The sequence below is a fragment of the Xyrauchen texanus genome, chromosome 17, assembly GCF_025860055.1.
Source record: "Xyrauchen texanus isolate HMW12.3.18 chromosome 17, RBS_HiC_50CHRs, whole genome shotgun sequence".
In the NCBI taxonomy this organism is placed as follows: Eukaryota; Metazoa; Chordata; class Actinopteri; order Cypriniformes; family Catostomidae; genus Xyrauchen; species Xyrauchen texanus.
The window spans coordinates 5,990,257-6,062,345 of NC_068292.1; the positions used below are offsets into that span (position 1 = coordinate 5,990,257).

General features: G+C 38.1%; 2 protein-coding genes across 5 annotated transcripts in view; one reads left to right on the forward strand and one right to left on the reverse strand.

Moving 5' to 3' along the window:
- The window catches only part of csf3r (colony stimulating factor 3 receptor (granulocyte)), a 16,284-nt gene extending 4,285 nt beyond the window's left edge, over nucleotides 1-11,999 (forward strand). Inside the window, exons 4-16 of the mRNA XM_052147008.1 lie at nucleotides 595-730; nucleotides 1,486-1,655; nucleotides 2,023-2,180; nucleotides 2,280-2,430; nucleotides 3,128-3,198; nucleotides 3,997-4,195; nucleotides 4,304-4,492; nucleotides 7,522-7,620; nucleotides 7,764-7,910; nucleotides 8,002-8,133; nucleotides 8,987-9,083; nucleotides 9,167-9,248; nucleotides 9,569-11,999. Of these exons, the coding sequence (XP_052002968.1) occupies nucleotides 595-730; nucleotides 1,486-1,655; nucleotides 2,023-2,180; nucleotides 2,280-2,430; nucleotides 3,128-3,198; nucleotides 3,997-4,195; nucleotides 4,304-4,492; nucleotides 7,522-7,620; nucleotides 7,764-7,910; nucleotides 8,002-8,133; nucleotides 8,987-9,083; nucleotides 9,167-9,248; nucleotides 9,569-10,051 (2,114 nt within the window). The 3' untranslated portion in view covers nucleotides 10,052-11,999. The remainder of the gene's footprint in view (nucleotides 1-594; nucleotides 731-1,485; nucleotides 1,656-2,022; nucleotides 2,181-2,279; nucleotides 2,431-3,127; nucleotides 3,199-3,996; nucleotides 4,196-4,303; nucleotides 4,493-7,521; nucleotides 7,621-7,763; nucleotides 7,911-8,001; nucleotides 8,134-8,986; nucleotides 9,084-9,166; nucleotides 9,249-9,568) is intronic.
- Nucleotides 12,000-25,591: 13,592 nt separating this feature from the next.
- LOC127658231 (cytochrome b5 reductase 4-like) lies at nucleotides 25,592-42,506 on the reverse strand. 4 transcript variants are annotated; one of them, XM_052147414.1, is made up of 18 exons: nucleotides 41,440-42,506; nucleotides 41,276-41,341; nucleotides 39,753-39,871; nucleotides 39,301-39,454; nucleotides 37,801-37,901; nucleotides 37,596-37,680; nucleotides 34,342-34,377; nucleotides 34,134-34,209; nucleotides 33,885-33,942; nucleotides 33,700-33,793; nucleotides 33,578-33,610; nucleotides 32,036-32,158; nucleotides 30,946-31,086; nucleotides 30,697-30,846; nucleotides 30,335-30,485; nucleotides 27,338-27,424; nucleotides 27,031-27,192; nucleotides 25,592-26,901 (listed from the first exon to the last, which is right to left on the reverse strand). In XM_052147414.1, the coding sequence occupies exons 3-18, from the start codon at nucleotides 39,831-39,833 to the stop codon at nucleotides 26,847-26,849; spliced, it is 1,587 nt and encodes a 528-aa protein (XP_052003374.1). In that variant the 5' UTR covers nucleotides 39,834-39,871; nucleotides 41,276-41,341; nucleotides 41,440-42,506; the 3' UTR covers nucleotides 25,592-26,846. The 4 variants fall into 4 exon arrangements, with proteins under 4 accessions (XP_052003374.1, XP_052003373.1, XP_052003372.1 ...); XM_052147413.1 differs by lacking the exons at nucleotides 41,276-41,341; nucleotides 41,440-42,506 and adding an exon at nucleotides 39,954-40,156 and having other exon boundaries at nucleotides 30,697-30,840; XM_052147412.1 differs by lacking the exons at nucleotides 41,276-41,341; nucleotides 41,440-42,506 and adding an exon at nucleotides 39,954-40,156.
- Nucleotides 42,507-72,089: the final 29,583 nt, after the last annotated feature.

Sequence of the window (72,089 nt, forward strand, 5' to 3'; positions counted from 1 at the left end):
TGGTTTTAACGTTGTGGCTGATTGGTACAAATATTTATTTAGCATATTTCATTATATAAAATAATACAGCAGTTTATTTTAATTCATCTTAAAAGTGTGAAATGGCGTTAGGCCTATATTTTGTCTGTTGATTGCCTTTGGCATCATAGCTTAGGATAGTAGCTAGTGAAGGGTTTGGGACTGTGTGTGTTTTTGTGGTGCCATCTGTTAATCAATGCTATCATGACATAATTTTCCCGCGGCTACAGAGTAATTAGTCATATGGCATTTACGGCTCCGGTGATTAGGATACAATGGGCAAATTCCAATCGAACAATCTTTTGGAAGGGCCCTGTGAAAAACAAATACATTTTCTTACTTTTGTTTGGAATGACCCTACAAGTGGTGTCCCCTTCCCGAAGTGCCCTTCAAAAGGTGCAAAGTGCAGTTTAGAAAATGCCCAGTGTTACAAACTCACTTCAGTTTCAGAATTATAAGTATTGAAGTTTGAAGAATACAATACACTTTTTAACACGAGACTTTTCACCATTTCCAATGCAGAACAAAGTTCATCAGACTTTAACATCTTTCATCTTCAATCCTTTCTCTTTATAGATCCTCCGGCTGTCCCTCAGAATCTGAGCTGTGTGCTGAATGTATCAAAATCAATCAGAATGCTGTGTCAATGGGATCCTGGCCAGGAAGCAGCAAACATTCTTATAAGATATACTCTTCATAGCAGCATAAAACGGTACTTATTTCTGCTGACATTTACAAAACAGCTCCGTTTATGTGTTAATCCCATGAAAACATTTCCAGGTCATGTTTTATGCCAAAATAAGAATTCATGTTTCGCATATAGAACATTTTAGGACCATTACGATTTTTTTCAATGTGACATTATTTTCATCAGCACATCTCCAACCAAATTCCCATTACTGTGACGCTTTGCTTTAAATATATATCTATATTCATGTAATATTTTTTTTTAAATAATTTTAATCTGCATTAATTAAAGAAGGTACAACAAATACATATCATGATTTACTATCTAAATAATATGTTTGTTTTTATTTTTTTATGTTTTGAATTAAGGTAATACAATTTAGGGGCTGTAATATTAGCTGGAAATGTCTTTGACAGACTTTGTGAGATTCACCCTTTTGACAGCTTTATCCAGAGACTCCTTTAAAAGGAGTGGTGGTGGCGTAGTGGGCTAAAGCACATAACTGTTAATCAGCTGGTTCGATCCCCACAGCCACCAGCATTGTGTCCTTGAGCAAGGCACTTAACTCCAGGTTGCTCCGGGGGGATTGTCCCTGTAATAAGTGCACTGTAAGTCGCTAAATGCATAAAATGCATAAATCTGCTAAATGCATAAATGTAAATGAGACGTGATAAGGGGTTAAGATGGCCCACTTGTCTATATACTGTATGAATGTGAGAAATCAACCCAAGTGACCTGACTTGACTTAAAAAGACTTTGCTTTATTATTATTTCCTCAGGAGCATCCCAGAATCTGTCTTTCAATATGTGCTCCCTCCTGGTGTGCACTCTCATTGGATTCAACGGAGTGACATTAGTTTGACATCTGAGATGGAGTTTCATGTGACGGCAGTCAGTGCTTTAGGAAATAGCACTTCGGCACGTCTGCTGTTACACCCTTTGAAATCAGGTATGTAGACTTTTCCACATGAAAGTTACTTCAAGCAATAGTAAAAGAGAATCCAAGGAGCTACATAAGGCTCTTTACAAGCCTTTCATAAGATCTAGTGTGTACAAATACAAATGTTACTACAAAATAGTTACCCCAAATTTTTAATTCTGTCATCATTTATTCAATCTCAGTTTGCTCCAAACCCGCACAAAAGGAACACAAAAAGAAAAAAGTTTAAAAAAATCTTCTCTTCATTTTGCCACATATTTTTTTTTTTTACACAAAAATCCCCCTCTTCACCTTTCAGTGGTTAAGTCTTGTTGCATATTGGGCTTGTTGGGCCATAGAGTATGTACTTGTGTATGATTTTTCTTTTCTTTTTCAGCAAAGTTTAACCCTCCTGAGATTCAAAGGGTTGAAGCACACACGTTTGGGTGTTTGAAGTACAGCTGGTTTTTCGAACAGCCTCAGCAGTGGCTGAAGATGACCTTCAGTGTAGAGCTGAGACTGAAAACAGTGGAGAACCAGCTTGACAAAGAGCTGGTGAGCGAATGTGTTTTACAGTAATATTGCCTGTCTGTCTAACATTGCCTATGTTTGGAGGTAATCCCAGAAATGTCTTTTTAATTCATTTGATTCCAGGTTTTCCACAGCAACACATCAACAGTGGACAAAATCCAAGTGTGTGGACTACTCCATGGTACAAATTACAGCACCAAAATGCGAGTGAGGTATTCCAGCGGTCCATGGAGTGAATGGAGTGAGTGGACAGCAAACACCACACGTATAAAGGGTATGTGAGAAGTGCTGGTAACTCATTTATGTTCAACCCATTTTTACTATAGACTTACTGAATAATATATTAAAAAGTGAAGTGTGTATTTTATCAAAATAAAAAAAAAACATATTCTCTTATTCCACTTTAATATAGTCAACATTAATATAAAAAACCTTTAGTATAAACACTGTTTATCTTTGATACTATCACACACATTGCCCTGTTTGTTTGAGCCTCCCAACCATCTTAACAGCAACACTGACTGAAGTGTTATAAGTGATGGGTGGAAATATGTTTTTTATGTTCTCTCTTTATATGTTCTTTCATATTGAATTTCTGTTGTCTGATACAGATTTGAAAACAAAAATACTAGTGGCACATGAATTATACACTTCACCTTTAACTAACCAAATGAATGTTATTTTATCGCTTCATCATAACCCATTATAATGTTGTTGTTTTATTCAGCTCAACATACAATGATCCTGAAAGTATCAGGTTACATCAAAGTATGCTGACTGTAATAGCATAAACACAAAGTAAATGAACAAAAGAAATATATAATATTTGATTCTAAAAGTGACAGACAGACAGATTGATTGATTGATTGACCCCTCTGTAGTACATCTTTAGAGTGGTCTGTTAAAAACAGTACAGAATCCTCTATACGGACTGTGTCTAAAGGCTTCAGTCTCGTTTTACTCCTTTTCAGCACCGACAGGTCATCTGCACACATGGCTTAAAATACAGGATAACAATGAAACCGCACAGCTGTACTGGAAGGTGAGAGTCCCTCTGACTGCATTGAAATACTTTTGATCATTCTCCAATAAAAAAAACTATTTAAGATAGTATATTTTGTGTTTATATACACATACAAGTATCTTATATTCAAATCTGAGTAATAATTTAGTGTAAAAGGCATAGATATTTCATTTGTGAAGGTCATATGTTAAAGGAATGTTCGGGTTCAAACTAGTTACACTCTATCGACAGCGTCTGCGACCATCTGTTTAGATTACCACAGATCATTTCGACTCGTCCCTCAAAATGAGTAATATACTTTTGCACAAGGCATTGCATCAGGATAAATGTTACAGCACACATTGTGTGTGAAGTACATCACATGACATATATGTGATAAAATGAGAATGTCTGTGTGTACATTCATCCAATCTTTCCAACTTCTATAATGACCATGTAAAGAGGAAACCCTGTATCTTTCGTAAATCGTAAAGAACTGTTTACAAGAAGAAAACATTGTGTGTTTTGAGGTTAACAAACATACAAACACACTCAGGTTTGTTTCGCTATATAAGTGAGGACATCTCATAGGCATCCACTGATTTCATAGCAGTCTAATAATATTCCCTATTCCTCACAGAATCCTGTGCACATCAGTAGATAGACTTTTTTTAAGTAAGGACCACCTAAAAAGTCCTCACATTTGTGCTTTCAACAACTTTCATTACTGTATATTAGTGAGGACAAACATTTGGCACACACAAATATAGTGAAACCTGTACACACACACACACACACACACACGGATCAAAACTCTTTGTCACTATTTCATTTCAGCCGTCACCTCTGTTTCGTGCCAATGGCTGGAATATTTCATACGTTGTCGAATCACAGGGACCGATGAAGACATTGTGTGTTACGCAAGAAAGCTTCTGCTCTTTCATCCTCATCAAGAGGTTTAGAAAGATCTACCTGAGAGCAACTAATGCAGCAGGGAGTTCCAATCACACCGAAGTGTCAGTGTATCAGACGAAAGGTATTGGATTCTCTGGAAATCTGACATTTCTGATATGGAGTTCAGACAACTCTGTTTTACCAATCAACCCTACATAATGTTTGATGACCTCTTATTGTCCTTTTTTAGGACTGGACGCTGTGTCTACTTTCAGTGTGCGTCCACATTCTGAGACATCTCTGCTGATCACGTGGGAGCGTCTGGTGTCTTCCCTGGTCACGGGGTACGTGCTGGAGTGGAGATCTCTGATCGAGAAAGATGCAGCTCTCCTGTCATTTGCACTGATGGACAAAAACAACTTGAGTACTGTAGTAACAGGTATGGCAATACAGAACTAACCGAGGTTGAAAAACCTTGCTTATGTTGTGCTTGCTTCTTTTATGAATATAATAATAATAATATTTATGGCTGTGAATTTAACTGATTAATTTAGTTTTATTAATTATATTAAATATGTTTAAAAATAAATATACTATTAATCATGCCCCTGATCCATATGTAATTTTCATAATAAGGAATGTTCCTTCCATTTGAGCAATTCAAGATTGATCTTGATATGTTTGCAAATCTGCAGCAGTAGGGGGCAGTCAGCGCAACTTCAACTGTACAGGCAACACTATGGGATCAATATCCCATCAAATGTATTGCGGTCATGGATCCTAAAATAATAAGTGTGAATCAAAAAATAATAAGCACAAAATAAATAAAAAGCGCAGATCAAAATACAGGTATAACAAGCATGAATCAAACATATATAAACACATTTAAAATATTTTGTAAAAAAACAACAGAAGAATTAAAGCAAAGTCATCAGAATTGCAAACAAAATCACATATTCCTTGGTTATATTACTGTTTTTGTACTCTGACAATATAATTTTTTTTTTAATAAAAATGTATTTTTCTTTGCTTTTGTTTCCAAGTTCAGCACTTGGTTTTCCAAAACTTGTGAGTTTAATGTAAATCAGGGGCCGTTTTTGTCCTTATTGGTCCACTAGTTCTTGATCAACAGCTAGTAAAAACATGCATCAAACATCCACACCAACCCAGCCTTGTTTTTTATAGCTATGCAGCCAATAACCTACAAACAAGGAAGTCTTAAATAATGCCTAAACTAAAGACTCTGCTAAATAAATTCATCTGTATCGATACAAGTGTTAATGGACTATGATAATGACCTACTCGGACAACACGTTGTTTCTTAGAGTTGGCAGAAAATACTCAAAACAGACTCAAGCAGCCTATCTATCAAGCACAAAAAATATAATATTGAGCAGAAGCCTTCAGAGTCGCATTGGAGTTACGTCACCTCCCCTCTTCCAATGATTGGCTAGAGGAGGAGCTGTCGATCAAGAACTAGTGGACCAATGGGGATGCAAAATGCCTCATGATTTACCTGAAACTCTACTCACAAGTTTTGGAAACCCAAATGCAGAACTTGTAAACAAAAGCAAAAAAAATACAGAGTAAGCATACAAAAAAATGAAAATATGAGCAAAATTGTCAGAGAGCACAAAAATCAGTAATAGAACCAGCAATAACATGATTTTGTTTGCAATTCTGATGACTTTGCTTTAATTTGTTTTGCAGCATATTTTAAATATGTTTATATATTTTTGATTCATGCTTGTTATTATTATTTTTATCTGCACTTATTATTTTTTAAATCACGCTTATTATTTTTGGATCCGTCACCGCAATACTTTTGACGGGATTTTGATCCCATACAACACACCTTGTCAAACCAACAGCCTCCTAAAACACAACACTTATGATTGAAGATGCTAAAGTTTGTGAGATGCGCCGCAACCAAAGTGAGACGCTCCAAAAATGTCCACCTGTTGCATGAGTACATTATTACAATATTTTTTACTTGTAATCCAACTTGTTGCATTGTCTAAATGCTTTACTTGTGTGCTGCCACAATATATGTAAATGCTATAATATATTATAAAATTGAATATAAATTATATTATATTTATATTGATTTTAATTGTTAGGTACAAAATTATCTTTGTTTGGGGGCCTTTCTCAGTAAATATGGATATATGGAATATGGATCAGCAAATCATGTAATTAATTTGATTAAAAAACTTAATTTACCGCTCTAATAATTATACAGAACATTGTATACATATAGTACTTCTCATACAGCTCAAAGTGCCTCACATTAAACAAAAATACAAAAAAAAAAACATTGTGAAAGAGATTGCAGTCAAAAATATAATAAAATAAAATTGTAAAATCATTAAGAAGGGAAGTGCAAATTAGGCAGAATAAATAATATGTACAATAAATATGTACAAATACAATATTATAGGCTCTTCTTCCCAATTTCAACAGTCAAACAATTCTGAAACACAAAACAATTGAACAGCAAAGATTTACAAGGCAACTAAAATAATATCAAACCATTGTATTAGCCCCAAAAATATTTTAATAAATAAATTGTTTCAATTTATGGCATTTAAAACACGTGTGACAACTTGCCCTAATAAAATGACAAATTACCCCAACCTTGCCATTCATGAAAAATACTCTTGTCCTGAAAACTTCTGGTTAAAATCTATACCTTCATTATATACTGTCTTTGATACTTGCCTGAATGTATCCAAATGTTATTACAAAAAATAGTGTAATGATTTTGAAATTGTAATATTACAAATGAATAATTTGTAAAATTAGAAAACACACATTTGTGTAATTGGTGTGATATAGTGATAATTAGCCCTGGTTCTTAATTTTTTTATTTGAATGCGTGGATCTTATCCATGCCGAAAAGACCATCTTAGACCTGTATGAATTTCTATGCTTGTCCGAGATGGTTTATGCTGGTTTGGTGCTGGTCTAATTTGTGGACATGTAAAACCAGCATGACAGAAGCATTGTGGTCTATCAATGTCTTTTTAAGCTGTTTTACCAAGGGAGGCTTGCTGGTTAAGCTAGTTAAGAAGCCTGTTTGGACTCCCATGCTGAAGACCAGCATCCAAAAACGAAACATTTGCTGGTGACCAGCAATGGCAGTCTAGTCTCAGTTGATAGAACTAGGCCACATACACATGTATACATTTTAGCTTGAAAATGCATTACTTTCACTGTGTTTACACCCCTCATCCACCCTGTAACTGAATGTTTCTCCACCAAAAACAAAGCATTTCCATTAACCATATACTTTGGAAAAGTGTGACATTGGGAAATGAACTAGTGTGTATGTGGCCCTATAGATCTTCAGTGCAGAATGGCTGAAAAAGAACCTTAAATCCTGTACTTAACCTTTTATTGTCTTATTTGTTACTTACAGAGTGCATACAAATCTAATCGTGGTTGTTTTATTTCAAATAATTTCAGGTATTAAGCCTTACATGCCCTATGAGATTTCTATTTATCCCAAATATGTGGCCGGGATTGGACCCCCTCTATCTGTGACAGCATACAGCAGTGAGAAAGGTTAGTCCTACCACATCTAGGGTATATGAACGGAAGTGGTTATGTGTGCTAAAGCAAAGCTGAATAATGATACAATACTTCCATCTAGTGGATTTACCTGTGTCTAGTTTTTACATGCTGACAAATGTTTTCATATATATCAGCACCCTCCATGGCTCCAGAGTTGAAGAATTGGGAATTCCATCATTCACAAGTGAAACTAAACTGGGATGAAATCCCCCTCGAGCAAAGAAATGGGATCATTCAAAGATATACCGTTTACTTTTGGGATGACAGAGGAAATGTTCAAGGTATTCAAGGATTTAGGAGTTGGCAATAAGTTTTTCAATGGAAGATTTCTACATTTTTGTAAATAACCACATGTTTCTCTATTATTTCAAGTTGAAGAGACAAATCAGACACATGTTTGGATGAATGTTAAGCCAAAGTCCACATATAAAGGCATTGTAGCGGTTCATACGATGGGTGGGAGTTTTAACGGATCTGTCACTATCCTGAAACATGAAAATATTGGTGAATGTCTTTGATCACACTGTTCAAGTGCCTTTATTTATAATTGGTAATGGAATAATTCACCCAAAATTATATATATATGTATGTAGATTTTTTCCCACCCTCGTGTCATTCCAAACCCGCATGCTGTTATTTTTCATTGGAAATTTTGAAGAATCTTCACACAACTTTCTATATTACAGCAGTTCATAGTGACCACATCTGTCAAGCTCCATACGAGTATAATAAAAGTGGTCTATACCACTTATGTGCTATTTTCCAAGTCTTCTGAAGCCTTATGATATACAGTATAAATGTACTATATTGAAGCTTTCTTATCTCATTCTCCATTTCTCATATTTGATCTTGAGCGATATATTTAGTTACAACACCAATAGCATTTGCTTTCAATGACATCAAACCTGGAAAGAAGGGTGACGTGTTATGTTTGAATCCAAATGCAAATGGAATTTCAGAGCTCAGAGAGGGGGAAGATGCATCAGTGAATAACTACTTAAAATGTACTTGGTTGTTTGACTTGGACTTTAGAACATGACTCAACTGTACTACTTTTATGATGCTTTTATGGTATATTTTGTCCTTTTTTGACCATGACAGACATGGTAACCATAAACTGTTGTTGTTGTTGTTTGGGAAAGGAGCTGTGTTAAGATTTCTTTAAATTACTCCTTTTGTATTCCATAGAAAAAAGAACCACAAATGGGGTTGGAACAGCATGACAGTGAGCAAATAAGTATTTTCATTTTTGGGTGAACCATTCTTTCACGATTGTTATATGTCATTCTAAAATTCGGAATTGGTTTCAAATGTAACATGACCTGAATAATTAACGATTTTTGTTGATGTTTTTCAGATGGCATTGAAATGGTGTTCATTGTAATTCCTGCATGCATTGTCTTATCATTTCTCATGATCATTACTGGGTTTACCTGTTTTAGTAAAAATGATCGGTGAGCATCCACAGGCTTGTTATTTGTAACATATGTTAGGCCAGTAGTCGCAGTTTAATAAAATCTGTGTCTGATTGTCACAGGTTGAAGATGTGTGTGTGGCCCATAATTCCCGATCCAGCAAACAGCAGTATTAAGAGATGGACGTCCACTGAATCATTGCAGGTAAGATTACCTTTTTAGTGTATAAAGCTTCAGATATACCTGTCTGATTAATATCTGCATTGTATTTTAATTGTTAATACTCTTGTGATAAGTTGGAGCCTGTTGTTTGCATGTAATCTCTGCTAATAATCATTAAATTTGCCTCGTCAATGTTCAATGGGAGAACCATCATGCCATGTTCTTTCCCTGCTACCCAGTCCAAAAAGACCCGCAAACCACATGTTCATAAACACTGGCTTAGATCAAATGATCTAAAACAATATTTTTATTAAAGAAATAAAAATTATTTTGACAAACTATTTTTAACATGGTTTTTTAAGGGCATGCCCCCCTTTAAAGAAGACAAGGACCCTGTGCTGGTGTATCTGTCCCACTATAGTCTTCTGGATCTCTCTGACAAAGAGCAGTGCAAGAGTGATTATGTTAAGGAGAACCTGTGGTCACATGACAGCGGCAGCCATGTTGTGGGTCACGACTCATTGCAGGCCTTCAGCAGTTACAACTCAGAGCAGAACAGGGACTCTATCCCTTACGCCACTGTTGTGTTCGGGGGTCCATATCAAAGCCAGCCGGCCCCTCCTCCGGTCTACCTGCGCTCTGAGTCCACACAGCCCCTCTTAGGGGTGGAAGACCCTGGTAGTCCCCCACCCTATGAGAATATGCCATGCAGAGGGAGAATTTCTGAAGTAAACCACTTCACTACAGTCGCCCAGGATTCCACTGAAAACGAGGAGAATGAAGCAATTTTGAAAGATTTTCCGATGCTCAGATCCTTGGAGTTTAGGGTTACTGACCACATCTGAACTCAAAGTCAATAAATGCCTGTGCTTCTTCAATGATAAGATGTAAAGTGTGGAACTTCTTTGGTCGTATTTTGAAAGGAATATGGAAAGAAACATACAATACTTAAAAGCTTTGAATGCCATTGCAATAGATAACAAAATGTCAAAGTGGCATTTATTTTAGGGAATAAAACTCATGAAAAAAGTTTGTTGGGTTTGAAATTATGACATTATATTCATAGTGTTCAAAATGAAATCGAAACGAAAGTAATGTGAAATATGAATTATTGTGAAAAGTGAATTCTGAAAAAGAGATTAAGCGTAATTTGTTCTATAAAGGTAATGCAATGACATTCAGATATTTTAAGTGTGGCTAAAGTGTCCAAATAGTTTCAGGAAATCCTAAGGATTGAATTATGCTTCAATATATGTTTTTTTTTTTTTTTGCCCATAAATAGCATTTTGAATTAATGGATATGGGGGAAAAAAGCATATTACAAAAGGAATGCAAATGGAAATTGTAACAGAATATAGGTGTTCATAATTACTCATAATTTTGTTTGCATCCATGGAGCTTTAAATCCAGTGTTTTTATGCACTTGAATATTTCAATAGAATAGCCAATGTGGCTATATCTGGCAATGTAGCAACTTCACCTGAAGGACAATATAAAAGTGTGACAAGATTTATCAGTATAGTTCAGAGCCCCTTAAAGGACAAAGATAGAAATTAATAAAATGTGCGTTTCCTCACAATAGTTTGAATCCCTCTAAGTATGCTTTACTTTCCTTTGCAATAGTTTGTGTTTCCTCACAATATGTTTTGGGTTCACTCACAATTATTTTGAGTTCCCTTGCTGTACATTTATCAATCCCTTTAAAAACCAAAGTTGAACTATGGCGTTTGCAGTAAAACCATAGTAACTACAAAACTGACCATAGCTTTACTACAGTAACTACACTTCAACTGTCTTATTTGTAGTAAAACCCTAGTAATCACAAAAATTACAATGGTTTTACTACAGTAACTGTAATTTCACCATGATATTCATATTTACACATGACGGTAAAACTGTAGCCACAAAACAGGAAAGCCAAAACTATGGTACACTATTGATTGCTTTACTATAATAAGACCATGTTTAATTTTAAAACCATGGTTCTAGCAATAAATAAATAAAACTGTTACTTGGGTACTGCAGGTTTGCTACAGTGAAACAATGGTACATTTCTTTTTATTTTTTATGATTTTAATTACAATAGTATTGGCTTTTCTGGACTATTACTTTGGTTTTACCACAAATGCCATGGTAATAACATTCTCAGAATAACCTCAGTTTTAAACCTCAACAAGTAGCTTCATGAGCTCAAAATCATTTATAACATTTTAAAGGAATGTTACACCAGTAAATATGTGAATTTTAAACATTGTGTTTTTAATCCAGTAATTGTGCTACACAGCTGTAATATTGTTGAAGTAATTCTGTTCTGTATTAACTATGAGGTGCTATTTCTGTCCACTTGCAATCTGTAATGGCTGTCTCAATCTTTTTTCATATGGAACTTTTAATTTGAAGTTCAGTTTCAACGATTAGCAATGTTCAGAATAACATTTTTTAATTATTTCTGTGGTGTAAAATATGTATTTTTATGATATTAAAATATGAATTTTCTGTATGCTTAGAATACCCAGGTGACCAACTTAATTTCCAGTGTGACAAATTAACTGGAAATATTATCAGCTGCAGATTAAAATTTATTTTATTTTTTTGTTTATTGTACTTGTACTTTGTCATGTTTTTGTGTGTTCTCACTTGACTGTTTGATGAGATGTCTGCTTCACTTCTGGTTTAAGGTCCATGTCAAATCTTGATTGTATAGTTAGTCATGTTTTTGGAATCAAGTTATGTTTTGTAGTATCAGTTCATATGTTTGTTTATTTGTTTTGATAATAAAATCTGCAGTGGGGTTCAGCATCTGATTTTGACTGCCACATTGTTACACTGCCCATAGAAGCCCATAATCAAGGTATCGGCAACTTTGGGCATATGTATATTAAATATATTATATTAAAGTGTTTAAAGTGAGAATAGAATTAGACATTTTACAACAAAAGCCACTTTTCCATCATCAGGCCGAATGGTTCTGAGCATGGAATGGTTACAGTAGCATTTTGACGTGAAACTGCTCTTTTGTTGAATGTTTGGGTACCGCAGCTTCTGGAGCGTGCGGCAAAACAAAATGAAAAGGAAACAAAAGAGTCTCCTCTCGGCCCACCAATGGGGGATGGAGTGGTCTGATTACCAGCTCCAAGGCAGTGGATCCTCACATCCCTGGTTCGCCGGTCTCAGGGGAGCTTCGAAGTTATCTTCTTAGCGGGCAGCCATGAGACTGATGGGGTGCGAGATCTTGTGCTGTGCCTGGGAAGGATGTGCTAAATAGCCTCCATCTGCTGCTTCACCACTGAGAACTCCTGGGCAAAGTCCCCGATGGTGTCGCCGAATAGGCCAGCCTGGGAGATGAGGGCATTCAAGAAGCATGTTTTGTCGGCCTTGCGCATCATGACCAGGTTAAGCCACAGATGCCGCTCAAAGACCAACAAAGTGGACATCGTCCACACGAGAGACTGCACCATGACCTTTGTTGCCTGGTGGGCAAGGTCGGTCGCCAAGCACAGCTCCTGCATCAATCCTGGGGTGGAACTACCCTTGTGCAGTTCTTTCAGCGCCTTGGCTTTGTATACTTGCAGGAGAGCCATGGTGTGCAGGGCAGAGACGGCTTGTCCAGCGGCACCGTAGGCTATGGCCGTCAGGGATGACGTAATCATAATTTACAAGGCCTACAGGCCTTGGACGGGAGCTTCGGGCGCCCGCGCCAAGTGGCGGCGCTTCGTGGGCATAGGTGCACCACTGGGGGCATCGCCGTGTAACCACTGACTACTCTGCCATCGAGGGTAGTGAGAGCGGGGGAGCTGGGAGATCGGGTGAGGGAGGTTTCCGCTCAAGAGCCCATCGCCTTCACGGGCACAGAATAAGAGGTCAAACTCGCACCGGGAAGAGCCGGCGCACTCATCCGAGTGCCTAAACGGAGCAAACGAGCATGCCGGGGAATGGAGGGTCCGCTGGGATTTACCCGGCGGAGGTGGTCCAATTATGGTCAAGGACAAGTTTATTTACATAGCACCTTAAAAGCACCATGAGTGCTAACCAAGGTGCTGTACAATAGTCATAAAATAACACATCCCCCTACACTAAAAAACATTAATGAAATAACATTTAAAATAAATTAAATACAAACATAAGAAAAAAGAAAATATCAACATAATACAAAGCATCACCAGACAGGAAAAACAAAAAAACAAAATTATTTTTTTACAGAAAAACACAAATAATTGTACTAATGGTGAAAACAAGTTACGAATAAGCCTGAGAAAAAAATGATGTTTTAAGAGATTATTTAAATATAGATAGAGTTGGGGATGATCTAATAAAAAGAGGTAGGGTGTTCCAAAGATTTGGAGCCTGAACTGAAAATGCCCCATCACCTTTGGTTTTTAAGTGTGACTTTGGAACAGTCAATAGCAGCTGAGAGGAGGATCTGAGCATTCTCTGAGAAGAGTAGGGATGAAGAAGATCCAAAATATAAGCAGGAGCAAGTCCATGCAGTGCTTTAAATACAAATACTAAAATCTTAAAATCAACTCTGAATTGAAAAGGTGGTTACCTTTTTAATGAAGTGATGCTAACACAGGCATAATATGCTCCCTCTTTTTGGTTTCAGTCAAAAAATAGGCTGCGGCATTCTGTACCAGCTGTAGGCACGAGAGTGAGGACTGGTTTATTCCGGCATACAGAGCATTACAGTAGTCCAGCCTGGTTGAGATAAATGCGTGAATGACGGTCTCCAAATCATTAAAAGGAAGAAAACTTTTAAGCTTGCGAAGCCCCTTAAGCTGAAAAAAACTTGCTCTGACTACAGAATTGATTTGTTTATCTTTAGGGAGAATGTATAAAGAAAATAATGTTGGACCCAGAATAGAGAGCCCTGAGGCACCCCACAACAGTGGCGGCTGCTGGTCTTTCAAAGAGGGGAAGCTCATTTTCGGACTACATTATAAACTTATTTACCCTATTTTTTGCACTAAATCAATCTTAGGTGTTGATCTGCCCTGCTGTTTAATTCAAATTTTTTCCTCGTAAGGAAGACTTTCAAATGGCTTCGCCAAAATCAGGTCGACAATATTAGCACCGTCTGCCATCGTGCGCAGTTTCACCCGTACGACGCTAGCCTAGCCTACTGTATGAATGAATGAATGAACGAACGAACCAACGAACGAACGCTCTAAAACAAAATATATTAAACTTGGTAAAACTGAAACAAGGAATGTGGTGTATAATTGTGTGAAATGTATTATGCAAATTTTCTAGCAATTTCGCCAAACAAATATAAAGAAATAGGTTGCAGCAGTTTGTCTTTCGACTACACTTGAGAAATCCACGATGGGACTGAGCGCGAAATAGCTTCAGTGACTTCTTATAGTACAGATTCGCTGTCAATCAAAAGGAGATGCAGTCTTTCGACAGATCCTCCAATCATCACGCGGAAGCCCGGAGTCCGGGCCAGCCCACTCGTCATTCACCCCCAGAGACGCTGAGCGTCCGTGGGTGGGACATAATCGCAGCATTTATCCAATGACCGTCTATTTTCGGAGCACTGAAAAAAACTGTTCAGAGCAGCCCCATTGAAGTCAATGGACGCTCGGCTTCAACAGGGAAATGCACTGACGCTACGGGAATGTATGAGACGTAAATCGAGTCAGCCGACCTGCTATAGAGAGCAGGTCGGCTGTTCGATTCTGAACGAACTCGTCTTCGAGATGAACGTGTTCTAAAGCATTTTTAGTCAATAAATTGTTTACACAATAGTACATATTTGACCATTATTTTTTTGACATTATAGGGGAAGCTGAGCTTCCCTTGCAGTCTTAAAGAAATCCCCACTGCCCCACAGGTACTGGGAGCTGTACTCGATGAAAAGTCACTGATTTCCACCGAAAAACTCCTATTAGTGAAATAAGACAGAAGCCACTCTAATGCAGCATTATGAATACCGACCTCAAGATTTAACCTATTTAGAAGCATACGATGATCCACAGTGTCAAAGGCTGCACTTAAATCCAGCAATACCAGGATGGCACAGTTACCAGAATCTACAGATACTAGAAGGTAATTTACTACTCTTAGAAGTGCAGACTCAGTACTGTGTTTAGCTCTGAAGCCTGACTGAAAAGGATCCAGAATATAATTTGAAAGTAAATAAGGAGATAGTTGGTTTAAAACAACCCTCTCCAATACTTTAGACAAAAATGGCAATTTTGAGATGGGTCTATAGTTGTTGGGGTCAGAAGGATCAAGATTAGGTTTTTTGAGTAAAGGCTGGACCATAGCATGTTTAAAGCAGGATGGAACAATACTTTATGTAAGGAGCCGTTAATAATAGAGAGCACATTAAGTGCAACAGAATCCAGTACCACCTTGAGCAACTTTGTAGGAATAACGTCAAGAGAACAGGTGGTTCATTTCATGCTGGAAATAATGTCCAACAACTCAGTGTGTTATAGAGTGAAAATTAGAAAAGTAGGAAGGACTAGTATTTGAATATTGGAAATTCTGGGGTAACTTCGAAGAAATATAGGATATAATGCCAGTGAATTTATTTATAAAGAAGCTACAAAACTTCTCACATGACTCTGGACCAACTGCACTAGTATGATTTAACACAGAATTTAAAGTAGAAAACAGAATCTTAGGACAGTGTGATGAAATTGGAGAGATAATTTGCCCTTTGCAAAGAAACAGCTTCCTGGAATTGAGACAAAGTATTTTGCAGAAGTTGATATGAAATTTGTAATGTATCCTTTTTCCATTTTCTTTCTGCCCTTCTGTATTCCTTCTGTAAAGCTCGAACATCATTGTTAAACCAAGACTGTTTTTTCATTGTAGTTTTCTTGGTTTTGAGAGGGGCAACTACATTTAAAATCGCTGTACAGGAGGTATTAAAGCTCTATAAAAACTGTGCTGTCAGCGCACTACTACCAGCTAGAAGGGTTGGAAAGGCATCCATAAAGTGAATGGCAGTATTGTGGTTAATAGACTGAGAGAGGTAAGTAGAAGGTTGATTATCAGGATTTGAACAGGAAATCAAACAGTCAAACATAACCGGCCAGTGGTTGGACAAACCAACATAATTTACAATGATGTTTGTAATGGAAAACCCTGATGATAAGACAAGACACTAGTGTATGACCCAACTTGTGTGTAGGACCCGAGATAGATTCAATGAGATTAAAAGAGTCTAAAAGTTGTAAAAAAATCAGTAGGTTATCAGAGCTTGAAACATAGGATATAAAGTCTGAAAACTCCTTTAAAAGCCATTGTTTGATTTCGGCGGTCTGTATATCAGAGCACAAATTAAAAGGACTAGACAGCAATCGTGGCCGTCGGAAGGCGAGAGATATCCCCCTCCTTTATACCCGTATGTCCGGGGGAGGGGCACGCAAATACCACTAGCCAATTCTCATTGGCCTTTTATCAAAGATCAGAGGTGTCTCGGGCTATCAAGAGTGACCCCTAGTGTCACTACATAGACATAGAAATCAACTTACTATCATATAAAAAATATAGCGAGAATAAGATTTTTTGTATCCGGTCAGACTTAGAGAAACTTGTTCATGCATTCATCACAAGTAGGGTAGACTACTACAATGTACTCCTCAACGGCCTTCCTAAAAAGCCATTAGACAGCTGCAACTCATTCAGAATGATGTTGCCAGGATTCTCATCAGAACAAAAAAGACTGAGCATATTACTCCAGTACTTAGGTCTTTACACTGGCTTCCTGTCACTATTAGAATTGATTTTAAGGTACTATTACTCATTTATAAATCACTCAACAGCCTAGAACCTAAATTAATTTTAGATATGCTTGTTGAATATAAACCTAACAGACCTCTCAGATTATTAGGATCAAGTCTGTTAGAAATACAGAGGATTCACTCAAAACATGGTGGGACTGCGTTTAGCTATTATGCCACCCACACTCCAGAAGAGGTCAGTTGTGATCCAAGTTGCCACAATAGCTGCATTTGTACTATCGGGCCAGTGCGAGCCAGGGCCATAAACTGGTCAGCCAGGGTCAATAGCCTCGGACAATGAGCCACGAGACTAAAATCGCTGTGCAATCCGGACCAAATGCCCTGCAGCGTTGCCATCCTGGTGCAAACCAGCCAAAACAAACATGCATGTTATCTAGTTATCTAGAATATCAAGTTTATATTGTATGAAACGTTAGCTTGCTAGCAAGATAATTTAACATTGAAAACTCACCGACTTTAACTGCCATTGTCTCCCAAGTGGTCTTTCCACTAACAGCAGGACACCATCCATGATCTCGAACCATGGAATGTTCTTCCTTCGGCCACCACTTTCCATTGTGTATCTTAAATAATTTGCAATGTGTCCGCAATTGTTTCGCTGAGATGCAGGTGCGTGACATCACACAAAAATGTCAGCACCCAGAGATATACAAAGTTAGTGATAAACATTCACTTTTATTAAATGATACAGATCAATGAGTCAAAGTTTCTACATTAAAATATATTAACAAACATTTGCAGAGACTGGTGTACAAAACAGTAAATTAAACTAGTTTGATGATTGTACACCTAGCTGTAACACAAATGCTAGCATAGCAACATTATTTATCATATAAACTGTCAAACCTCTGTTATGCTAATGAATTTGCAGTTTTGGTTGTTTAAACGTCATTTTCTAAGCATCTGGCAATGGAATTTCTTTATGGTCAGAGTTCAGGGAATTCAAGTAGGAATATCCCACAGCAGACTCGAATGAAAAGCAGCACAAGTTTCTCGATAAATTCTACCTTTGACATCGACCCCTAAATCCCAGTTGGCCTTCTTTGGCCCAATGGTAATCGGCGGGCCAAAGGCAAAAGCTCATATGAGGCACGATTAAGTCCTGAAAGTGACAGTGGGAAAGCAGCTGGCCTTGGCACACACTAGCAAACCTTCATTTGGCCCAACAGTGGAAACACAGCTATTCAAGTCCAGACTGAAAAATCTGTTTAACTGTGCATTTACTGTCTGAACACTCTGCTGCACATACTGATGGCACTGAATAATTTTGCTTTTGTATTGTTTTACTTCTTTCGTACATTTTAATAATTCTATCGTATTGTTTAATTTTTTTTTATAACTTTTTTTACAATAATTTTTTATCTATACTGAATTAGAATTTTTATGTAAAACAATTTGAATTACCATTGTGTATGAAATGTGCTATATAAATAAACAGGGTATCTGCAGCTTTGAAGGAATGAAATGTAATACTTTTTAAGGCCAAATAAAAGAAAAAACCCATTAATTCATTAGCTGGTAAATACAAAACCACTGAAGCTGCTTGAATATTTCTGGACATGTTTTATATATATATATTTTATTTTTTTATTTTTGTTATTGTGCATTTGTGTTAATAAGTTAAAACAACATTAAAACTGTAAATTAATTCATTAAGAATGCATGTAGCCTAAAGTATGTAGCCTATATTGAGACCCTTCTCTTTAGTCACTTGCTTTCTAGCAAGACATGACACATTAGACCAATACTTTGGCAACATCACCGCTTATGTCAAACACGGAACTGGTGGCAAAAACCATACGTAAAAAGTTAATTGTATTGGATCACATTGTTGAAAAATGATTCTGAGGGCATTGTTGACTGCTGTGACTTTAAGATCATCAACAGAGCTGACTGGACTGAGATAATTTCAACACAACTTTGCAGCATAAATTTATAGAGAACATGATTACATGTTTGTTAATAACTCATATCATTATAGTAATTGTATCGCTAAGAATATGTTTGTATTTATGATGGTTTTGAGTCTTTCCTTTAATCCTCTAATCTGTCAAATCTAACACATCAGTCAATGGGCTTTCTGCCACCACACTGCACATGCACTGACATTTTTGTAAAGAAGAGGATTGGTCTATAGACCTTATTCACAGTAGCGCCATGTTTGATTCTTAATGAGAATGGAAACGAGGCTGTGAGGGACAGACTTACCATCTCTTCAATGGCATGCATGGTGTAAATCTCTAAAAAGGTCCAATATCCCATCTGATTATCCACATCTCATGTTGTCTGGAGTTTTTTGTCTACTGAGTGTCCTTGAAAATATATTTTTTCAATGTTTTGTATACAGAACGATCCAAAAACACTTTAAACTGCAGTACATCTGATTGAAGAGACTGTATGTCTATCCCGCACAGCCTTGTTGATTACAGGGTATCTGCACATTTTTTAAGTGCAAATTTAAAGACTTTTAAGACCTTTTCAAAACATCTAAATGGAAAAATTAAGACTATACCACTGCAAAAAATATAAATACGACAACTTAAAACTGTTTTATGTAATAGTTTTTTTTTTACTAACTTTAGCACACACATTGTGAACAACAGGTTAGACATGCAAACTGCTTAGATAAGCCAAGTCTTGTGTTTTGGAAGTGCAGTTCCCACTGTAGCAGCAAGGAGAAGACTGAGTTACTGGAGCAAGCACCTTGAAACATTTCAAAAACGAAACAATAAACGGCAAATAGTACCAGCTGAACAACAGCAGCTGACACTATCTGAGAAATTAAAACTGTATAAGACGAGCCCTAATGTAGAGGGTGATCCTTAGCCGCCCCCCTGCACCTCAAAATGTACACCTCAAAGTACATAACATAAAATATACACTGCAAATGGTAACAAAATCAGTATAAAAAATTATAAAGAAAAAAATTAATAAAGTGCCATTTAAAAAATAACAAATAAGATTGAAGTGTTAAATTTTTTTGAGCTCAGAGAGTTTGTCCTCAATTTGTCCATTTACTCCCTTCAACTCCTCCTGCTTCTCTTTGGCCCGTCTTCTCATTGTGTTAGAGCCTGCAGAATTTTCTGCCTGTTCTGCCATTCGGACTGCGTCACTTTCAAGTGACTTACACACCTGTAGAATGGCCCATGAATTGGGACCCAAAATAACGGGATTGAACGTGATGAGTGCCAGTCTGGTCAGTTGCCCAGTATCTGACATGCAGGTCCAACTGTTTACTCTTTGTTGCGCTGTTCATGCTTTCGTCAAACATGATGACAAAATTTCCCTGGTTAATCCGTGCCACAAGCTCCTTTTTCACATATGGAGCAATGCCAAATCGCGCAAGATACGCCGTCTTGTCTCTGCCACAACTAAACGCGCGCGCACACTCGGAGTCCGGGAACATCGCCTGGAAGACGGTGTGAATGTCATCGCTTGATGTGTAAGATTGGTGGCGGCTAACTGTGCGTAAAACCCAGAGCACTTCTGCCTTTAACGTGGCTGTGTTAGAGAACGCACTGAAGGCAGAGTTAGACGCACTGGAGGTAGATGCAATAAGCCTAACGTTACTAGTAGCAGGTGTACTTGTCTGAGCACTTGGTGATGGTGTTGTAAATATTTGAATAGGTAAACTACCCGACTGATCCGCAATGTAGCGCTTGTGTTTCTCACTTTTCGCGTGGGAATCTAGGGAATCATTGTCCCCAACTGTATATTTTTTTTGCAGAGATCACATCGGGCCTCCCTCATGCCAGTTTTCTTCAACCAACCCTTATATTTATCATCCTCCAACCACTTGTCGTTAAACTGACATTTGCCCATAATGTCACTAAGCGTTTCGCTAACTGGCTTACCAACTCTTTCTCCCGCTTTCTCCTGCCCGCGCCCGCTCCCTCTCACAATGCAACCACTACACTTCCTCCAGTAGCCTCCTAGTTCTACGGAATGCAGATGACACCCACAAAGAACAAATGCTGCCCCTAAAGGTGTGCTGGTCACTTATAAAATTGCGGTTAAAAAAATACACGAAACCAGATGGAGACATTTCACTCGCTCGGTGAATTGGGAAAAATGAATACCTCCCTTTCGAAAATTCAAGACATTCCAGACAATTTAAGACTTTTTTAGGCCTTAAAAACAGAGAGTTGTATTTAAGACTTTTTAAGACTTTTTAAGGATCCGCGGGGACCCTGTGATTAAATTATGAATCCCTCTGATTGTTCTGAATAACTCACAGCATCATGCAGGCTGCTCTGTCTTGTCTGTCAAGAGTCCTCTTTGCTCTGCAACATTTTTACTGCGTGAGAAAAGTGACATGTGGCGTGAGAGCATGAGAACAGTGTCAATTGTGTTGGGCGCCCTAAATCTAGAGAGATGGAGATGAGAGATATAACAGGTGCAATTCTGCAGCTGAGTAGTTCTGTTAGCTTTACAATTATTGTCAAAGGTAGTGTAAAATAAGGTTAAAGCAATGATTTGAAAGGCATCAAAGACCGCTCCAACCTTGCGCACCTGCACATTTTAATGTTGACAGATTTGTCGATTATAAGCAGGAGTGACAGTGTTAGAGAGATGTAAAATAACACCATTTGCATTTCGGATTAATGGGTTTATGAAGGTTTATACATGTGTAACATCATAAATTCAGTAAAAAATGTGCTTCCCTGCAAGCACTCACACTAAACTCAAGCGAGAGAGAGAGAGAGTGAGAGAGTGAGAGAGTAAGAGAGAGAGAGAGTTAGAGAGAGACATGCACTCCTGAGCTACTGCTATTTTACAACAAAAAACAAATATTTTTGCAAAAGTTCAATCAGGGTTTTATTGGATTATATTTACACTGATTTGCATCAGTATAATTTTTAATTTACTTTTAAACAAACTTGGAATTTTGGAATAAACATTCAGGAAATCTCAGCATTTTAAGGACTCCACAGACCACACAGAAACAAAGCATCAGCCAACAGAGAAGCTACATGGACAATCTGGTGGTATCAATGTGCAATGAGTACCTTTAAAAGTCTGAAATATTGAAATTTAAGGGAACCAAATAGCTAAGTTTAATACATAAAACAAACAAAGTGAGAGTTCTAGGTCTGCTTACCTGCTCAACAACAACCCAAGAATTTTTCTGGAGGTGCAAAGTGGAAGGTGTGAAAGCGTCTAAGCCAGCTCTTTTATTCAGAGTACCCAAATGCCTGGCACTCAGCACTCTGCTCCAATTTTAAAGACCTAAAAATTGGTTGAAACAGAGCCATGAGACAACTGCATCTGGACACTATGACAAAGTTCAACGTCAACCAGCATCACAAAGCACTGTAATGGTCCAGGGCTCAGAGGACAGACTTGAGCAATTTTAGAGAGACTTTGCTGAACTAAAAGTCCTAGCTGAGAAGGAAAAGTCTTCTCTCCCCCAACAACAGCAGCAGAGGAGGTCTTCACCATCACACACACAAACTGCCCCTCTCTGCCCACACACACCCAGATCAACAGTTTCTATTCAGTGCATCCAGGAGTGCCTTTCCCAACTGGAAATGGAAATCACTGAATTCAAAGCAAACTCCAAGAAACTAACTCCTCTCTTAGATGTTGAGACGTGTCAACGGCATTCAAAGAAGAATACAGCACCGCAATAGGACTGCTGGAGATGAAAATAAAAAATCTCCTAAAAGACAACAATAATTTAAATGAAAAAGTGTCTAAACTGAGAAAAGACCTGATGGAAAAAGACACTTATTCATAGCATTAATGAAAAACGTCAGCAGAACCACCAATAAAGTGCATTTCAGTTGCTCATCCACAGACTCACAGACAGACAATGAGCAACCAGCTACAGAGAACAGTACTGTCATACAGCCAGCTCAGCCCTCCTCAAACACAAAACATTCAAACCCCTCACCACACCCCAAAGCACTCTTGCAAACCGGAAACTACAACCACCAAAAACAGCAATTCTTATAGACACAAATGGTAAGTTCTTGCACCACCGAAAGCTCTTCCCTAAACACACGGTTGGGAAATTCTGGTGCCCCACAACAAACAGCGCACTCCAAATCCTCTGTCAGTCCACTCTGCACAACCCACAGAACATCATCATCCACACAGGAACCAACAACCTCTATACCCAGAGGGAAAGAGTTGCAGATAGTGTCGTAAGAGTGGCTAAGATGGCTCGCAGGGAATTCCCGCAGGCCAACATCACCATCTCAACCCTGCTACACAGGAAGGACTACCCTGCTGACCTGATCAATAGCGTCAACCAGAGGATTACAACTGCCTGTTCCAGCCTTACGGCCATCAACGTTGCCCACCACCCAGGTCTAACGACTGAGGATTTATATGACCATGTGCACCTAAGCCAGTAAAGTGTAAGAGTCTTTGCTAAAAAATCTAAGAGATTCATCACTTTGCAGAAATTCCCAATCTGCACCCTCACAACATCGGCATACAAGTTCCAACAGTCATTGCAGTAACCAACTTTCAACTACACAAAGGGGCCCAAAAACCAGACACACTCCAATAAGAAGAGAGCAACCAACCAGACCACAACACACTGAAGCTCAACCAAACTCTCAGCCCAGTTCCAGTCAACCTACAAACACCCTCACACACAACAACAGGAGGCACCGGACAGAACAGCACAGCCCTTCCCGCAATCTCAGCAGCTCACTTATGCTGATGTAGTGAAGGGAAAAATACACACAGACTCCTCAGACATTACAGAGGTGAGATATCTTCTACATCTCATCCATAGAATACTGGGGTAAGCCTTCTGGACCACCAAAACACCTCACTTTATTTCATTATGATTTCTTTCACTTTAAGCTCTTGGAATATTCAAGGCCTCTACTCCACAATCTTAGGGGCCAAGACTTTAAAAACAGAGTTTCTAAAAAAACATTTATAACCAGGACATCATTATTTTGCAAGCAACATGGTGCAGATCAGAAGTGGACACTCACTGCCCTTTAGGATACAGGGAAATATTATTGCCATCACTTAAAATCTGTAACGTGAAACGCGGAAGAGACTCTGGTGGGGTCATCATTTGGTACAAAGAGACTCAATCATGAAAAAAGACTCATCATATGTTTGGCTTAAACTCAATAAAGGCATTCATAGACTGTGATAAGGACCTTTACATCTGTGCAGCCTACATACCTCCATCAGAGTCTCTATACTACAAGGACAATCACTTTGATCAGCTTCAGACAGAAACCAGCCAATTCCAGGCCCAGGGGAATGCGATGTTATGTGGGGATCTAAATGCAAGGACAGGTTCAGAACCGGACCTTATAGATACCCACATACTGAAAGCCAACACACATCTAACCCCCACCTCTACAACACAGAACAATCCAGACAGTAGAGTCAACAAAAACGGTAAGGAGTTAGTGTGTCTCTGTCGAGGCCTGGGTCTGTATATGCTTAATGGTAGGATCCGAGGGGACTCTTTAGGCCGATTCACATACTGCTCAGCTCTTGGGGCTAGTGTAGTCGACTATGCCATTACAGACATGGACCCCTCCTACATATGTGCATTCACTGTCAGACCACAGTCAACCTTATCAGACCACTGTCAAATGAATGTGTTCCTAAAGACAATCCAACACCATAGAACAGACCAAGGGCCTACTGAGTGCTACTGGAACAATCTGCTACACCCGGTCTTACTCTAAATAAATCTGAAGTTAAATTTCTTCTCTATGCAGATGATCTGGTGCTGTCAGCTACTGCACCATGATTACAGCAGCACCAGGACCTGCTGGAGAACTTCAATCAGAACTGGGCCCTGACAGTCAATCTGAAAAAAACTCAAATTATGATCTTCCAGAAAAAAAAAAAAACGATTACAGGACACCAGATACACATTCACTCTGGAGAACACTGCAATAGAACACACCCTACACTATGACTACCTCTGTCTAAAAATCAGTGCTTCAGGGGGTTTTGGTCTGTTAGTGAATGCAGTAAAAGAGAAAGCTAGAAGAGCATTCTTTGCTATTAAGGGCAAATGTACCCAAGTAGACATTCCTGTTACAATTTGGTGTAAAATCTTTGATAGTATTATAATGCATATTGCTCTGTACGCATGAGGTTTCCACTCTGTCTGGCAGATTACTCGAGATGGGACAAACACCCCATAGAATCCCTGCATGCAGAATTCTGTAGAAACATTCTAGGAGTTCAGATATGAACACCTACTAATGCATGCCGGGCCGAACTAGGCAGATACCCCCTTATTATACATATTGAAAAACGATCCCTCAAATTTTGGACACACCAACATTCAAGTTCCCCTAACACATTGCAACATGAAGCCTTTAAACCCAGTCCCCTTTATCAGCTGGCTCTGAAACTCACAAACCCACTAACAACTAACAAACACTAGTTTTAAGGGTGTCCTCTATACACGCCCCAAAATGTAATACCTCAGCAAACGATATTTAAAACTTTTTAAGGCCTTACAATTTAAAAAGTAAATTTAAGATTTGTTTAAGGACCCACAGATACCCTGATAAACTTGCCTTGCCTAAATATCCAACTATTTCAAAAGGTATATAAATATACAACTTGACATCTTTACAGTGTATATAATATGTCAAGTAACAAAACGACAGTTGTCTTTTCTTTTTATTTTGGCCCAAATATTTAAACCAATTGTGCTGAAGAATCTTCCCCAGACAACGATAAATCAAATTGCAGAATTCTGTACAGAAAAATGGGAGAGACATTTCATTATTACCTTAAACTTCACACCTGCTCTGTTTGATTATGCTGAAGCTTTAAGATCTGAAATTAGGTCATCACACTCGGCTCAGCTGTTACTGTTCCTGCCTAGTTTCTTTGTTTAATTTAGTATAATAATGAAATACAATACAACTTCATGGCTGTGAAGATCTCACCTTTGGTATTCTTTGGTATTCAAGGACTACAATCAGAGATCTCATTTATCAAACAAATTCTTTTTTAACATTTAAATTCTAAAAAAGGTAAATAGATAAATAAAAATAGACTAATAAAACAAAATGCTACAAATAAATGACAGCACATGTATAGTATGCAGTGACTGTGGCAACTTTAAGTATGAGAACATTAACAAAGCCCAAGAACTTTCAGTGCATATAAGAGCACGTACAAAGAGGTCAAAACTAAACAGTTTTAGCTGTGTTACAGTTATTCTCTATTTCACAGTTTTCTCCAAGAAATAAGCTTCATACATTTTCTTATGGAAATAAATATTTGGTTAACTGTAACATCAAACACATCCACAGCATCATACAGTAGATCAACAGGTACAAATAGTTATCTCCATGTACACGCTAAACTGACATCAAACCTGTGCCACCAGATTTCAATTCAGCTACAACAGTTTGAGGGGCAGGTAACAGAATTAAGAAGTTTACATTTGAGTAAAATTGTGCACCATTTACAGCTATTTTAATACATTTGTCAAATATTCTGTACAAATGAATTGCAAAACCTTAGTTTCTCTAGAAACTATTAATTTGGCAGTCAAATAAACATTTCCAAACAGTAACTATAATGCTCACTGTTAATTCACCCGTGTATTGCATCCATGGCCACTCTGAATATCTGCCATATGAGGACAGCAATAAAACTGCTCTCTATTGATGTTCCTGTTGTTTTTATTGAACTTTCTATGTCTTTCTGGAGACTCAAATATTTATGAAGAAATATTCAATCTTGCTTTAAGTTGTAAGTCTTGGTAACAATGAAGCCAGTGGGGAACAAGCCTCCAATAGAAATGTTGAAGAAAAAGTGCTTTTGTTGCTGATAAGGTTAACGGCTTCCGTCTCTGGAGAATTGCATACTTTTGACAGAGTGCATTTGATATGCAAAGAAAGAAACTCCAATGGTCCCATCAGCCTTGAAATACTTGAATCTCCTCTTCGCTGAAATCCAGCTGCCTGACCAACCTGTAAAGTGAGAAAAAACATAAATTCATACAAAAATAAATATTAAACAACTTAAGATATAATAAATTGCATTAACTTGAATAGATTCTAATTTATCATGAGCGTATGTGTGTGGTTATAAACACTCACTGCACTGCAAGCTCTGTGAATGCAGTGGGGCCGCACACACACACTAAACACTTGAAGTTTTCCGGTTTCTCCAGGAAGTTCTGCAGCATATGAGAGTCTATCCGTCCTGTTCTGCCAGTCCAGGAATCTGCAGGCTCTGAAAGAACATACTCCACCCCAAACCTGATAAACACACAGAAACGAGCCCTCGTTTCAGCTAACCAACCACCAAACTACTGAAGACAGTATAAGACCCTCCTGAGACTTCAACTATAGAAGTCAGAAATGTGATGTTCCTGATCAATCAACAGAAATTCACATTTTCTACCTTTCATCTTTTATAGACAACTCATCCAGCTGAGAGCGCCAGAGTATGTCCCTCTCCTGACGATTGAAGAACATCAGCTTGATTTTTCTAAAAAGAGTCAATCTGTTAGACACATACAATGTGAAAATATATCCATCAAGATAACCAATGGCAAGTGTAGCTGCTGAGGGAGTGACAGAAAATCTGGCCTCTTTTTCTGTTCTGACTGACGGAATCCACCGCTTTCTATCTTTTCTTCTTTTGGAAAGCTGTGAAAGCGTAATCGTGGATTTTTTTTAACAAATGGTTAAGCAAAATTATATTTGTTGTGGTCTGCCATTCACGGCTATACAAGTTGCCCTGCTATCGTTTACTTACACATGCTAAACCCGAATATGTGAAGAGAGTCCACAGAGGGTTATTCCTTGTCAAATTAACCACATTTTCAGAAACTTCCCAAACTGGAATTTTGTCAATACTTTTATTCTGATCAAACAAACACATAAATGATGATCAAAGCCAAAATATCAAATGCAATGGATGAATATTTACAGAGTAATCCATTATTTTGTAGAGGGGAATCAAAATGAAAAAATTATATCTTTTGATATCTTTAATATTCTAGAGTCATAGACACTCCATTAGCTTAAGAAAAACAATACAAAAATATGTGAACACAAGTGTTAGACTCACACCATTGGCATATCATGCAACAAGGGGTGTTTAACACAACTAAATTTCGTAATAGATCTACCCATCTGTGTAAAAATAAAATAAAAACACCTTTCAAAGGTTACTTTTCTTTACTTTTAAATTTTCCAAATTCTCCAAATCATAGGTGAAAATATTTGTTTTGACCCCTGACTAAAGAATAATGGATTACAAAGTAAATATCAGGGATGTACTGAGCCCCTTAAGGGTTGAAGTAGTGGGGGGAAATTATTATGGTGGGGGGAAAAAATAAGCAAATGCTTTTGAGTTCTCTCGCAAAACATTGCATCCCCCCGAGACGTTTTGCATGCTCTCGCAAAACTTTGGGTTTTTCTTGCAAATTATTTTGCGTTCTCTGAAAAAATGTCCGTCATAATGGCAGTCTTCTGCTAGCTCTCCTTGTTTATTCCAGTATTATTCCAGCCTTTGAATTAAAAAAGAAGAGAAAGCCAGAGAAAGCCCAAAAGACAATACAAAAGGCAATCCACAAATCATAAACTTTTTATGAAATAAAGAAAACACAGTTCAAATTACAATAAATGCGAGTGGTCTAATTGAAATGCAATGCTGTGTCACACAATTCAATCGCTTATTATTATTGTTTTTGTTGTGATGGTGTTTCGTTAAACAAGTTGAACTGCAAACAAGTAAATGATTCATGATGACCAAAATTAAGTCATGTTTTGCTGCTAATAGAAACAGTTAACTCTTGCATCCTCTTTTAAAGAAATAATTCACCCAAAAATGAAAATCTGCTGATAATTTACTCAACATCAGGCCATCCAAGATGTATCTGAGTTTCTTTCTTCATCAAAACAGAATTTAAGATTTTTAGGATTTCATTTCAGGCCTCCTCCTTTAAACAATGCAAGTGAATTGGCTTTGATCATATGTCTTACACCAGAAATCTGGACCTCTGTTTGTGTTGACACGGAATGACCCAATGATGTAAATCACTGTGCAGCACACAGAGACAAACATTTAGTTTACATTTCAAGAAGTGTATTTTCTAGTGGAAGGATTGCACTTAATGAATTACATGAAAATGTTTCTCCTTAATTGTGCATCGTGTCTAACAATGACTTGTAGCTCTGACTATAATCACAATATACCACAGCCTCTCGGCCCCTATTGCTTAAAACAAATCAGTGAATTAGACGCTTTTTTTTTTTTACATTATGCTCTATTATTTAACATTAGAATGACATCTGTTTATGGTTAGAATGTACACTATATAATCACAACAACTGTATTTACAGGAACTGAAGAACTTAATGCATCATGAGCACATTATATATGGCAGGGACAATGAATATAGCGGCTATTCCACTGCACGGTACAACTCGACTCAACTCTGCTTGCTTTTTTGGGGTTTTCCACTGTGGATAGTACCCAGTACCTGAAACTTTGTTAGTACCACCTCGGTCGAGGTTCCAAGTGAAACGAACCGATACTAAATGTGAAGTCAAACCAGAAGTCACAGTTAGCAGATCACTGATTGGTCAGAGAGAATCGTCACTACCAGCGTCACTAGATTTCCGACACGCGACATCAACCTGCTAGTTTTAAAGTTAGCAACAGCGATAACAGTATCATTTGTTCACGTGACTTTCGAACTGTGAAAAAAGAAATGGCTGTGCGCAAAACCACGCCATGGTCATTAAACGAGGTGCAGACGGTCCACTTGTTAGCGATGAGTGAAACGAAAAAGTCTCTCAGGAAGTGTCTCAGCTGTTGGCCGTACACGGCTACCACTGGACCTACCAACAGTGTACGGAGAAGTAAAAAAACTTAAGTGACTACAGAACCATCAAGGAAAAGTGGAAGTGGTTCGACCAAATGGACACTATCTAAACCAGCGAGCAATGGGAGGGAGAGTGCCCTGCACTCAGCCACGATGGAGGATGGTACGTTTTGTTATGTTAACTCTATACTCTGCTTGAAAGCTTCACTTTATTTAGTTGACCAGCTACTGGAAGCTTGCTTCTAAAACAACTTGTTACACTTGGGTAAAATTACCATGCAACAACTGCTTCATGCAGCACAATGAGCTATTAGCTTACAGCTAGCGGTTGTGTTATTGTTTTGGTCAGTTTGTGTCGTGTTTAAGATGATGTCACGGCAGTAGAGGCGGCTAAACTATGACGATCAGCCTATAATCTCAGATACGTTGAGTCAGCACTAAACTGCAGTGGAAATGCAAGCTCAGAAAAGTAAAGCGAGTAGAATTGAGGCGAGTCGAACAGTTACGTGAAGTGGAAAATAGCCATATGTGTATTGAGTTATTGAGATTTCTGTGATGTAGACCTGACTGAGGTAAGGTCCTGTAGGGCCAGGTGTGCAAGACGAGTCATGGGTGTGAATCCTGTGCCGGCTGCTAACAGGTACAGGTGAGTGACATCACGCAGCGTTCGCAGGGTAAAGGACCCCATGGGACCACCTACTGACAGAGGAGCTCCTGCCAGAGACCACAGATAACACAGATGATAAAAAAACGGAATAACACATCCGTATACCCTTCTGAAACTGCGAAGAAGTGGTGAAACAACAAAACTGCTTCACATCCCATTCTGCAAATATACAGTAAATCTATCACAGTAAAAATAACTGCAAAATCTCTACTGGTTGTTTTAACCACTGCATGAACAATGACATGAACAGTAACTAACCAATGGGAAGGTTGGAGAGATGAGGCGTCAGCACACCATCGGGATAAATCTTTATCATGAGATGTACATATGTGCCCATTTCTGCACTGGACTGAGCTGGAGGCATTAGTGAGTGATCCACTGGTGTATATGGCTTCACAACATCTGCACCTGCACACCAAACACACACACACACACACACACCCTGCTGAAAACTGTTTAACGTCTCACTCTACATTGTTGACGAGTGACGTGAAATGACGTGTTTACCCTTAACAGAGGTTTTGAGGTAGATGTGTCTGCCCACAGGAACTTGCAGACGTGACCCGGGAGGAAGTTGTAAACAAAAGAGCTGGGTGTCATGTGTGACTTCTGTTCTGGAAACCAACACACATTCCCTGTAGAAGAGGCCTGCAAGACAATGTTTTCTGGTACTATTATTAAACCTTTATTTTTTACCAAGTCAGTCCCTTGAGATGCAAATCTTTCTATTTTTATCGATAGAGACCTGCTCTGAATGGCAACATAAAACATGAATAAACAACCCACATAAAGCAAGGGACAAATATGAACAGAACTAAATTGTAATAAAGGAAAACAATGAATTGAATGCAAGTGAATGGGTGCCAACATTTTGACACTCCAAAAGTCATCATAAAAGTAATCCATAAGACTACAGTGGTTTAATCCATATCTTCAGAAGTGATATGACAGTTGTGGATGAGAAAAATATCAATATATACCAGTAAGTCCTTTTTTTGATGGAAATTATTCTCCCTGCCCAGTAGGGGGCATATGCATGAAGAATGTGAATGACCAAAAAGTCTTACATATCTGGGATGCCATAAGGGTGAATAAATGATGAGAGAATTTTCATTTTTGGGTGAACTATCCCTTTACGAAGGAAATCAGGCAACTAAACTGGGCAAATGTATCAGCTATACATTAAAACACTGACATTGTCTAAAATGTCACAAAATTGGTATAAACTATAGATTTGTTAATGTATAGTCATGATTTCAAGTTTTGAATGTTTCCATATTCATGGTTAAACTAATCAAAGGCAACCGTTACAGACTAACAGCTGCACATGTAATTGTCATTAAGAAAAATGATAATGTTTCCCATGATTTATAAGAATTTTCCTTAAATGCTTCATAGATAAAGCTGTACCAATGGACACCCTTGTCAAAATCATTGATTCTCTAGATTTAAAAAATGTACATGTTGAAGTAGGGTTTCAAATATATATATATAAATATAAAATGTAAAATCTGAACATGTTCCTTTAATTTTACAAACTACTACAAAAATGACCTAAAATGTAGATCTTTCAAACATTACCAGGTTTGATACTCACAGCGTTCATTACTTTGAATGAATGAATCGTGGAGTTCTAGTGGGTGCCCCACTCGTGTCCACTTGTCTTTGACTGTTTTGTGGAGACACACCTGAACTTTTCCAATCGACTGGGCTGTTTGGACTATGAGCAGAGAAAAAACAAACAAAGCGGCACTTAAAAATTAGCATTGTTTCAGGATCAATTTCAGTTTTGCTCCTTTGAAATGTGCACTCGGTAAGTTTTGAGCTGGCTCTTTTTTGATCCAATAGCACCAGTGGTTTTGGAATCTATAACAGGGCTACACAATTAATCAATAAACAATAATCAAGATTACAAATACAGCTGGTGCAATTAACGAATCGTAAAAAGTGTCAATTATGGAACTCAGTTTAGGTCTACTCCCATTGGGTCAAAATGTTTTGGTTGTGTATATAATGCAATTGCATATCAGAGAAATGTAAGATTAGTAATGAGTAATCAGTAATGCTCACTTTCTGTGTTTAACTTTTAACAAAATTTGAATAGCACCCTTGCTTTTCATGCAATTAAAATGAAGCATTTGAGGAACACATGCCCTTGTCAGATTGTTTTTGAATGTGAGGCCTACTGTACATACAGAACATGGCATGCAGATGCTCCACCCAAAATGTTAATTTGATTAATTGAAATGAATAATCGCAAAATTACAATATCAAGGGAAATAATCGACAATTTGAATAGCCCTACTCTATACTGACACTAACGTCCTGGATGCACAGAGTATGTTTACCAAGTGCTGCCGCATCACACAGAAGATGTTTGTCTTTCTTCTATTGTTTTACCATCACAACTTGAGTCTTCCTCTAATGTGAGTGTGCATCATTTATACATGTCTTTGAGTAAACCTTTTTTGATTAGCAAAAGCTCACCGAATGAACCTTTACATTTCTTTGGGACGATGTGAATAAGTACTGTGAAATATATCTAATCAGTGAAATACCATTAGTATTAATGTACTAAACTATAAAAAAAGCAACAAAATGTACCATAGCATCACCATGATTTTATGGACATTTCCTATTTTATACTAATTTAAGGATATGTACAGTACTATAGTAACAATATGGATATTTCTTTGAATCCCCCTGGAGTCCCATGTAAATGATAAGGGTAATTGTTCAGTACTTTGTCATATTCAGTATATCACATTACAACAGTATTATCATCTGATACAATCCTGCCACAGTACTTTTTTGTAATGTAATTGTTAAGTACTGTTCTACATTAAGTTAAAATGGTAACACTTTACAATAAGGTTCCATTTGTTAACATGAACTAACAATGTACAATATTTATTAGTCTTAATGTTAATTTCAACATATAAGAATACATTTAAATCAAAAGTTGTTTTTGTTAACATGAATGCACTCTGAACTAACAATGAGCAATTTGTATTTTTATTAACTAACAATGATTAATAATAAGCGCTGTATACAACATATTGTTCATTGTTAGTTCATGAACCCTACTGCATTAACTAATGTTAACAAATGGAAAATATTCATTTAACATCATACTGACCATCAACACGTCCTTGAACTTCACTGGACAGGCCTGAAAAAGAAAATCAATCAATCTAACGGAGCAATTCAAAACAATGTTCATGTGTGTGTGCTTGAAGAAATCCATGCAGAAACACTCACGCCAGTGCAGCAGGTACGACATCCTCCCTAAGAGCATTTCCACTCGAAGAGTATCACCCAGCAGATCCACCACTGCACAGCCGGAGCTGGGAATCTGGTGTGGGGCAAACAAAAGACTGCATAGATTGACCTTCTGTTTTCAGTTTTATAGGAGACAAGACATGACCACGAGGTCTGACACTGACCTTCCGTTTGGTGTAAACAACAATGTTGACAGTGGCATCTGTCTGGAACCAATCATACCTAAATATGAGCAACAAAACAGACTCTTCAGCATTCTTCATCCAGTGCTACATACTGTATACGCAAGCAGCCAGCAAATTGGTTGACAGACATATAGTGTGACATATATGTGACCAAACACAGTTTTTTACTTTGGAGACTGGTACTATCACTCAGTAGAATTACAATCATATAATGAAAGTCAAACGCACCGAGGGCGATGATCTTTGGCTATGGGAGCAGCAGTAGTCGAAGGCTCCAGTCTCAAGGGTGGAGGAGGAGACATACCTGATACGAGGAGCATCACAGATACAATTTTCATGTCTTCATAACTCAAATAACCAAATAATATTTACTTGACTAGTCTCACTCTTTAAAATTAGAAATTTTTGCAATTGATATGGGAGTTCGATGTCGTACTGTTCAAATGAGCATTCTCCGTTGTTGATGTCTGAGCTGTTGGAGCCAAAAGAACAACAGTTTAGTGACCAACTTTCACATTTCTGAGTCAATTGTGTAGAGACCACATATTTGAGTTTGGTTGTGAATGCAAGGCAGACTTAAAATCTGGTCCACTATAAAGCTGATTCTGGCCAATAACCACCCACTTAGACCAGAAGAGACCATCTGACTGATATGTAAAATGACTATTTTCATTATCGGTGGACTAGAAAACACACCGCCAACAATAGCTAAGTTTCCATCCATGTTGCGGATTTAATTTGTGTGAAAACGCGTGAATATCGCAAAAACAATTGGCGAAAAAGTGGTGTTCTCATCCCATGTGTTTAAGAGAACCAAACAGTCACTTCTGAGGAAATTGGCACAAAATAGAAATTAAAATGAAAGCTGAAGCCACTGTGGCTCTTTCATTAAAAGCAATTATTTACTTGCACTTTAGAGCATGCAGACAATACACTCTATGGTAAACTGCCATGGTAAATTCATGTTTGCTAGCGTTCAGCGGCAGATGTCTAATGTCTGGAGTGAAAGCGTCACACAGTTCTGGAAGGTAATCGTAGATAATCCTTTTCACGAGAGGCTTGGCATTTCAGAATAACCAGAGCAACCTTTGAAAGGCTATGCTATGATATTGATGATATTCTCTGAGAGATTCATGTATTCAAATGGCTTGTTGAGGCATAGTCACTTTTGATACAAAAATTCTGTATACATTTTCAATCACAGTTTATACGCATGTCTTTTTATCGAATAAAACAAAATTGTCCACCTCATGTGAGCATATACGTTTTTTTATGCACATTTTGTTTACATCTTGGTATTTCTAACCAGCAATTTTATGCAATATCCCAAAATTTGAATTAAAATACGTGGATGGAATCCCAGCTAATAATGGCACAGCAGTTTCCACAAAAGCTTGTACAGAAAATACCAAAGAGCTTTATGATCAGAATTCCTGTCCATCCAAAAGTATTATTTCAGTTCTGCTTGAGGAAATCATATTTACGGTTGAAGACAGAAGTTTACATACACAGATCAATACATTTAACCTAGTTTTTCTCAATTCCTGACATATAATCATAGAAAACATTCCCTGTCTTTGGTCAGTTCTATACTTCATTTTAAGAATGTGAAATGTCAGAATAATAGTGGAGAGAATTATTTCTTTCAGCTTTTATTTCTTTCACCATATTCCCAGTGGGTCAGAAGTTTACATACAGTTTGTTAGTATTTGTTAGCATTGCCTTTAAACTGTTTAACTCGGGTCAAACTTTTAGGGTAGCCTTCCACAAGCTTGCTGGAATTTTGGCCTATTCCTCCAGACAGAACTGGAGTCAGGTTTGTAGGCCTCCTTGCTCGCACAGGCTTTTTCAGTTCTGCCCACAAATATCGGATTGAGGTCCGGGCTTTGTGATGGCCACTCCAATACCTTGACTTTGTTGTCCTTAAGCCATTTTGCCACAACTTTGGAGGCGTGCTTGGGGTCATTGTCCATTTGGAAGACCCATTTGAGACTGAGCTTTAACTTTCTGGCTGATGTCTAGAGATTTTGCTTCAATATATGCAAACCACCCCAACAACATGATGCTACCACCCCCGTGCTTCACGGTTGGGATGGTGTTCTTCAGCTTACAAGACTCATCCTTTTTCCTCCAAACATAACGATGGTCATTATGGCCAAACGGTTACATTTTTGTTTCATCAGACCAGAGGACATTTCTCCAAAAAGTAATATCTTTGTCCCCATATGAACTTGCAAACTGTAGTCTAGTTTTTTTTATGAGGTTTTAAAGCAGTGGCTTCTTCCTTTCTGAGCAGCCTTTCAGGTTATGTCGATATAGGGCTCATTTTACTGTGGATATAGATACTTGTGAAGATGCTGGAGGAATCAGGTAGACAAGGTCCTTTGCTGTTGTTCTGGGATTGATTTGCACTATTTACAACAAACTACGTTCATCTCTAGGAAACAGAATGCATCTCATTCCCGAGCGGTGTGTTGCATACTATTGCTTGTACAGATGAATGTGGTACCTTCAGGCATTTGGAAATTACTCCCAAGGATGAACCAGACTTGTGGAGGTCCAACATTTTTTTTCTGAGGTAATGGCTGATTTCTTTTGATTTTCCCATGTTGTCAAGCAAAGAGGCACCGAGTATGAAGGTAGGCCTTAAAATACATCCACAGGAACACCTCCAATTCAGTACACCTCCTATCAGAAGCTAATTGGCTAATTGTCTAAAGGCTTGCCATCATTTTCTGGAATTTGTCAAGCTGCTTAAAGGCACAGTTAACTTAGTGTATGTAAACTTCTGACCCACTGGAATTATGATATAGTCAATTAAAAGTGAAACAATCGGTCTGTAAATAATTGCTGTAAAAATGACTCATGTCATGCACAATGTAGATGTCCTAAACGACTAATTTTAAATATGCTAATATTAAATATGTGAAGTGGTTAAAAAATGTGGTAGCTTGTAAACACAACGTTATTTGCCGGCAGACTGATAAACTGATAAAAAAAAAAAAAACTGCATACTGATTCCCAGACGTTGTGTAGCAGTCAGACGATCTCATTGGAGCTTGCGATTTTTGTACACAAATATATGTCAGGTAAATAAATTAATTGATCATAAATTATTCAGATTAAAAAGTCTTAAAAGAATATTCCGGGTTCAATAAAAGTTCAGCTCAATCGACAGAAATTGTGGCATAATGTTGCTTACCACATTTTTTGACAACCCTCCGAGGTTATAGTGAGGCACTTACAATGGAGGTCAATGGGGCCAATTTTTGGAGGGTTAAAAGGCAGAAATGTGAAGCTTTTAATTTTATAAAAGCACTTACATTAATTCTTCTGTTAAAACCTGTGAATCTTTAACTTTGTTTAAAATGTAATTTTTACAGTCATTTTAGGGTTTTAGGATTTGTTGACATTATATTGTCAAGGCAACAAAGTTGTAAAATTGGCAGGATAAAATACATTTTTGTGGTAATCAATATTATGCCACAAATGCCGTCGATTAAGCCTAACTTGTTTTGAACACAGAATATTCCTTTAAGACAACCTCATGTTACATTATTTATAAAATTTTTTGTGGTAAAAATGGTAATGGAGCAAAAACATTCTGAACTACTGGCAAAATTATCCTTATTGTTGAGGCCAGCAATGAGCACATTTCTACTGTGTGTAGAGTCAAAGAGTTGACCGGACCTTGAGGAGCAGGGTTGAGCTTTGTTGCCATCCTCCCCACCAGACACTCCTTCAGCATGGACTCATAATTCACCCACCGATGCACCTGATAAACCATTTGAAACGTCAAGGCTCAGCTGGACAAAATGTGTTTATGATCAAACTATGTTCTCCTATCCCAAAGCACCCTTAGTGTCTTCAAATGCCTCACTCATGACACGTTTACCTGGTCAAACAGGTCAGTGCTGTCAATCCCAGCAGCCCTCATTAACTCCGCCTCTCCACCAGGATGAAAATCTATGTAGGCACTCACGTTATACACCATACCTGCACACACGGAGTCATCCAAGGTCCAAAATGTACTTTTTGACACACATGGCAACAGTCAAATTTATGCAAAAAATTTGAACAAAGTAGTGTTTCTCTCCAAATGGTTTAAGATAATAAAATTGTCACTTCTGGGGAAATTGGTGCAAAAAAAATTTAAAATGGAATTTGAAGCCACTGTGGCTCTTTTAAAGGAATAGTTCACCCAAAAATGTATATTATCTCATTAGTTACTCGCCCTCATGCCATCCCAGATGTGTACTTTCTTCTGCAGAACACAATTTTGTTTTATTATTTCAGCTCAGTAGGTCCATACATTGCAAATGAATGGTGACCAGAATTTTGAAGCTCCAAAAAGCACATAAAGGCAGCATAAAAGTAATCCATAAGACTCCAATGGTTTAATCAATGTCTTCTGAAGTGATCTAATCTGTTTTGGGTGAGAACAGCAACAGACCAAAATGTAACTCCTTTTTCACTGTACCTACATCTTGCAATTGCAGTCTCTAGACAAGATCATAATTTCAAGCTTGATTACATTTCCTAGTGCTTGATGCATGGAAGAGTAATTGAGCTGGAAAACTCACGATCGCCAAGGAGACTGTTGATTATTAGATGTAAAGTGAAAAAAAGGAGCTATATTTTGGTGTTCTCTCTTCCAAAACCGATTGGATCGCTTCTGAAGATATGGATAAACTACTAGAGTGTTACGGATTACTTTTATGCTCACATATGTAATTTTTGGTCACCATTCACTTGCACATACTTTTGTGTACAGCAGATGAAATAAAGTCATACACATGGCATGAGGGTGAGTAAATGATGAGAGATTTTAAATTTTTGCATTAACAATTCCTTTTTTTGGAATGCCCAATTCCCAAAGCTCGCCAAGTCCCAGTGGCGGCGTAGTGACTCGCCTCGGTCTGGGTGGCGGAGGATGAATCTCAGTTGCCTCCACGTCAGAGACCGTCCATCCACGCATCTTATCATGTGGCTTGTTCAGCGTGTTACCACGGAGACGTAGCGCTGTGGCATCCACACTCAACTCACCACGTGCCCCACCGAGAGTGAGAACCACATTATAGCGACCACGAGGAGGTTACCCCATGTGACTCAACTCTCCCCAGCAACAGGGCCAATTTGGTTGCTCAGGAAACCTGGCTAGTGTTACTCAGCACACCCTGGATTCCAACTCTCGACTCCAGGTGTGGTAGTCAGCGTCTTTACTCGCCGAGATACCCAGACTCCTAAAAGCCACTTTTTGTTTCATCTCATCAATGCTTTACTGGTCTGGCACAATAATGCAATATATTTCAATCTGAATACATTTATTATATACAACCACACTGCTGCAGAACTCTGTTTACCACTCCTGTGGACACGTTGGGGATGTTATTACCTCTAATGCATGTCCAGCAGTCGTTTCTGGTGTTGTGATTCTTCAGCTCTTCTTCTGTCACCTCGATCAGTCTTCCTCTCAGCCCGGTTAGATCCCGTCCACTCTTGGTCAGTCGGATCCAGTCCAGGAGACTGTGTCCTGGCTTCAGCACTACCTGTATTCAATACAAAACATTACAACAGTCACAGTTGCTTACAAAATGTTATAAAACATGCACAATCTATATCACACACACACACACGCACGCACGCACGCACGCACGCACACGCGCACACACATAAGGTAGTATATTAACTGTGCTCTCATCACAATTGCACTTATATTTAATCATTTAGCTGACAATTTTCCAACATTTTAACTAAAGGTTAAGTCTTCATAGTTATGTTTATAATAACAGCATGACAAAACAAATCTCTCCTGATGATAATCTGGATAAATAATGAATCGGGGACCTTGTTTCGTGACTGTCCGGTCGGTGTGACTCTCTGCTGGGATCCGACTGCTGGAAAAGTCTGAGACGGCACATTCAACATCTCTGATCCTTTCAAACAACTCCAGCTGCGAAGAAAACCTACCAAAACACACTGAATATCACTGATCAGGAGAACAGACTGCCCCAAACACAACGAATATGACTGATCGGAGGAGTTTACTTATAGGAAGTGTCATGATGAGAGTGACTCTTCCTTATAAAACGCGACTTCCTCATTTTGGCAGGTTGATTGACTTTTGTGAGCTATCCACCATGACAACAACAAGCAGTTCAGTTGCTCTGAAACACATACAATTTCTGAGAAAAGATGTCAGCACTAGCGATAATACTGCTGCCACAGCTGCTCTGTCATCGCCAAAACATTCTTACATTGTCTCAAAAAAATAAATAAAAATTAAAAAAGGTCGCGAAAATATGACGTCAACAGCACATATTTCATAATAAAAGACGAACACATGCGCGAATAAATAATTCAATGGCCAATAACGCAGCTAGGCATTACTGGAAACTTGTAAATTCACTATAAACTGTTACATGACTTTTTAATAATGTATTAATTTACATGATTTTTCCGGACCTGAAAAGTAAAATTTCTGTAATATGTTTGGCCGTGTATTAATTGCCCATTATTTGCATTTTTGTTTAATAAGTTCGAAAAAACTGAGGTCTCAAATTGAGTCTTCAAATTAAAAGTCTCAAGTTTAACCTGCATAATAAAATCCTCAAAAACGTGCACAACGCACAACCTCTTAACACAGTACACAGAAATTTGATACAGGATGCAGAACTGGTTTTCCAGATGCAAAACGATAAAATGCTTTTAGAAAACCCTGATATTTGCATTGATGCTTCCAGAGAATGTATTGGGTAAAAACAGCTATGTTCTAGATTTTTCCCATATAATGTGGAGAAAGGTTTTTATTTTATTTTATTGGGAAAGGAGAGCACAATTGAAAATGCTGTGAATATATATATATATATATACACGCACACACACACTACAGATCAAAAGTTTTGAAACACTTGACTGAAATGTTTCTCATGATCTTAAAAATCTTTTGATATTTTAAGGCGTATGCTTAAATATTTGACATTATTTTTGTAGACAAAAATATATTTGTGCCACCATATTAATTTATTTCATTATAAAAAAAAACTTGTACCAAATAATTAAGAAAAGCAGCCACTAAGTGCCCAACATAGATGGGAACTCCTTCAATGCTGTTTAAAAAGAATCCCAGGGTGATACCTCAAGAAGTTGGTTGACAAAATATCAACAGTACATGTCTGTAAATTCTAGGCAAAGGGTGACTGTTTTGATTGATTTTTTTGTCATAACATAATTCCCATAGTTCCATTTCTATTATTCCATAGTTTTGATGACTTTACTATTATTCTAAAATGTGATTTGTTTTGTATAATAATAAAGAAAATTAATTATAATAAATAAATTATAATAAAGAATGAGTAAGTGTTTCAAACCTTTTGACCAGTAGGTAGGTAGGTAGGTAGGTAGATTCAGTACAGAACATTCAGTGAGCGGCAGTTCTGTGGACAGAAATGCCATGTTGATGAGAGAGGTCAACGGAGAATGGCCAGCATCAATGTAGGCAGGATCATGTTAAAGGCAATGGAAAATCACCTACTTTGTAGGCTCGCTGAAGCAGGTATATAATAGCATCTTCAACTCCAACCTTGGGGCGGTAGGCAAACTCCATTGGGTCCAGAGAGGTGCTCATCTGAGATGGGCCAATATCAGTCTCTCTAGGACTTTCATGATGTGCGATGTTAGAGCAACCAGTCTATAGTCGTGAAGGCAGATGGATAAGACTTCTTAGGGACTGGAACAAGGCAGGATGTCTTCCACATCACAGGAACCTTCTCATGGCACAGTCTAATGTTAAAGAGGTGCTGCAGAATCTGCTCAGGCCTTCAGTAACCTGGGGCTGATACCATCCTTTTAAAAGTATAATATCATATCACTTAGTACACTGTAATGCACTGTTCCTCGGGTGCCTCTTTGTCCATGTCCTTTGAACAAGGAGTTTTATAATGAGTGTGGCATCTGAACAATTCAGTGATCCTTTAAACTTTCCATGCATGTATATTGATTCTTAGTTATGAGACATAATACCTCACTTCTTTACTTTCCATTTAATACATTGATTAGCTCCAAACCTGACTCTGGTCTGGATAGAGGAAATCAGTTGTTTGAGTCGAGTTTGGTCTAAATACAAAACATTTCTTAATGCCTTTATGAGTATAATTTTCTGACTGCGAGCGAATATGAACACGTTTGACGCATGCCCAGTACAACTACTATGTGATTATCTTTTAGTAGATACAATGGCCGGTGTATGTGCTGACGATGACCACGGCTCACAGATGGCGCTAGGTTTACCTGTGCTTATGACATTGTTATGTAAATATAAGTACAAGTACATAAAGGGCTTTAATGTCTGCACCTTCAAGCCATGTGGACAAAGTTTTCTTCCAGTGTAATATGTTCTGTTTGAATGATGTTTTAAATTAGGAAATAAACTGTATAATAAATATAATGTACTCATATATATGCTAATCGACTTTAAAAAGGAGGGAGAAACAAAACTATGAAAGTTAAAAGAAAATGTGACCCAGGATACATTTAGTACAAGTTATGTTTTTTACTATGGTGGGTCAACACTTGATGTCCAATGTCAAATTTGGGTCCCAAAGCAAAACCAGTTGAGAACCACTGCCCTACACAAACCTCTACTCCTAAACCTAATCTTCCCTTACAAAAATTGAAAAGAATTGAATTTTTTTTTTAACGATACCCAGCCCTACTCTTAAATATCAATTCAGGTCTGCAGTCGCTGTTCTCGATCCGATCTTCACGAGGAGAGAATGACACACATACACCAGAGCTTTTCTGTAAAGAGATATAAGGGAAAGGAGGAGGCGAGAACCCGCTTGACAATATAAATAATAGTTTTAATATAAAACTGAACAAAAAGACACAAACACACACACATGACGGACAGTTGCCCGTAATAATCTCTCTCTGTTGCACCACCATCCGCAGTCGGCCTTTATCCCTCTCAGAGGCTTAATAAGCCTGATAAGGGACCAGGCCTCGCCCTCCACCATGTCACAATATCATATCACTCTCCGATGTTTATTGTTCAACACATCATTATACCGTATATTGTTCAGCAAAGTAACACTTGACTAACCAATAAAATAATTTTTTACCTTATATGGACATGACATTCATATTTGATATGAGAAACATAAGGTACGGTGGCCCAGTAGTGCACAACACAACGAAATTCAAAAAGCAAACATAAGTTCACAACACAACGGAAACAAGCCACAACACAAGGCAAAAAAGCCGCAACACAACGGAAACAAGCCACAACACAACGAAATAGCCACAACACAACGAAATAGCCACAACACAATGGAATAGCCACAACACAACAGAAATGATCCCGACCACTAGGGGGCAGCGTTGGCACTAAAAAGCCGATATTTCACACACACACACACACACACACACACACACACACACACGCGTCAAACTCGGAGGAGAGGAGAGGAAAAACACATGTGAAAACAAAGCAAAAGCAGGAAAATGAGTCGGAAGCACAGCAGCATTTGGAACCACTTTAATGATGTGGACAATGTTAAAGCACAGTGTAGAATTTGCCAAAAAAATATTGCATAAAGCCGGTTCTACGCACAACCTACACCGGCATATGCGAACTGTGCACCCAACTGTGAAGCTAGCGGAGCTTCGAGAAACAGCTTTTTCTTTAATATGGGTTCTATTATGTTCAGATTGTATTTGTTTTGAATGTTGTTTCTATACATTAAAAAGTTCTAATGCAAATGCTTAATAGTATTATTTTTTCATAACAAATCAATGCATTTTTAAAGAAATTGTGAGACATTGCGAGTATGATTTCATTTAATAATTGAATTAGAATTGTTTTCACACCTATCATAGAGAAAACATTTTTTTTAAAGAGCCGTTTGTGAGCCAAAAGAGCCGGCTCTTTTCAGTGAGCTGAGTCAAACGAGCCGACTCACGAAAAAGAGCCGGATTGCCCATCACTAATCCAGACCGCCAGCGATAACGAATGGGAGATTGAGAGCAATTTACCGTTTCCGGAGACCACCTCTCCCCCTAGTGGTCGGGAGCATTTCCGTTGTGTTGTGGCTATTCCGTTGTGTTGTGGCTATTCCGTTGTGTTGTGGCTTGTTTCCGTTGTGTTGTGGCTTTTTTGCGTTGTGTTGTGGCTTGTTTCCGTTGTGTTGTGAACTTATGTTTGCTTTTTGAATTTCGTTGTGTTGTGCACTACTGGGCCACCGTAATAAGGGCTTAGGACAGAGAGTACAGATACAAGAAACACATTTCTAAAAATGGCAGTTTGTCGACACATCCTGATACGAAACAGGAAACAGCTTTCAACACATCAACTGTCCTGCAGAACAGGAAGAACAAGTTGTACTGAATAAGAAGATGTTGAGAGGCCTTATAATTTTACACTCACCCTCCTGACATTCCAGATGTGCATGACTTTCTTCCTCAGAACACAAATTAAGATTTTTAGAAGAATATCTCTGCCCAGTAGCGGGCGATATGCACAAAGAATGTGAATCACCAAAAAACAGAAGATGAAGAATGGGAAAGTGAAAGTTAAAGTGGAGATTGACTGAGCAGGCAGGAGAATTTATAGTAAAAAAAAAAAAAGACTTAAATATTGATCTGTTTCTCACTGTTTCTCACCCTATCATATCACTTCTGAAGTTATGGATTTAACTACCAGAGTTGTCTGGACTACTTTTATGTTGTCATTAAATGGATTTTGGAGCTTCAAAGTTTTGGCACCCATTCACTTGCATTGTGAGGAATTTGTGTTCTGCAGATGAAAGAAAGTCATACACACCTGGGATGGCATGAGGGTGAGTAAATTATTAGAATTAAATTTTTTGGGTGAACTATCCCTTTAACCATGGGTTGATTACAGTAACCATCGGATCACCATGGCAATTTGTAGTACGGTTACTATATTAACACCATATTACTGTAGTAACACCATGGTTAAAATTAAGGCTTCCAACAAAAAGCATGGTTACTACAATATTACTATAGTAAAACTACCTTTATATACATTTTTATTTATTAGTATTTTTTTTAAGTAGTTTTAAAGAAAATATTAAGAGTGGAGACAGGAAACAGAATGGGGAAAAGAGAGGGACAAAGGCGTGTGCATGAAAAGGCACATTCGCACCGGCGTTATTACATCTTGCACCACTGCAGCGACGCTTACAGCGCAGTTTGACATAAATTGCTGTTTCCACTAGTCTATTGTGGTGCAAATAGCCTTGTTGTGTGGCAGGAGTTATTTACACCTGTGTGCAAATAGTCAACCTGAAAAAGGCATTTCTTTTTTAAAAGTTTTTCCCTACAAGACATCCCATCACACGCCAATATTCAAAAATATTCTCAATTGGCCCCATGTAAAGCATGTATTGTAACCTGATCTAACAAAAAGTATGTATATATATACATACACAGTGCATCCGGAGAGTATTCTCAGCGCTTCACTTTTTCCACATTTTGTTATGTTACATCCTTATTCCAAAATTGATTAAATTCATTATTTTCCTCAAAATACTACAAACAATACCCCATAGTTAACAGTGCATGTCAGAGCACAAACCAAGCCATGAAGTCCAAGGAATTGTCTGTAGACCTCCGAAACATGATTGTATCGAGGCACAGATCTGGGAAAGGGTACAGAAACATTTCTGCAGCATTGAAAGTCCCAATGAGCACAGTGACCTCCATCATCTGTAAATGGAAGAAGTTTGGAAGCACCAGGACTCTTCCTAGAGCTGGCCGCCCCACCAAACTGAGTGATCGAGGGAGAAGGTCCTTAGTCAGGGAGGTGACCAAGAACCTGATGGTCACTCTGACAGAGCTCCAGTATTTCTCTGTGGAGAGAGGAGAACTTTCCAGAAGAACAACCATCTCTGCAGCACTCCACCAATCAGGCCTGTATGGTAGAGTGTCCAGAAGGAAGTCATTCCTCCGTAAAAGGCACATGACAGCCCACCTGAAGGACTCTCAGACCATGAGAAACAAAATTCTCTGAAACAAAGATTGATCTCTTTGGCCTGAATGGCAAGCGTCTTTAACCATGTGATATATAAATACATGTGATTTTTATTTTAATTTTTTTTAATACATTTGCAAAGATTTCATACAAACTTCTTTCACATTGTCATTATGGGGTATTGTTTGTAGAATTTTGAGGAAAATTATGAATTTAATCCATTTTGGAATAAGGCTGTAACATAACAAAATGTGGAAAAAGTGAAGCACTGTGAATACTTTCCAGATGTACTATATATATATATATTAGGGGTCGAATACTTATTTCCCTCATTAAAATGCAATTCAATTTATAAACTTTTTGACATGCATTTTTCTGGATTTTTGTTGTTGTTATTCTGTCTCTCACTGTTCAAATTATCCTACCATTAAAATTATAGACTGATCATTTTTTTGTCAGTGTGCAAACGTACAATATCAGCAGGGGATCAAATACTTTGTTCCCCTCAGAGAGAGAGAGAGAGTGTGTGTGTGTGTGTGTGTGTGTGTACACATACACACACATACACACCTCGGTGGCAGTACACAAAAGCATAAAAATACAGATAAATGGCAATAAAACAACAAAGAAACAATATAAATTAAATAAAACAACTAAAAACAACCATGTTGATTGTGATGGCAACAAATAAATTAAATAATGAATCATAATAATAAAACTCAAGGACACATTATGTTAATTGATATAGGCTGAAAATGTTTTTACAGACCCTTTTAATTGAGGTTTAAGACAGGGTTGCTGCAGTTTTTAAAATCTAATTTAAGGCTCTGAACACCTTTTTTAAAGACCTGAAAAAAAAAATTTGTTTTAATAAATAGAAATAAAATACAAATCAATACAGTACAGTATACCCATATCAGAACAAACCTATTCAACAGACTCAGCTGCAAGACTTCACAAGCATTTACTAATTTATTCCCAACTCCTGACAAATAACAAACTTTTATTGCCATGGATGCGTCAAACAAAATCTCAGATAGCAGGAAATCAAATGTATAGTGAGCTATGAGTCTAAATAGCACAATACATAGATCTTCAAATTATAAAATCACATTAAAATTGAACAAAAATCATCTCGGTCACTGCCTGAAACATAGTAGGCCAATTCTTAATTAATGGAAAATTTGTAATTTTGCCCAGGCAGGTTCACTTTCCATGAGGCACCGAATGCTACGGTTTATAAACCCCTTTGGGTTGCTTTGATTTTAAATGATTTAGCAAACCTTGTGTAATTATTGCCTGCACACCAGAGCAAAAGGGGAAAAAAAACATTGGCTTGCTGTTTAAAAAGTGCTGACACTTTGCCATGTGAAAAACAATCTGGAATCATGTGTAACAGTCACATTAAGTCATCTTTTGCAACCTGAACTTCATCAGAATGTCGATTTGTGACACCAGCAGTTAAAAAGCTTGATGCAGTGCAACAAATGGTGAAACAGAACACAGGTGTCTCTAGATGCTTTTACAAATATTAAAGTTATTTTAAACTTAATGGCATGTCTAACAAAATGCAACAAATGCAAGTTTTGGCGCCACGCAACGATCAAGACGTCCATCTAGTCCGTGTTTACATAGAAAAACAATGTAAAAACAGCGCAGATGCACGAGTGAACAGCCCGTAACAAAAAAACTGACCCGAACCTGGCCAAAACCAGAAGGTTTGTCAGATACCGTCAGAGTCAGATCGTGTTGAAGACCTTACAGCTCAGAATAACCAAATAGTGATTTTGGTATTTAACCAGAACTGTCTGCCATCACCGACCGTGATGATGACAACGTTTGAGTTGCCGCCACCGCTGGGCTGCAGCTCTCCCGTGCCGTCATGTAGCAGCTCTGGAGAAGCATCTTCAGAACGGGGTAAGACTTGTGTGCAAATGGTCACATCATACACTATGCAAACATTGAGATGTGACTGTATATTACTATATATTATCAGGTACTGAAATGTTTATATTTTTTCTTCATTTAAAGGGTTAGTTAACCCAAAAATGAAAATTCTGTCAGTATTTACTCGCCTTCATGTTGTTCAACCCCTTAAGACCTTCGTTCATCTTCGGAACAGGAATTAAGATATTTTTGATGAAATCTGAGAGCTGGATCACTCCTCCACTAGTCCATAGGCTTCTTCAGGGATTGAAACTTGCCAGCCCCGAAAAGTTATTAACTTGCTATATACAATATAATGTTGATGCTTTTTTATGGACTTGAGCAAAATCTGAAGTGATAGTGATGTAGTATGATGCTATACATATTTTTTATATAACTAATATAGCAGGTGCATACCCGTTAATCCCTGCAGAAAACAATTATTTGCAATGCTATGACACATCATTGATGATCTGTCATCTGCTATTATTGTTGTACACAGGAAAAAGGAAGAGAGACAGTACCTCAGAACTGGTGCAATATTTGGAAAGGGCAGATGAGAGGTTCTTGCAGCACAGCAAAGAAATGGACGATGCCTTGCGTCAGGACATGAGAGCGGACACACATTCTCTGCTTGGACTCATGGGGCGCATGGTGGCCGTAATGGAGGCACAAGTGCAAAAATGATTGCAAATATACCACCACAGTATTTTTGGTTGCTGCTTTTTATGTAAATTTTTTTATTTAACTGCACTTTACATTTTCAAAGTTTGATAAAGATTTGTATTGGTTGTTTTTGTTTAAATAAACATGTTTATTAATACAAATGTCTGGTTCAGTTTCTTTAACACTTAGGCAAATATCGTATATGGTTTGTGGGTTTTTTTTTTAATGTGATTTGGTGTATTTTCATAAATAATGTGTATGTTAAACATGTTAATCAGGTGAAGCGATTAGCTGCATATAAAATTCTATAACATTTCAACATTAAATATGACTAAAATCCAAATGAAATTATTCACAAAATGCATAGTTTTAGAGATAATAGGGTTTAGTCAATCGATGAGAATATAATACAATTTATGAAAGTGCAGATGTCCTCAAACACAAATGGCAGTGTTACAAAAATATGGCATTGGTGTATTCAAAGAATCACTCGTTCCCTCCGTTAAAATGCATCATTAATGCAGCTCTGATGTCAGCCCCTTCTGTGTTCGCACACTCAGGTAATGTCTGAACAGGAGGCTCAATGTTTAGAGTCCTGGGTGCTCTTCAGTGAAATTATCACCATGTTCCTCACAAATGTTATGGAGCACACAGCAGGTCAGTGCAATCCTCTTGCTCAGCTCCAGCTTGCAGTCATTTCTTTTTAGGAGGCAACTCCATCGTCCTTTTAATCTCCCAAAAGACATCTCCACAACCGATCGTGCACTGCTCAGCCTGTAATTGTAGGTGTGCTCTTCAGGGGTCAGTCTGCCAGTGTCGGAAAAGGGCTTCATGAGCCAATTCTGCATGGGGTATGCCGGATCACCGATCAGGTATTGTCCAAAATCACAGTCAGAGATGGTCACTTTGTTTTGCCCTAGTAATTCCCCGTCACTTAGGGCCTCCCACAAATGTAACTGTCGTAGCACTCGGGCGTCATGCACACTCCCTGGATAGCCAACACAAACATCCCAGAAAAGACCTTTGCCATCCACAACTGCTTGCAGAACAATAGAATGCCAGCCTTTACGATTGAAATAGTCTCGTGGATAGTCCTCTAGTGCAATTATTGGAATGAGGCTGCCATCAATTGCACCCACACACTGTGGAACGCTCCAATGATTATTAAAGAAAGTGGCCATTTCTAACAACTTTTCAGCATCAGGAAATCTTATGTGGATGGGAAGGAGCACCTTGATGACTGTGTTGCAGAATTTCTGAACACAAATAAATACAGTGCTGAGGCCTACCCCAAAAAGATGGCTGATTGTCCTGTATTCACCACCCGTGGCCAGTTTCCAGATGGCAATTGCCACACGCTTTGGGATTGGGACACACAAACGGTAGTTTGTGTTCCTTCTCCCCATGGCATGCTTGACCTGACTGCAGATGTACTCAAACGATTCTGGGGATACACAGAATTTCTGCATGAATTGTAACAGGGTGAAATCCGGAACAATTGTGTCCCACCAGTGGCCAGATCGTGGGTATGCCCACATTACAGGTGGCCTCCGCCTAGCCTTCAGCTGCAAGACTGCCTGTAAAGATTAAAAAAAAATAAAAAATATATATATATATGTATATACTGTATATATAAGTTTCATTTATGGGCAATAGGGTATCGGTATATTTTCTATCAAGTATACAGTGCAGTATAAATACTATAAAAACAGTTGAGCTGTAGCAGTGAAGTGTTTATTAATTCATCTATAAGTACCACTTAAAAGACAGGGCTACTTTATTTATAAGGTTTTTTCAGTCTTTTTAGGGTCATACATTGTCTTTTCAGACAACTTATTTTCATAGCCTTCTTGTCCAGTGAAAACCATGTATAAATCTAAATTTGGACATTTTTAATAGGCTACACATTACAGCTGCAGTAATACTAATAAAAAAAACATAATATAGCCTATAATAAAACAACACTGACAGTGGACACATTTTTCTGCAGATTATCTAGTTTTAGTTTTATTACTGTGAGTGGTTTTTGCGTTATAGCTCACATATACATATGAGTTTTCACAAAACAGCGTCGGAAAACTTATTCAACCAATGCTTAATACATTTTAATTTAACTGCAATGTGATCGATTATCAGCAAAATCGATGCTAGGAGGTTAGCAACATGCTGAGGCTAAAATATAAATCTCAGGCTAAAGTCGGCATCTTATTGTTAAAAATAAATGTTATGTACATACCGTTACTCTCGCTTGTAATCTCCGTCTGTACAAATAAAGGCGAGCCACGCGAACACGTTGGATCCGCCGTGTTTGGATGCCGATGTAGGTCCGCAAAGCCATGAACATCAATAGCAAAGCAACGTCCGCCATTGTTGTATGCTGCTGCGGTGCCAAACTGTTGCAGATATTCACTTGGTAGTTTATGCTGGTAACAGGTATTGCCAGCCAGCTTCAGTCCATACTGCACTAGGAGAATGGAGTTGATAGTGTGCAGTGACATTCTATTTCTTAACTTTGACTTGACCACACTCATTTGGCTGAACAGCAGTTCAGCCTCCACATTTGAGTATGACATGGACAGGGCAACATTTGCAGCTTTGCACAGTTCTTCAAATGGATTTGATCCGGAAGAGTCTGTGAAGTTATTCACTTCACTCCAAAACTCAATTGTATTTTCAGTTGAGTCCCACCTAAAGAAAAGGGACCTGAGGCATCATGATTTACATTTACATTTATGCATTTCGCAGACGCTTTTATCCAAAGCGACTTACAATGCACTTATTACAGGGACAATCTCCCCAGAGCAACCTGGAGTTAAGTGCCTTGCTCAAGGACACAATGGTGGTGGCCGTGGGGTTCGAACCAACGACCTTCTGATTACCAGTTATGTGCGTTAGACCAATAAGCCACCACCACTCCTCATGATGAACTGAGATGTCCATCAATGGACCATCAGGCATCTCTACGCTCTAAAGTGGCGTCTGTTCGCGGACTGGTGTTCTTCTTGAGCCGAAGACCCGCAGAAGTGCGCAGTTAGGTCAGTGCTCGTGTTTCTTCAGGAGAGGCTGGAGAGGAGGCTATGTCGCCGCTATCGCGGCCCACCACGACACGATAGACGGCAAGTCTCTTGGTAAGCACGACTTAATCGTCAGGTTCCTAAAAGGTGCCCGGAGGATACTGGTATAGGTGCTCCACAGATAAGGCCTCCTTCGGACTCCCCCTGTGTGTAACACCACGGTTCTGTCCCCTCTGGCGAGCTGACTCCCGTGTATCCCTTAGGCAGTCATGGCTGCCTCGGCTGCCGTGCTGTATGTTCCCCCCTCTATGAGGCTGGATCCACCACCGCACCGACTTTTCCACATAGGTCCTAAGCAGGGCTCTGATGGTTTTGCCACTTAAACTTACCTCCCCTCTCGGGTAGGCGTGGCCTCCGCAGGGTCTTCTCTGCCCTGGATAAGGGCTAAGACCCCCTTCCCTGAATGCATGTAAGGGCCCTGGCCTTAGTTGCTCTATGCGAGAAACATAGAGAGAAAAGAGGCCCGGCCAGGCTTAGCCTGTTCCCAGGTTGGCGGCCAGCACCTTGTTCCCCTCCAGGGTAACGATAAGGAATCCTGATGGCTTAAATGGGGCATTGGGGAAGGGTACGTGCAGCCTGATACAGTTGGTCGTCCTGCACGTAAGAATACCTGCTCGCTCCTGTATCAGCAGTTCACGTACACGGCTCAGCGCATGGCACTTTTATAAGTGGACCCCTAGTGTCGCTTCTCTGACACAACGTGGAGAGAGCGACAGAAGGGGAACGTCTAGGTTACGTATGTAACCTCCATTCCCTGATGGAGGGAACGAGACGTTGTGTCTCCCCTGCCACGTCGCTGAGCCGAGCCACTGTTGTGGCCGGACCATTTCCGGCTCCTCAGAAAAATCCTGAATGAACTCCCGGGGCGGGACATGCAAATACTGGTTGCCAACTCTCATTGGCCTTTCTTCATAGTCCAGAGGTGAATATCGGCGCTCAAGAGAGACCCCTAGTGTCGCTTCTCTGACACAACATCTCGTTCCCTCCATCAGGGAACGGAGGTTACATACGTAACCTAGACGTTACCACATCCCGTGTTACCACCTTTACATATTTCATATATCTCGTGCATCTAATACAAGTGAATTTGCATGAAACCAGACTGCGTGCTTGCTTGAAATAGCCATTAAAAGTGAAGCTGTTATTTTTCACCTTCCCAACTCATGGACTTAAAAAGGGTTGACGGAAAACAAACTGTTGTGAAAAAATTATCAAATCAGATTGGTCAAGATGAGAGTGGTTTCAGCCTTCTAGGTGTTACATTTTTGGAGCTATGTGGTGGTGGTGTAGTGGGCTAAAGCACACAAATGTTAATCAGAAGGTCAATGGTTCGAGCCACCACCATTGTGTCCTTGAGCAAAACACTTAACTCCAGGTTGCTCCGGGGGGATTGTCCCTGTAATAAGTGCACTGTAAGTCACTTTGGATAAAAGTGTCTGCCAAATGCATAAATGTAAAATGTAAATATTTGGATTAGAAAATGAAGAGTCGTAAAATTTAACACACATTCAGGATGGTTTTGTGGATGAATCTACACGCTCTTTGTGCTTAGCCCACCTATCGGCTGGAGTATTTCTGTCTTAGTAATTGAAGTCATTTGCTTGCACTTATGTTGCAGCCGAACGGACTGGCTCACTGAACATTCATTCGTTTGACTGTCTGACCATCTCAGATTACATTTCAGTAAGTTGCATAGACTGATTGACAAAGACCTACCCAAGATCTTTTCTTATTATTATGCCTTATTATTTCTTATCTTCCACCTGAGAGAGACCCTCCCTGGTTTTGCATTGAACAGGAAGTTATTGCCCCTATTTTGCCATTGCAAAGCCTTTCTATTAAACTATCTGAAGTTAAGTCACACCCTGTTATCTCGCATTTGCACTCAGTATGGACAAAAGTGTCCAGAGTGTTTAATTATGACTTGTATTTAAATGTTGCCTCGAGCATATGGATGAACCCAAAATTATGTATTGATAAGTCCCCTTTCTGCTGGTCAGAGTTGATTGAGAGGGAGGTTAATATGCTCAGTGATCTATATCAGATTGGATTGTTGAGATCCTTTGAAAATATGTTCCCAACATTTTGGGATTCCCAGGACTCAATTCTTCAGGTATTTACTGCTGCGCCACCTGCTCTGTACTATTTTTGGAAGTAGCATACCCCCTCCTAAAACAGCAGATACTCTGGAGGGGTGATTACTGCTTTTAGAAAAGGTAATGAGGAATCAGTGTATTACTCCATGTTAATTTAGAATCTGGGGAATGGAGCTTTAAATTATATCAAGAGATTATGGGAGAAAGATTTCAACATGGTTTTGGAGGAGAGAGCGTGGGCTGTGTGACCACAGGGATTGAGGGTCAGGGTGGGGATTGGGAGGGGTAATAGTGGGGGTTAAATGTTGATTCTATGAATATATGTTTTGGATTTCTTTGTCAATTATATAAATCAATAAAAACTGATAATCAGAATAAAACAACTATTCAGTACGTGAAAGAATTAAAATTAGCCAACAGTTTAATTGATTAAATACATAGGCCTATGATACACACACACACACACACAAAAATTCAAATCTTAAAAGCTTATTTTTCCAGTGACCCATGGCCCATCCACCCGGGGTCCGTGCCAAGCGTGGCATCATTATCACAGCACACTTTTTCTTTTTGTGGCAAGATGAGTCTGTCTGGAGCTGAGAGCAGAGGCCCACCCACAGAGACTAGCGTACTGCGGCTACACTCAGCGTTTGTTCTTTTTACTCCCAAGAATGGGAAACAGTCCACACAGCCCAGTCATGAGGCGTGAAGTTAAATCCAGTGCAAAGTGAATACGTCCAAACATTACTCCAGCTCCGAAGAAAGCATCTGCAATGTGGGCAGTCCCACGAAAACAAAGTTGAACCCCATTTCTCTGAAACAGAAAGGCAGCACTCCAACATTTCCGGTCCCTATCTACAATAATTCCACACCCTCTAACGGTCTATCTTCATCGCCGGTGGCTCTAAACAGCTGCGAACGACACCCCCCTCCCGAACTAATGAGTGCTGCCATACTTGTCCTTTCAGCAATCGACCCACAGCAGTTCTACATTCATTCCCAATTCTGCTTTTTTAAACATTCTCGAGTCTCCATTCAAGGGCCTCCATTCAATCCCGGTGATACTTATTTCATTATCAGTCCCACTAATTAAGAGGCAGAGTCCAAAAGTGCAACAAGCACTATGGTATCTTTGGAGTGCTGGGTTTTGGAATGAGGGGACATGGCTAATTCAACAGCTTAGCCTTTTGGAAGTAGAACGAGAAGGTCCTCGCTACAAACCGTAGCGCGATGACGTAGTGGATCTAATCCTCTGCATAGTGGATTTTGGTTATGCAGTGGATTTTTTGGTTTTTATGCATTACAGTGACTATATTTACTTCATATTAAAGTATTGTGACTTTTGTTTAGCTTGGCTTTTAAAATTTCATAACCATGGATTTCGTAAATTACCTTTCCTTGTTTTTCCTCTTCACCCACAGAAAACAAATATATGTATTGAACAATATACTCATACTACTCACTATAATGTGCTCCTCATTTTAACATCTGCGCTGTACATACATGACATGGGGTGAATTATTTGTATTTGTATATTAACATGTAGTGGTCAAACATACTTGGAAGTATGCAAAAGTGAAATTAAAGTTAATCTGGAGTGCTTTGTGGAGCACAGAACTGCTCTGAATACACTGTAATAAGCTTATACACAATACAGACAGGACAGAGTAGTGTGCTCAGACTTTGAAGTGAACAGCTTTATTTATTTATTAATTTAATTAAATCGCTGTAGCACTTTAAGGTTTAATAATCACACAATGTCATATTGCAATTTAATTTTAATGAATTGTGCAGCCCTTATATACTGTGTGTGTGTGTGTGTGTGTGTGTGTGTGTGTGTGTGTGTGTGTGTGTGTGTGTGTGTGCGTTTTATGAATATATATTATATTAATGACAGTTAAGTATGCTACAGTAATAAAACCAAACATTAAAATGTGAATACGCATGCGCATTCAAACATCCATTACATCACTAAAATCCAAAAAGAGTATGCAATGAATGTTTATATTTATCTGTGCATTAATTTGAACTGTTATTATGCAGTTAATAATAACAGTTCATACCAAATCTACGCCATTGTGTAAGACATCCAAAACCAGAATAAATAGTGATACTGCTGCAGGAGAAATGTCACTATATAATAGCTCATCCAATAATTGCAATTTCAAGCCACTCTTATCACTCATACATTATATTTTAATTCTTCTGGAGCCCTGTGATAGTGTTGTTTGGGGAACAGGTCGAAATGTACAGCAGCTCTTCACTTGAGTTTGGTGTGCACGTCTTTGCTAACTGCAGCGCAATGAACACTGAACCCACATACGTATCCATCTATTTTCCAGAACGTGGAAATGTGCCACGAGTCACAACAGACTCCTGTTTTCAATTTCCATTCTCCCTTGTTTTCACTCGCATTAGCATATTTTCCAAGCGAATAATGTGATGTTTACAGTATTACATTTGTAAAAATCATCAAAAAGCATGTGGATCTATAATGCTGACTCAGTACTTTGAGTTGCAAAGAAAGTTTTTTTGACAGTGCCTTACTTGAGTGTGTAGGTGACATGATGCATTGATCTGAGATTAGTTATCAGTTGATATCAGTACGGTCAGTCAGTACGATTAATTCATGTTTTAATGCGTTATTTTTCACATAATTAATTGCCCTAAATGAATGCGTTAAATTGACAACCATTCTTTTAATATGAATTCTCTGGTTTTCCCATTTCCAGAACCTTTCAATACTTTCACAAATGAACACAGCAGAAAAAAAACTGAAAATTGAAACCGCTGAAAATGTAAAGTGCATGTGGCTCAGTGATAGTTATGACTCACTAAATACCAGGGATTTTCAGTGCTTCTCAATCCGAAGGCTGCAGTCTAATTAGGCTGGATATTTCTGCTGCCACATCATCAAGCTCGGTTAAAGGCTGTCTCAGCTGTGAGGACCCTTGAAGGGACCCCCGCTCGGATGGCTATTTTTTCACAGAGAAAATAGGATGTATTTGATGAGAATTTCTATTACCTTCAGGCAGCTAACACTATGCAACAGACACAGGTAGTCGCACAAGCTTAATTGCTCTCTCTCTCTCTCTCTCTCTCACACACACACATGCACACACACAAACAAACATATTCTTGTTTCTCCAATATCTTGTAAGAACCAGCCCAAGCCGTCAGTTCTAGTTCTAAAGTGGCATTTTCGAATTAGTAACAGCAGATCCTGATCTGTGGCGTCAGAAAGTAGTTCCATGCACAAATACATTTTTTTTCTGACAGTCCATAGATTTACCTAATTTTTTGTATTTCTTTTCTCTTTGAACTGTTATCTGTATGGCCTGCTGCACTTGACCTGTGGCCGAATCACAGCCATGCTGATTTAGGGCCATACAGCAGTTCATATTGTATCACCCTGAAGGGGTATATTTTGCTTATTGCACAGTTGCAAACCAAATAAATAATAAAAAGAAAATACATTTGATATTGATTTGCATTGAAATTATGTAATTATGTGACAAAACTAAATAGCTCAACAGCTGCAGTCCAGAGTTCTTTTGGTGTTTATTCTGTAAAAATGGCCATCTGACTCCACATTATTCAGCTTATTACAAGGCTACTTGCCAAATAAACAATTAATGCACATGAAACATTGATTTAGTTTGACATTATTTTATTAGCTTACTTGTAGGGATCACACAGTGATCCGAGAAGCAGGAAAGATGGCTCGCAATACCCAGATGGACAGTCTGATATGTTGATGTGCGGTTGTTACAGAGAAATATCAGACCACTAGATGGCACCCTTGACCAATCATAGTGGAGTATCCAAAGAGCTCTGTAATACATATATTGAAAAATATATATTAAAGTCTTCTGAAGCAACTCATTACCTCATTATGACATTAGCGTAAGAGCCCATTACGACTTTTTAAAAATCAAATGATGACATCATAAAAACTCCAAAATGACATCATGAAGATTCCATTATGACATCATAAAAACTCATTATGACAGACATAATAGATGCCCCTTTATGATATCATAAAGACCCCGTAATGACATGATAATAAAACCCATTATGACACCATAAGACCCCATTAAGAAATCATAGATACACAATTATAAGATCCTAGTGACATTATTTATGCCATTTACTTGTACTTTTGAGACTTAAGTACATTTAATAATTTTACTTATTAAGTATTTTTCTTGTGAACTACTTTGATTTTTACTTGAGTAAACTTCCAGAAATGAATCTTTAGTTTTACTTTATACAACAGTGGTTCTTGTCCATTTATTTATTTATTTATTTTTGGACAAATTAAATTCCTCTGTTGTGTGACTGTGTTGAATTTCTTTGAATTGAATTCTGTAAATTGTTCTTCTGTCATTGAAAATCAAATTCCATTTTAACATCCTATGACAAGGCTAATTCAATTAAAATTCCAACTCATAGAAAGGGAGTCAATTATTTCCCCCCACCCAAATGTATATCCATGTCCCATCATATTGTAAGTGTGATACTGTTCTCTGAGCAGACGATGGCAGCAAACCACTGTTAAAGATTTAACGTTGGAGATGTTGGTGATTTTTCCCAATAGTCATTGTTCAGCCAGAGCTATTGAAACAAGAGATATTAAACTGGCTTGAGGCAAGCAAATATTTGTTTGATTTGTTCTTTATTGTTTAAAAAACAAACAAACAGCAAAACACTGGCCCTCTTGATGTATTTGGTGTGTTGCGCTGTGTATGTGCCTTGACGTGCTGTTGATTTCAGTCTGTGGTGATGATGAATATGCATTACTTGCACTGTTGTTTCGTATTTGCTACAGCATACACAGAGGGGGATTTACGGGGCTTTTTGACGCTCTTCTCTAGCACACTAAAGTGCTTGAGCATTGTAACACAGGTAAGAGTGAAAGCGGTCAGGTCAAGTGTTTATGATAGCGTGAGAGCTGTCTGTGCTCATATCCTCTTTGTCTGCACTTACCCAGAGATCAGAGAGCTCACACGAGAAGCCTGCTAGAATGATCACAGCAATACTATCAGCAGCACTCATCAGCAAGAAAACTTCTATGGCTTTGCTTTTGAAATAACGACTTGTTTTTTTATAATATACTTCATCACTATTGTCTTATCGACTCTTCCATGTGATCCTTTCTCTCTTATTCTGCCTTTATCTTTATCCTTCACACGTGCACGTGCAAAACACACACACACACACACACACACACACACACACACACACACACACACACACACACATGCACACACACACACGGATCAAGGCGTAACAGCCTAGGGTAGATAATTACAATTTCAAAATCATTTGCCAGATCATTACCAGCTAATCCGCTGTTTCATCTTATGAGTCACGCGTCTCATTTGGCATGGTGCTGGACAGTTTTTTTTTTTCCTTCTCTTTTTTTCTCAAGAACAGTTCTGTCTCTCCTTTTCTGACCAAGAAAGACCATAAAGGGCCATGGGAAGCAGAAACACACTCACATACACCAACACCAATGAAATTCAGAGAAAGAGAAGTGCAACAAGTTTTCCCCTTGTACCACTCACTCAGTTTAATAGTTTTGAAATCTCAGATCCCATTATGACTTCACAAATCTAACAATCCACCTAGTTTATTTATTTATTTTGAATGAAACTGGATTATGGTTCAAAATATTACAAATGACTTTAGGATTTCCTAAAACTATAAAAATGTGTGTTTACGGTAGCCTACTACAAATAAAAAAAAAATAATAATAATATTTTTGCCTTATGTACATTTACGGATATTCTAAACTAAGTTTACATTAATGATTGTTGATTATTGGATTGAATTAATGTGTTACTGTAAAACCAGTGTTGGGTAAATTACTCATAAAAGTAATCCACAGCAAATTACTAAATTTATCAACATTTTACAAAAAGATTTTATTTGTTAACATTAGTTAACTTAATTAGTTAACATGAACTAACAATCTGCAATATTTGTACAACATTTATCAATCTTGGCTAATGTTCATGTAATGTTCATTGTTTGTCAGTATATTTTTTATTTGACAAGTTGTATATGGTAACACTGGTTAATGCATTATGAACAAACATGGATTGTATTTAGATCATTTAATATTAATTAAGATTGAAAAATGCTGTAATAAAACATTGTTCATTGTTAGTTCATGATAACTAATGCATTAACTAATGTTAATGAATGGAACCTTATTGTAATGTGTTACCTGGATTATTTTACTGATAACGTCTTTGAAAAAGTGATCACATTACTAATAACTTATAATTAGTTTCTAAAAAACTTCACAGAAACGTTTTTGTTTTCAAAATGATATCTATATGTTCACCTTGTTCATTGTCACAAACCCTCCAGAGACTGAATGATGCATTTGAATATTTTTTTTTAAATGTATTATACATAAATAATATTATTTTACAAATAAACTGTATGTATATGTACTTAAAAGCAGTGTTGGGTAAGTTACTCTAAAAAGTAATTAGATTCCTGTACTAATTACTCTATCTGAAAAGCAATTCAATTACTTTTCAAAAAAGTATATCAACTTTGATCAGATGGACAGTAAAAAGATAGACATCAAATTATTTTTTAATTAAAAAAATTCAAATAAATCAAATAATATCAAATAAATTATTCTTGAACTGTTCTTAAACTAAAAATCGATCACTCAATTTATAATTTCTTCTCTAAGCAAGTACAATTGTTGTAAAAGTCTGTATGTCATGTAAGCATCGTAAGCAACATTCGTAACAGTATAGTAACAGTAAACTGTTTTACAGTTTACGGCTCTCAGCAAACCAGAAGATAAGGGAAAAATATTGGCTTACCGTTTATCACACGCTGAAACTTTATTTGGACTGAAACTTTTCAATCTGGAATCATGTGTAAAGGAGCAATGATCACATGATGTCCTCTTTGCCCCTGAATCTTAGTGATGCTTGCGCTAGAAACAAACTGGACACAGAACGCAGGTGTCTTGGGGTGCAGTTGCAGATTTTTGACATGGTGTCTAAAATCTGTCGTTTCTGCTTAAGACTTGAAAGAAACAGCAAGACACACTGCAGCATTCAAGCGCGTGATTACATCAGAAAACATTTGAAACAGTGCAGATGTGCACAAAAATACATGTGCTGTGAACAGCCCCTGCTATCCCTCAAAAGTGTATGTTGCGGTGTTAAGTGCTTCGGATCTGCATTTGTCTTAAACTAGTTGTAATGGTGATATATACATTTAGTAAAAAAAATTGCAACATACTGGTGCAAGCTGAAGCGTGCAGGCATATTGCCAATGCATTTAAAGGGGGTGGGTTTCTTTTGCCTTTATCCGATTACACCAACACCGCTTAAAACTTTTCCTTATCCATTCCATAGAATGCACTTCCATTCATTGTCAGTTTGTGTCCATAGCAACAGAAATTTTACTGAAAATGTTTTCGATCTCTTCTTTGTCTGGCATTGATCATTTCCTTGTCACATTGCTATTGTTTTGATTAAGCACGTCAATTGTAATACCATGCACTCATTTTTATTTGCAAGCCATCAAAGGCAATGAGAATGTATGATGACATAAGCCATTTACCCATTTTCTTTTCGGTTGAATATACAGTTATATAGGTGTGAGGCCACAGTGACCCAGATCCTTTGATAAAGAAGGCCTCGACCCGAAAGGGCACAGCAGAGCCTGTGACTCAGAAGGTCAGATCTCAATAAATCACATTTGATTTGTGACCTGCGGTTCAGGGAGGGATGACAGATCAGTGCCCCAGTCAATGGTACTGACCAACACCTCTGAAATTGCACCAGGCTGGGTTTGATTGGAGTGTAAAAGTTATTTAAATTGAATTAGCAAAGAAGCTGTCGTGTCATGGTAAAATGAAGATCCATGTATACTCAGTACAAATGGACAAATAAGGTACAGAATTGGAAGTGATGAGATGCTGTTCTGGAATCATCTCATTGTTGTTGTGGAACATGGAATGTTTTAATAAGTGTGCAGATCTTTGTCAATGCTAAACTGTAGGAGGTGAGGGTTATCTGGGGTTATGAATGATGGGATTTCTGCTCCCAGAGGATCCCATATTTGCCTATGTGAACAAAATTTGAGCCTGCCGAATTCCACAGAAAGCTCCACAGATTTCTACACAGTTCAACACACCCCCAAAGCATGTTCATTTATCACATTTTAGCGAATGTGATTAAGCATCAGCTGTCAATAAGAGTGTATTTGCAGTTCTAATCAACACTTTTAACTATGTAAATATCTATTTGTGCAGAATTTCAAAACATTTCTGGTTTGTGCTGGTGTTCTTCTGGTGTTTACTTTGTAAAAATGACCATGTGACTCAGCCTATTACAAGCCTGCTTGCCAAATAAATAAATGCACATGAAACATTGATTTTGGGGGGGGTAACTTCCTGTAACAGTTTAGTACAGTCTGCCTCAGGGTGGATCAGAGGCAGACCTCCAGCCCCTGGCGGACGGAATGCCCGGCCGTGTTCTCGGGGAACAGAAGGGGTCTCCCCCTCCCCTGGCAGCGGTTCTCCCGCTCCAGGCGGTCGGCAGCGAGCCCCTCCCCGCTCGCGGTCGGCAGTCTCAAACCCAGCGGCCGGTAGGCGACTCCTGCGCCCCTGGCAGTGGCCCTGACCACTCCAGGCGGTCAGTTAGGAGCCCCTTTTCCCCTCGCTGGCTTCCAGGCGGCTGTGCTCCTCGTACCCCGGCAGATGGCCGCGGTTGCTCCGTTGGGGTGGACGGTAGTGTCGATAACTCTGCTACGGCGTATCCCTCCGTAGCAGAGTCAATGCAAAGGAGGAGGCAAGGGATCAATGCAAAGGAGGAGGCAAGAAGCGGCTTGACGATATAAATAATATTTTAATGAGAAACTTAAAACAGAAGACACAACACAGATGACGGACATGTCCGTAAACAATCTCTCTCTCTCCCGCAAGATCCTCTGCAGTCGACCTTTATCCCTCTCGGAGGCTTAATTAGTGTGTAGTATCACGACCGGGCCCCGCCCTCCGCCCTGCCACAAGCTTACTTCTCGATTTTGCACAGTGATCTGAAAAGCAGGAGAAATGGCTCACAGAACCCGGATTAGTGGTCTGATACCTCTAAATCCCCAGATGTGCAGTTGTTACAGAGCAATATCTGACTGCTGGATGGCGCCATTGACCGTTGACCAGTCCGAATAGAATATTCCAGAAAGCCATGTAATTATGACTAATAATTCATTTACATGTAATGCAATTTAAATAATTGATATAAGGTTATAACAACATGCAATAAAAGGCTGAATGTCATGCAACAATGACCCACTTTTACTCACATGTTATAAATGCTTAAAAACACTTATTCAACATTAGTAATCCATGAAAATTGACCTTAATGTTAAAGCTGATGTCATTTCTGTGCCACTAGCGCATTGCAAAAAAAGAATTGCAAAAATAATCTGTTTTCAAAACAAGTTTTCTAAATACGCCCCCAGTCTGCTGTTGGTCAAATAAAGAAATTGTCCCGCCCCAACTCATGCCATTGGTTAAGTAACACTGTTGGGGTGGGTCTTCAAAGTGCCACAGAGACACAGTGCTTACAGTTTCTGAGAAAATTAACATATAAATGGCTTGCTAATAGTTGTCTCTGCATATTAAGCCAGGATAGGAGAAAGCACAGAACTTTTCAGCTTTAAATGACAGCTTTGAAGCATTTATTATGGAGTTGCCATCATTAGAATCCTATAGATGTACAGTACATAAAATGAATTATGGTTTAATGGTCATCAGGCTTTATTATATGATATATCCTGTGAGTGAACATGAAGATATGAAAAGTGTTTCTGCAGAGGACAAAGTCCTAAAATAGGACTAGTTAAGTTGGGACATCACTCGGAGTAACACCATTCTTTTCACATCAACATGACAAGCAAAGTGACAACACAAGTGAGTCAAGACATTACAGTCATGAAACACAAAATGACATAATGCCTCCTTTTAATCTGACTTAATAGTCTGTTTTGCAGCATTGTGATAAATCATGAATTAGGCAACCTTATGTCTTTAATATAAGTATAAATAATTGTATTTATTAAATATTTATAATATTTATTAAATATCTATAACATTCACGTTTAATTGCTATTTGGCAAAGCACTGGTATTGCATGAATTTGTATTCATGTTGTTATAAAAGCATAATTTATAAATCTTATATATCTTTTCAAACCCTTAACAAAGGGACAATTATGGAAAGTGTTACTCCTTTTCTTGTCTGAAAGCATTATGTCTGGACCTGTCCTAATTTAGAAGACCGTGTTCTGTCATCGGTGTTAGTTACCATGAATGTTTTTCTTTACTGAAAGTCAGCTGGATAACTAATTTAAGTTTTTTTCCAGATATTTTACCCATAATTCTTCTCAAACATCTTTTATAGAGCTGAGTGTTTACCTCTGCTGTGTTGAACCGTGGTGTCAGGATGATAATCTGACAGGCAATCGTGTGTTGAGATTACGGTGAGGTTAGAGGGATTGAATGAACAGTTATGTTTTGTTGTAATCCAGGTAAACCAGGCTTCAGTCGGATTGCTCTGTGGAGATGAGAGCTGTCACTCACTCTCGTAATCCCTCGCTCTCCTCCGCCAACCGCTGATCCGCTCCTTAATGCAGCTAATTTCCTTTGCGTGTGTGTGTGCGCGTTCGTGTGTGTGTATTGAAAAAAGCTTTCCACAGACACACGTATGAAATATGAAAAATGAAGTGAAAGATTATTGGTCACTGTGTGTATAAGTGTGCATGTACTGTATGTTTAGTGATAGACGAATGGGTAGAACGTGAAAGCTAAAATCAAATATTGTAATAAGTGTAAACCTGCAATAGTTATCTTAAGGAGCTATTTCTACTTGATCTAACCCTTAAAGGGAAAGTTCAAATGTTCTCATCATTTTCTCACCCTCATGCTATCCCAGCATAGGCGTAATTTTAGGTAGGGATGATATGGACATGTCCCTGCTAACTCTCAGGAAATCGGAAATGTCCCGACCAACATTTGGGCAATTTTACCACACAGAAACTACTTAAATGTATACTATGTTTTTCTTTCATTTTAACAACTATTAAATGTCCTTAGTATAATTCTTAATGTCTATATTATTGCCCTACCTCTTCTGAAGCGGCGAATAAACGGTGTTGTCACGTGGAACCAGTCACAGTCGTTTGTAAGATTTGTTAAAATTATTTTCTGGAGATTACGCAGGCGGATTTCCATTGGTATTTTACATCCAATCCTTGAAATTAATAGATTTAAACACGCATACATTTCATGTACAAAATGTTCCTGTTTCCTGAGTTTTGCATGCAGCCCAATGGAGGATTCTGTTTTTTCGGCTGGTAAGTGCCCTCTTGAGGAAGACGTTTCAAATTGAAACGATTGTGTCAGAGGTGCAGGATTTGAAGATGGGATATTGGGAAAAATCCCAATAAATGTTTTATTTTGCACATTGGATAAAAGCATCGGGTTTAGAAAATAAAGTTTTGTCAATAAATAAGACATTTGTGATAAAATCATTAGTTGTAGGCTAAGCCTAAAGATTACTTTGTTTAGGAAGTCTAACATTTTTATTCTTTTTCAGAATAAAAATGTTGGAGTGAGGGGAGTTGGAAAGCAGAAAATGGAGAAAAATGTCTGTGATCCATTCTCCTCATAAATGTGTTTATTTTGTGATGACATTTTGCACATGTATATGGGTAATTTACCCTTTGTTTAATGCTGGATAGTACATTTTACAGAATGCCACTTAATGTCCCTTTGATATTATTTTCTTGAGGTAAATGTTCTTGAAAAAGAAAAATTTTATTTTGATGCAATCTAAATCTTAGGTTTATCGTATATCGCTGCATATTATCGAATTTGATCATATATCACCGTGCAGCACTACTGGTCAGTTCTTAATTTGTTTGTTCTTCAGGCTAATTTTTAATATGGTGGGGCAGAGAAATAAGAAATGAGACTTGTTATATGAGGTAATAATGTTATTTTGCCTATATTACCAGACTGACTTTCTCACATTTTCTTAATACCAACAGTATGTCTTTCTTTTTTTCTGCTGAACATAAATTAAGATTTTTAGAAGAATATCTCAGCTGTGTTGGTCCATACAATGCAAGTGAATGGACACCAAAACTTTGAAGCTCTTGAAGTGATATAATAGGCAACATGATCACATGTTGCCTATTATATCACTGCTGGAAGCAGTGTTTTCAAATTCGGTCAATGTATACCAATTTCATCTAAAGAAATATCGGCACACACAAATTTTATGTGAGATCAGGCTGATAATATGTGTTGGTGAGAAACAGAACAATATTTATACATTTTATGTGAGATCAGGCTGATAATATGTGTTGGTGAGAAACAGAACAATATTTATACATTTTATGTGAGATCAGGCTGATAATATGTGTTGGTGAGAAACAGAACAATATTTATACATTTTATGTGAGATCAGGCTGATAATATGTGTTGGTGAGAAACAGAACAATATTTATAATTTTTTCACTCAAATTTGCGTTTTCACTTTTACATCTGAAAGTCACATGTGGTGCCCGTTTAGTTTCACTTTCACATATCAAAGTGAAAGTTAATGTGGAGATTTAAAGTAAAAAAGGATCGGTTTCTCAGCCACATCTATCCTGTCGCTTCTGAAACATGGATTAAAACACTGGAGTCGTCTGTTTTCTTTATGTGAATTTTGGAGCTACAAAGTTCAGGTCACCATTCACTTGCATTGTATGGACGTACAGAGCTTAGATATTTTTCTAAAAATCTTAATTTGTTTTCTGCAGAAGATAGAAAGTCATACACATCTGGGATGGCATGAGGGTGAGTAAATGATGAGAAAATAAAAAATTTTGAGTGAACTATCCCTTTACTATGACTTTTGTTTTTGTTGGTTATAATATATAAAGAATATTTTTATTGAATCAAACCAGTTAATTTAAATGATATCACATAAATAATGTACAGATTTTGCTATTTCAGGAGGTAATTGGTATTTTAATTCACAATAGAGGCATTCAACTGATCACAAAATATAGTCAGGACATTACTGATGTAAAAAACAGCACCATCAGTATCTGAATAAAGTCATTTTTGTTCAAATCTAGACAGGCCCCATTTCCAGCAGCCATCACTCCAACACCTTATCCTTGTGTAATCATGATAAATTGCTAATTTGGTGCTAGAAAAACACTTATATCAAACAAAGTTGAAAGCTATTTGATTCATTAAATGAAGCTTAACATTTTGTTTGTTTTTGAGTTGCCACAGTATGCAATAGATTGGCATGTGTTAAGGTCACAAATGGCAAAAAAGGAACAGCTTTCTCTAGAAACTCATCAGTCAATCATTGTTTTGATGAATGAAGGCTATACAATTCTTGAAATTGCCAAAAAAAATTAAGATGTCATACAAAGGTGTACACTACAGTCTTCAAAGACAAAGGAGAACTGGCTCTAACAAGGGCAGAAAGAGATGTGGAAGGCCAGATGTACAACTAAACAAGAGGATAAGTACACCAGAGTCTCTAGTTTGAGAAATAGATGCCTCACATATCCTCAGCTGACAGCTTCATTGAATTCTACACACTCAACACCAGTTTCATGTACAACAGTAAAGAGAAGACTCAGGGGAGCAGGCCTTATGGGAAGAATTGCAAAGAAAAAGCCACTTTTGAAACAGAACCACAAAAAGAAAAGTTTAGAGTGGGCAAAGAAACAGACATTGGACAACAGATAATTGGAAAAAGTGTTATGGATCTAAACCCCATTGAGCTTTTGTGGGATCAGCTAGACTCTAAGGTGCGTGAGAAGTGCCTGACAAGACAGTCACATCTATGGCAAGTGCTACAGGAAGTGTGGGGTGAAATGTCACCTGAGTATATGGGCAAACTGACAGCTAGAATGCCAAGGATCTACAAAGCTGTCATTGCTGCACATGGAGGATTTTTTTGATGAGAACTCTTTGAAGTAGTTTAAAAGTTCTGAACTTTATTTTCAAATTGCAATAGTGATTTTTCACGTTATTAATGTCCTTACTATACATTATGATCAGTTTAATGCCACTTTGGTGAATAAAAGTACCAATTTTTTCCATAAGAGCAATCATTATTTCAAACTTTTGGCTGCCAGTGTATATATTCTGATGTATATTCAGTGTATTCAAATTTTTTAGAGATGAAGCAAAAAATTATAGAACAGCATTCATTACCTCCATGCAAAAATTATATAAGACACAAACACATATTGAGCTATGCATAACACATAAACTACGCATAAGCTACACAATTGTATTTTTTGCAGGCACTTATTGAGTCTAAAAAGACGTACAACTAACAGAATGTTAGTTTTAAACCCAAATGTCAATATCCATATCATACTGTTCATGTGTTGTACTTGCTATAGTTCACTTCCACATTTCTTCAACGTCAAATGTAATACAAGTCAATCACTGCAACAGCGCCACCTTGAGGAACAAATACCATGTATGATATGGATGTGTACACACATATAGTATTCTGAAAATCAACATGATATATTAGTCATCTGTATGAATATAGTACTCATCTGTCTTGTAATAAACAAAGAAATAGATCACTGTGATTGTAAACTCATATAGATATAAAAATATATATATAAATATTCATAAATAATTGATGTATATAAGCACAAATATAAATGATGACACTATTACATATCTTTGGTCACTAATGACCCTATTTGAAAAAAATATTATAGTTTTGAACTAGGTGCAGGAGAGGTGCAACTTTTCTTACTGTGATATAACCATTCTCATGTTGAGTGATGTAAGGGTTAAAAGCACAGATTGAACCCATGAGAGACTGACACCGGCCCCTGAGGAAGATTAAAGATTGGCCTTCCCAAACTTCTCCCTCAGTATGTTTTTGTTGACAGGCACTTTGCCTTTGAACTGAAACAACACTTGTGAGCTTCTAACCAAAGCACTGCCTGGAAATTTCTTTTAATTATGGAAACATAACACCAAACATTCACCATTTCTCAACCCACATGATTTAAATTCTCATTACTACAATATTTCCTGCCTGCTAGGACAAATGAATGACGTTTTCTTCAAGAGGTGTCGTGTGTGTAATTATTGGTAGTCATTAAATAGTACACAGTGTCATTAGCTAAACAATATGACCTTCTTTAAATATTACAGTCTTGTACTAATAAGATGAGAATGACATATCTTATTACTATGAGTGGAGCGTGCATACTTGCAAAACAGCCTAATCAAGAGCACAAGGCCTAATAATCAGCCATACTAATGCAATTATTCTCCCTGCATGCTTGCTCTGATAGTCTCACTTTCTCAGAGTGCAAGCAACATCGGGTAATTTCAATCTAGCCAGTGCAACCGAAGGGCTAGCTGCTAACTGTAATTCTTTGGTGTCTTTGATGTCTTAAAATTAGCATTTAAATAAAAGGGGAAGAATAGATGTGGGGGGTGCTGGGCTTCATCTGGAAAACTTGTCCAGCGCTTGATTTTGAGCCATGCATGTGGTGGATTGAAGTCACACATATGGTTTGCGGAGATCTCGACTGGACACGCCACTCACAATTACTGTAGCTGACAGGACCACTGGTTCACTCAACAAACAACCATCACAAATACAGAGCTATGCATGTCAAAGAACAGAGCAGTGCTTTTCAACTGGTTTTGCTCCAGGACCCGGGTTTGACATGGGACATTGAACAATTTTGGGGATTGTGTTTTTACAAAAGTAAAAAAAAAATGTCCTGAACATCAAACACTGAAATGCATTAATATAAAAATTACTTATTTAAAGGTGCAATATGTAACAATTTTCATGTAATATTCGCCTTTTGTTTTGCCAATGTGTGAACAGCTTGTAACGCAACTTAAAAAATTAGCCCTTCCCAGAGTTCCTAGGTTGCCTATTAAAGCCTGTAGACTGATTTCCATGAGAAGGGAGTGGGTCACTTTTGCCGGGAAAATCCAAAGGATGTGAAATTTATGTGCGCTCCTGAGAGCCTTGCCTCAGTAATTGCTTCTCTTCCGCTATTCAACGGTGACAACAAACTGTAACACTAGGTAACGTTATCTTAGAGATGGAATCCAGCAAATGGCTGGCACAACACCAACTCCAACACAAACTCTGTGTAAGCAAAAAAAAAACATTTTACTATTGAATCCCCTCTGGCTAAGTGGGAACGTTATTGTGGTCGAGTGAAAACTAGACTGAACATCGGCAAGGCATTTGATTCCTGGAGGGACCTTCGTTCGTCTTTGGGGATCAAAAATGATAAATTTATATAAAAGTTGATTGTTTTGCAGTGATTTGGTCACAGTGACGGGAGTTGAGAGAAAGGTTTGCTAAAACAGTCTGTAAGTATATTTACAACTAAGTTGTAATATTCACACAAGCCATTTGAGAACACTAGAGGAGTCTTTTCTTTCAATTAATTAAGTCATTAATCATTTGGTGTGCCCACTTCATGTAAATTATTACCAGTGGTCCACTTCTAAAAAAAAGTGCAGCAGAATAAAACTGCAGAGCACAGCAGTCATCTGCCCAGACTCTCGGGGGTGAAATGTACATCATTTGCATTTAATTGCTATAAATGCATGCAGCTGGATATGTTTGGGCATATTAATTCAGCTCCAGATGAACATTATTTTACATATTTATGTACTTACACTTTACTTTTGCCCACAATTTGAAGCAATGCAGGCCCGAAGGCATACATGAAAGAATTTACTATTAAAAAAAAATGCTAATTTCGTCACAGTGTAAGTCTGGAAGGAATGGTTTGGAACCTAGTGAGAAATATGCTAGGAGGACACAAAGCCAACGGAGTGTTGTTATGAGTAGTGTGTATGGGGTAGAGGGTCTGACAACTGCTTATACAGCATCAATGTGCCCCCCAAAAATTCCATTGTTTCCTTGGGCTCTCACATAATTCAGTAGCAGAAGAAGATGATGATGATGATGATAATGAAAACTATTGGATTAAAAAGTGGTACAACAAAAAATAAGCAGGCAACAAGTAACATGCATAGGAACTCCTTCAACATGGTTCAGAAATAAAATAAGTTGATTGAGAAAATGTCCAGAGTGTGCAGAGCTGTCATCTAGACAAAAGGTGGCTTTCTGGCATAAGTCATACAGACATTACTTTTTGGTTATTTCATAGTCGTGATGACTTTACTATAATCCTAAAATGTGGAGGAAAGTAATAATAAAGAATGAGTAGATATGCATAAAGTTCTGACTGGTAGTGTATTTTGTTTCCAACACTTTAAACAGCTACTGCTATCTGCCACTCTCCATCTCTCAGAGAGCAAATACTCTTATCTCTGCTTGTACTAAGGGATCTGTCTCTGATAGCTACATGGTTTGTATTTGCCCACAATTAGGGCTGAAATTTTATGGAGTCTCTGGAGTAAAAACACGAGGCTCCCAGCGCAGGGGCTTGCGAGAATGAACAGGCAGGTAAATAGGTTGACATTGTGAGCACAGCTGAGAGTGCTTAGCTTTGCACACTGCACAAGCTCGCTATTGTTCACCATCACTGCCCATGGCTATTTCCATCATGATAATTAGGGCTTATTTTACTAAACATAAGGCTCTAACAAACAGACTAGAAGGCAAACTCTGCAAATATCCTCCCCCAAATCCCCCTTTATCACAGCTAGCTACTTGCTTCTTCGGTGCAATGGCTTACCTCCTTGTTTTACTGTACATGATTAGACTTTTCCCATATACAGTATAGGCTAAAATACAGTTTAACAAGGGATGTACACATAATGGAAACACCACATGATAAAAGAGTAACAGGTGCTGTAATGATTTTTGTAATGCCACAAATAATATGATACGATATCAGTGTAATAGCCATAGCACTAGACTGTGAGTTGTAAAACAGAATCTGAGAGGGGCCTTTACTAATTTAGCCAATCAGAAATGTTCTCTGCCTTATAATAATTTTACATGTTTTACATGTGGTGACATGTCTTTGGAGGGCGAAGTTTTTGAGAATAGCTGCGTGGTTGAAAGTTAGCAAATTGACATGAGTTAGCAAAACAGTTCAAATATCTTCCAGCACTTTTAATTGTGCAGTTAAGAATGTCAGAATTACAAATGCAGCCACATAGGTCAGTCACATTAGCCTGATTGCCAATTAGCAATATTTGCTTACTGGGAGGTCTGACAAAATACTCTTTAGGAATGTGAGTTTTCCCAAGCATCAACCAAGTAACAAATTTACAAGGCCGAATATTATGTCATTATATCTGCTAAAAAAAACTGCTAAATTAATAAAGACCCCATGAAATTGACAAGTGCAGTTTTCTTTCATCTAATTTACGG

Coding starts and splice junctions, on each gene's coding strand:
- LOC127658231 (XM_052147412.1), bottom strand. Junction 33,611..33,699: donor GTCGTACCTGCTGCACTGGC/GTGAGTGTTTCT, acceptor TTTCTTTTTCAG/GCCTGTCCAGTGAAGTTCAA. Junction 26,902..27,030: donor TTCACAGAGCTTGCAGTGCA/GTGAGTGTTTAT, acceptor CTCACTTTACAG/GTTGGTCAGGCAGCTGGATT.